This window comes from Mus musculus, chromosome 4 (assembly GCF_000001635.26).
Source record: "Mus musculus strain C57BL/6J chromosome 4, GRCm38.p6 C57BL/6J".
NCBI lineage: Eukaryota > Metazoa > Chordata > Mammalia > Rodentia > Muridae > Mus > Mus musculus.
Genome location: NC_000070.6, coordinates 6,256,757 through 6,328,845, shown reverse-complemented (window position 1 = coordinate 6,328,845; position 72,089 = coordinate 6,256,757). Strand labels below are relative to the sequence as shown.

Genomic DNA, 72,089 nt, shown 5'->3' with positions numbered 1-72,089 from the left:
AGGAGAGCATAGACTCCTGAAAATTGCCCTTTGTCCTCATGTGGTACCTGCATCCCACCCCACCCCTCTCTCACACAAGCAAACACACGTGATTTCAAAGTCTTGAGATTGTAAACGTGCCAGTTAAGATCTTTACAAAAGAAATCCACTCCAAGGTTAAAAATCCAAAGAGACCAAGTAAAAATATTTTTTCCTAGCAGAGTAACAAAATCTGACAGTTTCCATGCAAACTTCATTCATAATTAAAATTCAAAATTAAAACTTCATCATTAAAATCTCGAAAGTACTGAATTCTCTGGATAATTCCTGATTTACAGATTCAGAAAATGCTATTAGAAAATGATACTATCAAGAAAATTATAACCAGAAAATATGAAAGTCTATAAAATGTCAACAACTAAAATGCACTATTTTAAGCAGTGAGTGAGCACAGAGCACTGGCTTAGCATTGACGAGACCCTGGGTTCAGTCCATATCAAAAATAAAGCTCTGTTTTCAAGCATGATACATCCTGGGAAGACAGATACGCGTGAGAGTTAAAATATTAATATAATTCAAACTGTAAATCTCTTGTGAGATTATAGGCTAAGTAACTCAAGAGTCTTACTTACTCAAATACTAGGTAAAATAGAAAAATGATGCTTTTAAGGCTTTACCTGGATAAATTGTTCTTGGCTAGCCTTAGGTCTTTTCTTGAAGGACTTTATGGACATGGAGGACTCTGGTTCCAGGCACTGCCCCACAACCCAAATCTAAGAGCTTACCGCAGAGACTGGCCACTTTGTTGGCAGTTTCACATTGCGGTTGACTCTCTCATCAAGCATTCGGAGCCTGTTAGGTGCTCATAGTCATTCAGGCATTTGCCATATAGATTAGCAGTAGTTAAACCAGACCAAAATCACGGATGTAGAAGTAAGCACACAGAAATACGCCTCGTTACCAGACTATGCAGGCTGTGTGTGTATTTTCCTGATTAATGGTTGATGTGGAAGGCCTAGCCATTGTGGGTGGTACAGGTGGTACCACCCCTGAGCAGGTGATCTTGGTTTATATAAGAAAACAAACTGAACAAGCCATGGAGAACAGCTTGTAAGCAGTGGTCTTCCAGGGTCACTGCTGTAGTTACTGCCCCGAGTTCCCGCTGTGACAGACTGTAAGGCATAAGATGAAATATATCCTTTCTGGGCTAACATCTACTTAGCAGTGAATGCATATCAAGTGTGTTCTTTTGTGATTGGGTTACCTCACTCAGGATGATATCTTCCAGATACATCCATTTGCCCAAGAATTTCATAAATTCATTGTTTTTAATTGCTGAGTAGTACTCCATTGTGTAAATGTACCACATTTTCTGTATCCATTCCTCTGTTGAGAGACATCTTGGTTCTTTCCAGCTTCTGGCTATTATAAATAAGGCTGCTATGAACATAGTGGAGCATGTGTTCTTATTACCAGTTGGAACTTCTTCTGGGTATATGCCCAGGAGAGGTATTACTGGATCTTCCGGTAGTACTATGTCCCATCATTGGGAAGAGAGGCCCCTAGGTCTTGCAAACTTTATATGCCCCAGTACAGGGGAATTCCAGGGCCAAAAAGTGGGAGAGGATGGGTAGGAGAGCAGGGTGGGAGGAGGGTATAGGGAACTTTCAGGATAGCATTTGAAATGTAAATAAAGAAAATATCTAGTTTTTTAAAAAGGGGGGTATACTATATGACACACTATGACAAACTGCAGCTTCCACAACAAGATTGTTGTTGTTGGTGGTGGTGGTCATGATGATGGTGGTGATGAAGATGGGGATGATGATGATGGTGGTGATGATGATGGTGGTGGTGATGATGATGATGATGTTTTCTTTGGGGGAGGTTGCAAAAGCAGAGAGCAGGTATGAAGGCAGATATGAAGGGACAGGGAGGTGAGTGGGATTGAAGTATAGCATGTGAAATTCACAAATAATCAATAAAAAGTTTAACAAATACACTAGTCAATTAAAAAAGTATATATATCCTTTCCTCCCAAGTTGCTTTTGGTTGTCATTACAAAGAAAAGCAAACAAGACTCATACATTTATTTAAGCAAGTTGTAAAAGGTAGATATTGTTTTTCAAATATTTGACCATAATTACTTGTGCTTTAAGAAATCTCCATAGAAACTGTCTTAATTAGGGTTTTACTGCTGTGAACAGACACCATAACCAAGGTAAGTCTTATAAAACAACATTTAATTGGGGCTGGCTTACAGGTTCAGAGGTTCAGTCCATTACCATCAAGGTGGGAGCATGGCAGTATCCAGGCAGGCATGGCGCAGGCAGAGCTATGTCTTCATCCAAAGGCTGCTAGTGGAAGACTGACTTCCAGACAACTAGGGTGAGGATCTTATACCCACACCCACAGTGACACACCCATTCCAACCAGGTCACACCTATTCCAACAAGGCCACACTTTCAAATGGTGCCACTCCGTGGTCCAAGGATATACAAACCATCACAGAAACCAAATAGAAAGATTCTTCAGATCAGGTGATGCCTGATTATCACAAACACAGTGTATTAGTAGGCAGGCAGCCCAGAAGAAAATCAAGGACTGAACTAGCACTTCACTGGGAATGACCTATGATCAACAAGTACAAAAAATGATTCTAAGCATTACTGGCGACCAGTGACGAGCATGTGTGCTGAAGTGAGACAGCCTCCAGCAGTCAAGAGATTCTGGAATTATGTGTTTGTGCCAGGCAAAGCTTTAGTTATTTGTTTGTTTGTTGTTATGTTTTGGGTTGTTTTGGGGTGGGGTGGGGAGGAAGTTTTGACAAGAGTAAAACTTTCTGCAGACCACAGGACATCCACTTGCTTCTGCTCCGGAGAACAATTTAGTTGTTTTGAAAAGGCCCTCACGGAATGCCTACAAATTAGCATTCCACTCCTGATTGTCTACCCTGTAAATGTTTTTCAAAGTGTGGGACTTGCTTGGCACATTAGTAATGGGGTGGAATTAATTTATTTGGTAGTGAAATCATATTTGTGTTTCTTATGAATGGGAGTGGAATAAGATGGTATAGTTAAGAATAAGTTTTAATAAGAAAAAGGCCAGAATATCAATAAGTAAAATCAACTATTATTTGAGTGAACTTTCTTTTTAATTACTCTTTCTGTGTGCATGTTTGTATTGTTTTCTCTGAGACAGGATCTCATTATATAGGCCAGGTTTGTCTTAACTCACAATGTCTTCTTTGCTGTCTTAGGTGCTGAGGTAACAGCCAGTAATAGTGTGACCAGTGCTCATTTCCCACTGAGTTTTAAATACAATTCTTGCAGGAGTAATGCTTGTGAGACATACTGGAAACTGTTATTTATGTGAGACTCAAATTTGACTGTATATCTTGTATTGTCCACTAATACAACAACCCTAAATTACATAGAAACCTAAAGCAAAATACAGAATAGTGAAACCAGCAAAAAGTATTGTTGAGTGAATGGAAATTTATTGTGATTATGGGGTTGCAAGGCGTGCTCTCTGCAAAGTAGAATGATGTAAGGTCATTGGAATGGAGCTCTCAGGACTGAAAACAAGTGGCTTTATAAGAAAAGTGAGAAAGACAAAAAGATACACACAGATACACAAGCACCTGATCTCTGTCTTGTGGTACTCTGTACTGCCTTAAGACTCTGCAGCGAATAGCCATCACTACGGAGAGCCCCTCGACTTTGGACCATCTGAAGGTGAAATAATCCTCTCTACTTTCAAATATACCCCGTCTAGGATCTTGTATTACTAGCACAGAAAACACAGAGGCAAGAATCATATATGTTTTCCATTTCAATAATACTAAATTTAAAATTAAAGTACTATAGGGACAACTTAATAGGTTCTGAAAAAAAAAAACACTTAATAAAAATAAAGTGAAGTACTGGTTTTAAAATTCTTGCCTGACACCAGGACTCAGGTGAGATCCCCATCTTATATCCCGGATCTCTCAGAGATCAGTCTGCACAGGAGAAGGCATGGGCCACAGAAGCAACAGAGCTTCTTGGACAGGGTCCCTTCAGACCTTCATCTTCGACCAGATGGCAGAGCTGAGCTCCAGACCTCTGTCCACCTTCCCTGCCAGACCTCTGTGCACCTTCCCTGTCAGAGGAAAGCATGCCTGCAGAGACTGCTCTGACCACTAAAATCGGGAGAGAGTTGGGCTACCAGGAGTGCTGACAGAGGCTAACAGAATCATAGGAAGAACAAGCTCCAGCTAGAGACAGCTAGAACATCTAACACCAGAGATTACCAGATGGCGAAAGGCAAACAAAAGAATCTTACTAACAGAAACCAAGATCATCCAAGATCTAAAAATGGAAGTAGAAACAATAAAGAAAACCCAAAAGGAGACATGTTTGGAGATAGAAGTCCTAGGAAAGAAATAAGGAGCCATAGATTCAAGCCTCACCAACAGCATATAAGAGGTGGAAAAGAGAATATCAGGTGCAGAAGGTTCCATAGAAAACATGTTCACAACAATCAAAGAAAATGCAAAATGCAAAAAGATCCTAAGTCAAAACATCCAGGAAATCCAGGACACAATGAGAAGACCAAACCTAAGGATAATAGGTATAGATGAGAATGAAGACTTTCAACTTAAAGTGACAGTAAATATCTTCAACAAAATTATAGACAAAAACTTCCCTAACTTAAAGAAAGAGATGCCCATGAAAAAACAAGAAGCCTACAGAACCCAAATAAACTGGACCAGAAAAGAAATTCCTCCTGACACATAATGATCAGAACAACAAATGCACTAAATAAAGATAGAATACTAAAAGCAGTGAGGGAAAAAGGTCAAGTAACATATAAAGGCAGACCTATTAGAATTACACCAGACTTCTCACCAGAGACTATGAAAGCCAGAAGATCCTGGACAGATGTTATACAGACTCTAAGAGAACACAAATGCCAGCCCAGGCTACTATACCCAGCAAAACTCTCAATTACCATAGATGGAGAAACCAAAGTATCCCATGACAAAACCAAATTCACACAATATCTTTCCATGAATCCAGCCCTTCAAAGGATATTAAAGGAAAAACTCCAATAAAAGGAGGAAAATTATGCCCTAGAAAAAGCAAGAAAGTAATCCTTCAACAAACATAAAAGAACATAGCCCCAAGAACAGAATCCTAACTCTAACAACAAAAATAACAGGAAGCAACAATTACTTTTCCTTAATACAAAGAACTCAAGATGCTAGACTCGAGAAAATCAAATAACCCTATTAAAAATGGGGTCAGAGCTAAACAAAGAATTCTTAGCTGAGGAATGCCTAATGGCTGAGAAGCACCTGAAAAAATGTTCAGCATCCTTAATCATCAGGGAAAGGGAAATCAAAATAACTCTAAGATTCCACCTTACAGCAGTCAGAATGGCTAAGATCAAAAATTCAGGTGACAGCAGATGCTGGCAAGGATGTGGTGAAAGAGGAACACTCCTCCACTGCTGGTGGGATTGCAAGCTTGTACAACCACTCTGGAAGTCAGTCTGGATGTTCCTCAGAAAATTGGACATAGTACTACTGGAAGATCCAGCCATACCTCTCCTGGGCATATACACAGAAGAAGTTCCAACTGGTAATAAGAACACATGCTCCACTATGTTCATAGCAGCCTTATTTATAATAGCTAGATGCTGGAAAGAACCCAGATGTCTCTCAACAGAGAAATGGATACAGAAAATGTGGTACATTTACACAATGGAGTACTACTCAGCAATTAAAAACAATGAATTTATGAAATTCTTAGGCAAGTGGATGTATCTGGAAGATATCATCCTGTGTGAGGTAACCCAATCAGAAAAGAACACACATGATATGCACTCACTGGTAAGTGGATATTAGCCCAGAAACTTAGACTACCCAAGATACAATTTGCAAAACACGTGAAACTCAAGATGCAGGAAGACCAAAGTGTGGATACTTTGTTCCTTCTTAGAATGGGGAACCAAATACCCATGGAAGGAGTTACAGAGACAAAGTTCGGAGCTGAGATGGAAGGAAGGACCATCCAGAGACTGCCCCACCTGGGGATCCATCCCTTAAACAACCACCAAACCCAGACTCTATTGCATATGCCAGCAAGATTTTGCTGACAGGACCCTGATATCTCTTGTGAGGCTATGCCAGTGTCTGGCAAATACAGAAGTGGATGCTCACAGTCATCTATTGGATGGAACACAGGGTCCCCAATGGAGGAGCTAGAGAAAGTACTCAAGGAGCTAAAGGGGTCTGCAACCCTATAGGAGGAACAACAATATGAACTAACCAGTACCCACGAGAGCTTGTGTCCCTAGTTGCATATGTAGCAGAAGATGGCCTAATTGGCCATCATTGAGATGAGAGGCCCTTGGTCTTGCAAAGATTATATGCCCCAGTTCAGGGGAATGTCAGGGCCAGAAAGCAGGAGTGGGTGGGTTGCAGAGCAGTGCAGGGGGGAGGTTATAGGGGACTTTCGGGATAGCATTTGAAATGTAAATGAAGAAAATATCTAATAAAAATACAAACTAAAAAAAATAAAATTCTTAGTAATCTAGAAGTAGAAACTTTCATAATATAAGCACACGATAAAATAATGCATTAATATATTTACAAATACTCAAATGTACTCTATGAAATACACAATTTTATTGTTGCTCACAGCACAACCATTACGATAAGACTATTCTATTAATTTTCTATTGTGTATCAACAAGAAGCCATACCTCAACACCTTGGGAATGACAATGTAATGACCCAGTGAGGTCAGATTTTGAGAAGAAGGCAGTAACTGGATGAGACTGGATTGTTTCCCTTGGTGGTGATGGTGGGGTATGTGTCCTCTGTTGGGGAAGAAAATGTTGTAGTGGAAAGTCTTGGTGAAACCATTTTAACCACATCATCAAAATGGAAATGGTTAGTGGTAGAGGGATTGAAAGCATACCCTTTAAGTGATGTATTATGAGATAAAATATTTTGACAGAAAGCAACTTACAAAAGATAAGTTTTATTCAGCTTCTAATTGGAGGTTACAGTCTATCATTGCAGAGACATCAAAGGCAGGAATTTAAAGCAGATACTTATATTCACAGTGATGGGCATATAGAGAATGAATGCATTCACACCTATTAAGGCTTAGATCTTCTCTATACCTATACAGTTCACTATCCTTTACCAGGGAATGATGCCACCCATAGTAGCCTGGGTCTTACTACATCAATTAAGAATCAAGTCAACCACCTATGAACATGGCCATAGGCCAGCCTGACCTAGACAATTCCTCATAAAGATTCTCTTCCCAAGTGCTTTAGGTTGTGTCAATTTGACAATTAGAATTAATCATTATAAGTATAGATACACATGTACGTAGGAGGGTAAATAACTATATATATGTATATATATATATATAATATATATATTCACACACATATAACATATATATGTTATTATTTACATACACCTATCAGAATTATAACAAACAAAAATGTGCATAAACCATCATCATTTGTTTATTATATATTTGAGGCTGGGCAAGGCAACCTAGTAGGAGGAAAGGGGCCCTAAGAGCAGGCAAAGGAGGCAGAGACACCCTCATTGTCTCCATTGTCAGGAGTCTCCCCCAAACACCAAGCCAACAACTATAGCTATGCAGAAGACCTAGCACAGACCCACACAGGCTCTGCAATTGCCACTTGAGTCTCTGTGAGTCCCAGTGAGCACTACTTAGTCAATTCAACGGCTGTGCTCTTCTTGTATCTTCAACCCCTTTGGCTCCCACAGTTCCTTCTATCTCACTTCCATTCAGTTCCCTGAGCTCCAAAAAGAGGGATCTGATGAAGACCTCCAATCTGTTCTCTCTCTGCCTAATGTTTGACTGTGGGTCAGATAGTGATCTATGACTATAGCGGACATCACTAGGAATCATTTTATTGATTTTTTTTTTTTTTTTTTTTTTTTTTTTTTTTTTTTGCCAGTCACATTTGTTTCTACCCCAGCCTCTGGTTCCTCTTGTGGTACCTCGATTTAGACCAGTCATTGGTTGGCTACTTGTACAAGTTCTGTGCCACCACTGCCCATTGCTCTAGCAAATCTTCCAGGCAGGACAGATTATAGGCTGAAGGTTTTGTGGCTGGGCTGGTGTCTCAGATTCATCCAGGAAGCCCTACCTGGTCACAGAACATGGACGATTTAGACTCCTTATCCTCCAATACCAGAAGCCATGCCCATACATTCCAGAGACTTTCCACTACACTAGGTTTTCACATTCCTGCCCAAATATTCTCCAATTCCAGCTGTCTTTACCGGAACTCTTCCCCTCCATTTCACGCACAACATGATCCCTCCTACCCTAGTCCACTGCAGAATCTAGTCTATTTCCCCTTACCAGGGAGATCCATGTGTTCCGACACAACTCTTATTGTTACTTAGCCTTTCTGAGTCTGTAATTGTAGTATGATTATTATTTACCTAAGAGCTAATGTCCACTTATTATTGAGTACAAACCATGTGTCCTTTCTAGTTCCATCCGTTTTGCTGCAAATTTTATGATGTCATTTTTGGCTGAATAATACTCCATTGTGTAAATGTACCACATGTTGTTTATCTATTCTCTGATTGAGGGACATCTAGGTTGTTTCCAGTTTCCAGGTATTATGAATAAAGCAAAAATAAATATAGCTGAGCAAGTGTCCTTGTGGTAGGATGGTAGAGCTGGGTCTGAGGAAGGGCCATGCTGATTTCCAAATTAACTGTACAAGATTGTACTCCCACCAGCAATGGAGGCATGTTCCCCTTGCTCCACATCCTTTCCATCATGAGCTGCCAATTATAGCCATTTTAACAGGTGTTAAGATGGAATCTCAAAGTAGTTTTGATTTGCATTTCCCTGATGGTTAAGGATGTTGAACATTTCTTTATGTGTTTCTCAGTCATTTGAGATTACTCTATTGAGAATTTTCTGCTTAGATCTGTACCCCATTTTATTTATTTATTTATTTATTTATTTATTTATTTATTTATTTAGAGACTGCATTTCTCTGGGTAAGCCTGGATGCCCTGGAACTCACACTGTAGACCAGGCTGGCCTAGAACTTAGAGATCTGCCTGCCTCTGCCTCCCGAGTACTGGGGCTGATAGTATGCACCACTGCCACCCACCTCCCCATTCTTAAATTGGAATGTTTGCTTTGTTGTCTAGTTTTTGAGGTTTTTGTATATTCTAGACATTAGTCCTCTATCAGATGTGGATTTGGTGAGAATCTTTTCCCATTTCTGTAGGCTGCAGTTTTGGCCTATTGACAATGTTCTTTGCTTTACATAAACTTTTCAGTTTCAAGAAGTCTCATTGATTATTGTGCTTGTGCTATTGATGTTCTGTTCTGGAAGTTGTCACCAATGCACTCAAGGCTATTTTCCACTTTCTCTTCTATCAAGTTCAGTGTATTTGGTTTTATGTTGAGGTCTTTGATCCAGTTGGACTTGAATTTCATGCAAGGTGATAGATGTGTATCTATTTGCATTCGTTAATTAGCAGGCATCTAGTTAGACCACCACCATTTGCTGACGATGCATTCTTTTTCTTTTTTTCCATTTTGTATTTCTGGCTTCTTTATAAAAAAAAGCCAGGTGTCCACAGGTATTTGTATTTATGTCTGGGTCTTCAATTAGATCTCACTGATCAATGTGTCTGTTTTTATGTCAATACAATGCAGGTTTTATTACCATAGCTCCATAGTATAGCTTGAAATCAGTGATAATCATAACTCTGGAAGTTCTAATATATTTCAAGATTGTTTTAGCCATCTTGGGCTTTTTGTTTTCCATATGAAGTTGAATATTGACCTTTCAAGAAGTTTGTGTCATACATGTGTTTCACTTGCTTGGTCAGATTTATGCCAAGATATTTTATATTATTTGTGGATATTATAACGGGTGATGCTTTCCAGATTTCTTTCTGTTTGTCATTTGTATCTAAGAGGCTATTGATTTCTTTTGAGTTAATCTTGTGAAGGTGTTTATCAGCTGTGGAAGTTTCCTGGTAGAATTTTGGAGTTTGCTTAGGTGTACTGTCATCTCATCTACAAATAATAAAACTTTGATTTCTTTCTTTCTAATTTGAGTCCCTTAATTCTCCTACAATGGCCTTATTTCTCTGTCTAGAACTGCAAGTACTATATTGAGAGTGTAGAAAGGCTTGTCTTATTTCTGATTTCAGTGGAATTGCTTTGAGTTTCTCTCCATTTAATTTGATGTTGGCTTTTGGCTTGCTGTATGTTGCTTTTATTATATTAGATATGTACCTTGTATCCATAATCTCTCCAGGATTTTTAAAATAAGGGGGTGTTAGAGTTTGTCCAAGGATGTTTCAGCTACTAGTGAGATGAACACATGGTTTTCCCCCTTTCAGTTTGTTTATATGGTGGACTGCATTGACAGCTTTTCATATGCTGAAACATGTTGTGTGTAATTAAAAAACAAAACAAGACCCACTTTTTTCCCTGCCTGGTGCCATGGCCTGTGCTATGCTCTGAAATCAGCCACCAGCAACAGCCACCAGCAACAGCCAGCTTACTCAGCCCCAAAGGCTAGCTTTGCCAAGCAACCCCATGGCTAGCTCCACCAGTGTCCACCCCTGCCGTGCCCTTCCCCCTGCCCACCAAACCAGCAAGATAACACAACTGCTGTGCACTGCATCTATTGTCCTAAACTCATCAGCTATCCTATATCAGAATCCTGCCAATGTCAGAGGCCACCACTGGTTCTAGTTGCCCACAGGCCTTACATGGCCAACATACTCCTTTCCCCAAAGCCTGGCTAAAAAGCCCTCTCTCTAGCTTGTCTCTTCCTCTTCCTCCTGTGACCCGGAAACCCACCCTTTTTTACTTCACCCAATGATTGGTTTCGGCTGTCTTTATTGACACAATCAAGAACCAATTAGGGAAATGACACCTCCACCTACAAAAACTTCACTACATCTCTGAAGCCTACTTGATCATGGTGGGTGATCTTTTGATGGGTTCTTGGATTTGGTTTTCAAGTATTTTATTGAATATTTTTGCATCTATGTTCATAAGGGAAGTTGGTCTGTAATTCTCTTTCTTTGTTGAGTCTTTGTGTGGTTTGGGTGTAAGGGTGACTGTGGCCTCATAAAGTGAATCTGGCAATGTTCGTTCTGTTTCTATTTTATGGAATAATTTAAGGAGTATTAGTAATAGCTCTTTGTAGAATGTGTGGTAGAATTCTGCACTAAAGCCATGTGGCTTTAGACTTGTTTTGGTTGAGAGACTTTTAATGACTTCTATTTCCTTAGGAGTTATGGATTTATTTAAAATGTTTATTTGATCTTGATTTAATTTTGATAAGTAGTATCTATAAAAAAAAAATCAGTTTCTATTGCATCTTCTAAATTTTGTGGAGTAGAAGTTTTACAAGTATGACCTAATGATTCTTTGAATTTCCTTGGAGTCTGTTGTTATATCTCCCTTTTGTTTCTGATTTTGTTAATTTGAATATTCCCTCTTTGTTTTTAGTTTGGATAAGGGTTTGTCTAGCTTGTTGATTTTCTCAAAGAAGTAACTCTTTGTTTCCTCGATTCTTTGTGTTGTTCTGTTCTTATTTTACTGATTCAGCCCTTAGTTTAATTATTCTTTGCCATCTGCTTCTCTTGGTTAAGTTTACTTCTTTTTGTTCTAGAGCTTTCAGGTGTGTTGAGTTCCTTTTTTTTTTTTTTTTTAATTTAGGCTCTTATTGCTATGAACTTTCCTCTTAGCATTGCTTTTATTGTTGCCATAAGCTTGGGTATGTTGTGAATTCATTTTTATTGAATTCTAGAAGGTCTTTAATTTCTTTTTTATTTCTGTCTTAACCCAGTAGTTATCAGTAGAAAGTTGTTTGTTTTCCATGTGTTTGTAGGCTTTCTGTAATTTCTGTTGTTTTCTTGTTTGTTTGTTTGTTTGTTTTGTTTTTGAGACAGGGTTTCTCTGTATAGCCCTGGCTGTCTTGAAATTCACTCTGTAGACCAGGCTGGCCTTGAACTCAGAAATCCACCTGCCTCTGCCTCTGCCTCTGCCTCTGCCTCTGCCTCTGCCTCTGCCTCTGCCTCTGCCTCTGCCTCTGCCTCTGCCTCTGCCTCTGCCTCTGCCTCTGCCTCTGCCTCTGCCTCTGCCTCTGCCTCTGCCTCTGCCTCTGCCTCTGCCTCTGCCTCTGCCTCTGCCTAAGTGCTGGTATCAAAGGCGTGCGCCACCACCGCCCAGCCTTCTATTGTTTTTGAAATCCAGCATTAATCTGTGATGATCTGATAGGATGCAGGTGGCTATTTCAATTTTCCTTTATCTGTTAAGACTTGCTTGGAGACCAAGTTTGTGATCAATTTTGGAGAATGTTCTGTGAGGTGCAGAGAAGATGGTATATTCTTTTGTGTTTATGTGAAATGTTCTGTAGATATCTGTTAGGTCCCTCTTGCTTATGACATCTGTTAGCTCTATTATTTCTCTGTTTAGTTTTTGGCTAGATGACCTGTCTGTTGGTGAGAGCAGGGTATTGAAGTCTTCCACTATCAATATGTGAGGGTCAACTTGTGATTTAAACTTTAGTAATGTTTTCTTTACAAATGTGGGTACCCTTTCACTTGGGTCATAGATATTAGGAATCGAAACATCATCTTGGTGGGTTTTCCTTTAATAAGCATGAAGTGTCCTTCCATTGTCTCTTTTGACTAATTTTGGTTTGAAGTTTATTTTGTTGGATATCATAATTGTTATACAATCTTGTTTCTTAGGCTCATCTTCTTGAAAGACCTTTTTTCTAGTCCTTTACTCTGAGATAATGTTTATCTTTGATGTTTAGGTGTTTCTTGTATGTAGAAGGATGGAGCCTGTTTTTTAATCCATTCTTATAGTTTGTGTCTTTTTATTGGGAAATTGAATCCATTGATATTGAGAGATTCCAATGACAAATGATTGTTAATACCTGTTTTGTTTTGTTTATGTGGTGGTGGTAGTGGTGGTGGTAATGTTATGTGTGTGTTTCCTTTCTTTTGGTTTTGTTATTGTGATATTTTTATTTTATGTGTTTTCATTGCTGTAGTTGACCTCCTTGGGTTGGAGTTTCCCTTTTAATACAGTTCTTAGGGCTGGATTTCTAGATTGTGTAGTATGGGCTGGCATCTGTGGTCTTTTAGATTCTGCAGGATATCTGCCCTGGCCCTTCTGGCTTTTAAAGTCTTCATTGAGAAATCGAGTATAATTCGAATAGAATTAGAATTAATAGAATAGATACATGTCTTTTTTTCTTGCAGTTTTTAATATTCTTTCTGTGTAATGTATATTTAGAGTTTTGATTATTATGTGGTAGTAACACTTTCTGTTTTGGTTCAACCATTTGGTGTTCTGTTTCCTTCTTGAACTTTTATAAGTATCTCCTTTTTGAGTTAGAAATTTTTTTCTATGATTTTGTTGAAAATATTTTCTGGAGCTTTGAGCTGAAATTCCTGTTTTTTCATAGGTATGTCGTTTATAGTGTCCCAGATTTCCTAAATGTTTTGTGTCAGGAATTATTTAGATTTAACATTTTCTTTAACTAGTGGATTTCTTATATTGATTCCTGAGATTTTTTTTTCTATCTTTTGTATTTTGTTGGTGAAACTTGCTTCTTTAGTTCCTGGTCACTTATGTAATTTTTTTTTTATTTCCAGAAATTTCCAGAATTTAAAAATAATTTTCTTTCAACTCTTTTAATTTTCTTTTCTTTTTTCCCTTTTCTTCCTTTCTTTCTTTTTTCTTTCTTTGTTTCTTTCTTTGTTTCTTTGTTTGTTTGTTTGTTTGTTTGTTTCTTTCTTTCTCTCTCTCTCTCTCTTTCTCTCTTTATTCTTTCTTTTTTTATTTGATTTTTTATGTTGAGAAGTTTATTTATTTATTTTTTAATATTTTTTATTACATATTTTCCTCAATTACATTTCCAATGCTATCCCAAAAGTCCCCCATACCCTCCCCCCCCCCCCCACTTCCCTACCCACCCATTCCCATTTTTTTGGCCCTGGTGTTCCCCTGTACTGGGGCATATACAGTTTGCGTGTCCAATGGGCCTCTCTTTCCAGTGATGACCGACTAGGCCATCTTTTGATACATATGCAGCTAGAGTCAAGAGCTCCGGGGTACTGGTTAGTTCATAATGTTGTTCCACTTATAGGGTTGCAGATCCCTTTAGCTCCTTGGGTACTTTCTCTAGCTCCTCCATTGGGAGCCCTGTGATCCATCCAATAGCTGACTGTGAGCATCCACTTCTGTGTTTGCTAGGCCCCGGCCTAGTCTCACAAGAGACAGCTACATCTGGGTCCTTTCGATAAAATCTTGCTAGTGTATGCAATGGTGTCAGCGTTTGGAAGCTGATTATGGGGTGGATCCCTGGATATGGCAGTCTCTAGATGGTCCACCCTTTCGTCTCAGCTCCAAACTTTGTCTCTGTAACTCCTTCTATGGGTGTTTTGTCCCCAATTCTAAGGAGGGGCATAGTGTCCACACTTCAGTCTTCATTCTTCTTGAGTTTCATGTGTTTAGCAAATTGTATCTTATATCTTGGGTATCCTAGGTTTTGGGCTAATATCCACTTATCAGTGAGTACATATTGTGTGAGTTCCTTTGTGAATGTTACCTCACTCAGGATGATGCCCTCCAGGTCCATCCATTTGCCTAGGAATTTCATAAATTCATTCTTTTTAATAGCTGAGTAGTACTCCATTGTGTAGATGTACCACATTTTCTGTATCCATTCCTCTGTTGAGGGGCATCTGGGTTCTTTCCAGCTTCTGGCTATTATAAATAAGGCTGCTATGAACAGAGTGGAGCATGTGTCCTTCTTACCAGTTGGGGCATCTTCTGGATATATGCCCAGGAGAGGTATTGCTGGATCCTCCGGTAGTACTATGTCCAATTTTCTGAGGAACCGCCAGACTGATTTCCAGAGTGGTTATACAAGCCTGCAATCCCACCAACAATGGAGGAGTGTTCCTCTTTCTCCACATCCTCGCCAGCATCTGCTGTCACCTGAATTTTTCATCTTAGCCATTCTGACTGGTGTGAGGTGGAATCTCAGGGTTGGTTTGATTTGCATTTCCCTGATGATTAAGGATGTTGAACATTTTTTCAGCTGCTTCTCTGCCATTCGGTATTCCTCAGGTGAGAATTCTTTGTTCAGTTCTGAGCCCCATTTTTTAATGGGGTTATTTGATTTTCTGGAGTCCACCTTCTTGAGTTCTTTATATATGTTAGATATTAGTCCCCTATCTGATTTAGGATTGGTAAAGATACTTTCCCAATCTGTTGTTGGTCTTTTTGTCTTATTGACGGTGTCTTTTGTCTTGCAGAAGCTTTGGAGTTTCATGAGGTCCCATTTGTCAATTCTCAATCTTACAGCACAAGCCATTGCTGTTCTATTCAGGAATTTTTCCCCAGTGCCCATATCTTCAAGGCTTTTCCCCACTTTCTCCTCTATAAGTTTCAGTGTCTCTGGTTTTATGTGGAGTTCCTTGATCCACTTAGATTTGACCTTAGTACAAGGAGATAGGTATGGATTGATTCGCATTCTTCTAATGATAACAACCAGTTGTGCCAGCACCATTTGTTGAAAATGCTGTCTTTCTTCCACTGGATGGTTTTAGCTCCCTTGTCGAAGATCAAGTGACCATAGGTGTGTGGGTTCATTTCTGGGTCTTCAATTCTATTCCATTGGTCTACTTGTCTGTCAGTATACCAGTACCATGCAGTTTTTATCACAATTGCTCTGTAGTAAAGCTTTAGGTCAGGCATGGTGATTCCACCAGAGGTTCTTTTATCCTTGAGAAGAGTTTTTGCTATCCTAGGTTTTTTGTTATTCCAGATGAATTTGCAGATTGCTCTTTCTAATTCGTTGAAGAATTGAGTTGGAATTTTGATGGGGATTGCACTGAATCTGTAGATTGCTTTTGGCAAGATAGCCATTTTTACAATGTTGATCCTGCCAATCCATGAGCATGGGAGATCTTTCCATCTTCTGAGATCTTCTTTAATTTCTTTCTTCAGAGACTTGAATTTTTTATCATACAGATCTTTCACTTCCTTAGTTAGAGTCACGCCAAGATATTTTATATTATTTGTGACTATTGAGAAGGGTTTTGTTTCCCTAATTTCTTTCTCAGCCTGTTTATTCTTTGTGTAGAGAAAGGCCATTGACTTCTTTCAGTTAATTTTATATCCATCTACTTCACTGAAGCTGTTCATCAGGTTTAGGAGTTCTCTGGTGGAATTTTTAGGGTCACTTATATATACTATCATATCATCTGCAAAAAGTGATATTTTGACTTCCTCTTTTCCAATTTGTATCCCCTTGATCTCCTTTTGTTGTCGAATTGCTCTGGCTAAAACTTCAAGTACTATGTTGAAGAGGTAGGGAGATAGTGGGCAGCATTGTCTAGTCCCTGATTTTAGTGGGATTGCTTCCAGCTTCTCTCCATTTACTTTGATGTTGGCTACTGGTTTGCTGTAGATTGCTTTTATCATGTTTAGGTATGGGCCTTGAATTCCTGATCTTTCCAAGACTTTTATCATGAATAGGTGTTGGATCTTGTCAAATGCTTTTTCTGCATCTAACGAGATGATCATGTGGTTTTTGTCTTTGAGTTTGTTTATATAATGGATTACATTGATGGATTTTCATATATTGAACCATCCCTGCATCCCTGGAATAAAACCTACTTGGTCAGGATGGATGATTGCTTTAATGTGTTCTTGGATTTGGTTAGCGACAATTTTATTGAGTATTTTTGCATCGATATTCATAAGAGAAATTGGTCTGAAGTTCTCTATTTTTGTTGGATTTTTCTGTGGTTTAGGTATCAGAGTAATTGTGGCTTCATAAAATGAGTTGGGTAGAGTACCTTCTACTTCTATTTTGTGAAATAGTTTGTGCAGAACTGGAATTAGATCTTCTTTGAAGGTCTGATAGAACTCTGCAATAAACCCGTCTGGTCCTGGGCTTTTTCTTTTTTGGCTGGGAGACTATTAACAACTGCTTCTATTTCTTTAGGGGATATGGGACTGTTTAGATCGTTAACTTGATCCTGATTTAACTTTGGTACCTGGTATCTGCCCAGAAATTTGTCCATTTCGTCCAGGTTTTCCAGTTTTGTTGAGTATAGCCTTTTGTAGAAGGATCTGATGGTGTTTTGGATTTCTTCAGGATCTGTTGTTATGTCTCCCTTTTCATTTCTGATTTTGTTATTTAGGACTTTGTCCCTGTGCCCTCTAGTGAGTCTAGCTAAGGGTTTATCTATCTTGTTGATTTTCTCAAAGAACCAACTCCTCGTTTGGTTAATTCTTTGAATAGTTCTTCTTGTTTCCACTTGGTTGATTTCACCCCTGAGTTTGATTATTTCCTGCCTTCTACTCCTCTTGGGTGAATTTTCTTCCTTTTTTTCTAGAGCTTTTAGATGTGTTGTCAAGATGCTAGTGTGTGCTCTCTCCATTTTCTTCTTGGAGGCACTCAGAGCTATGAGTTTCCCTCTTAGAAATGCTTTCATTGTGTCCCTTAGGTTTGGGTATGTTGTGGCTTCATTTTCATTAAACTCTAAAAAGTCTTTAATTTCTTTCTTTATTCCATCCTTGACCAAGGTATCATTGAGAAGAGCATTGTTCAGTTTCCACGTGAAAGTTGGCTTTCTATTATTTATGTTGTTATTGAAGATCAGCCTTAGTCCATGGTGGTCTGATAGGATGCATGGGACAATTTCAATATTTTTGTATCTGTTGAGGCCTGTTTTATGACCAATTATATGGTCAGTTTTGGAGAAGGTCCTGTGAGGTGCTGAGAAGAAGGTATATCCTTCTGTTTTAGGATAAAATGTTCTGTAGATATCTGTTAAGTCCATTTGTTTCATAACTTCTGTTAGTTTCACTGTGTCCCTGTTTAGTTTCTGTTTCCACGAACTGTCTATTGATGAAAGTGGTGTGTTGAAGTCTCCCACTATTATTGTGTGAGGTGCAATGTGTGCTTTGAGCTTTACTAAGGTGTCTTTAATGAATGTGGCTGCCCTTGCATTTGGGGCATAGATATTCAGAATTGAGAGTTCCTCTTGGAGGATTTTACCTTTGATGAGTATGAAGTGTCCCTCCTTGTCTTTTTTGATAACTTTGGGTTGGAAGTTGATTGTATTCGATATCAGAATGGCTACTCCAGCTTGTTTCTTCATACCATTTGCTTGGAAAATTGTTTTCCAGCCTTTCACTCTTAGGTAGTGTCTGTCTTTTTCCCTGAGATAGGTTTCCTGTAAGCAGCAGAATGTTGGGTCCTGTTTGTGTAGCCATTCTGTTAGTCTATGTCTTTTTATTGGGGAATTGAGTCCATTGATATTAAGAGATATTAAGGAAAAGTAATTGTTGCTTCCTTTTATTTTTGTTGTTAGAGTTGGCATTCTTGTGGCAGTCTTCTGTTTGGTTCATTGAGGGATTACTTTTATGCTCTTTCTAGGGCGTGATTTCTGTCCTTGTATTGTTTCTTTTCTGTTATTATCCTTTGAAGGGCTGGATTCGTGGAAAGATAATGTGTGAATTTGGTTTTGTCGTGGAATACTTTGGTTTCTCCATCTATAGTAATTGAGAGTTTGGCCGGGTATAGTAGCCTGGGCTGGCATTTGTGATCTCTTAGTGTCTGTATAACATCTGTCCAGGCTCTTCTGGCTTTCATAGTCTCTGGTAAAAAGTCTGGTGTAATTCTGATAGGCCTGCCTTTATATGTTACTTGACCTTTCTCCCTTACTGCTTTTAATATTCTATCTTTATTTAGTGCATTTGTTGTTCTGATTATTATGTGTCTGGAGGAATTTCTTTTCTGCTCCAGTCTATTTGGAGTTCTGTAGGCTTCTTGTATCATCATGGGCATCTCTTTCTTTATGTTTGGGAAGTTTTCTTCTATTATTTTGTTGAAGATATTTGCTGGCCCTTTAAGTTGAAAATCTTCATTCTCATCAACTCCTATTATCCGTAGTTTTGGTCTTCTCATTGTGTCCTGGATTTCCTGGATGTTTTGAGTTAGGATCCTTTTGCATTTTGTATTTTCTTTGATTGTTGTGCCGATGTTCTCTATGGAATCTTCTGCACCTGAGATTCTCTCTTCCATTTCTTGTATTCTGTTGCTGATGCTCGCATCTATGGTTCCAGATCTCTTTCCTAGGGTTTCTATGTCCAGCGTTGCCTCGCTTTTGGTTTTCTTTATTGTGTCTACTTCCCTTTTTAGTTCTAGTATGGTTTTGTTCATTTCCATCACCTGTTTGGATGTGTTTTCCTGTTTTTCTTTAAGGACTTCTAACTGTTTGGTTGTGTTTTCCTGTTTTTCTTTAAGGACCTGTAAGTCTTTAGCAGTGCTCTCCTGTATTTCTTTAAGTGAGTTATGAAAGTCCTTCTTAATGTCCTCCACCATCATCATGAGAAATGTTTTTAAATCTGGGTCTAGATTTTTGGTTGTGTTGGGGTGCCCAGGACTAGGTGGGGTGGGAGTGCTGCTTTCTGATGATGGTGAGTGGTCTTGATTTTTGTTAGTAGGATTCTTAAGTTTGCCTTTCGCCATCTGGTAATCTCTGAAGCTAGCTGTTATAGTTGTCTCTGGTGAGAGCTTGTTCCTCAGGTGACTCTGTTAGCCTCTATAAGCAGACTTGGGAGGCTAGCTCTCTCCTTAGTTTCAGTGGTCAGAATATTCTCTGCAGGCAAGCTCTCTTCTTGCAGGGAAGGTGCCCAGATATCTGGTGTTCGAATCTGCCTCCTGGCAGAAGTTGTGTTCCACTCACCAGAGGTCTTAGTATCCCGTGGGGAATCCTGTGTGGGCCCTTTTGTGTGTCAGGAGACTCTGCTGGCAAGGCACCCCGGTGCTCGAGTGTACCGGAAGGGTCTTGTGCCCCAGGTCAGGCACGGATCGTCTGCTTCCCTAGTTAATGCAGTATCAGGTTCCGTGCGATTGGATTGGGGCAGACGCTGTGTTCCACTCACCAGAGGTCTTAGGTTCCCATGGGGAATCCTGTGTGGGCCCTTGCGGGTGTCGGGAGACTCCGCTGGCATGGCACCCCGTGCTCGAGTCTTTTTTTGACTTTCTTAGCAGGAGTTATTTATTTCCTCCAAGTTTTTGTTTGTCTTTTCCTTGATTTCTTTTTTTTTTTAAATATTTTTTTACTAAATATTTTCTTCATTTATATTTCAAATGCTATCCCAAAAGTCCCCTATACCCTTCCCTCACCCTGCTTCCCTACCAACTCACTCCCACTTCTTGGCCCTGGTATTCCCCTGTACTGGGGCATATAAAGTTTGCTAGACCAAGGGGCCTCTCTTCCCAATGATGACTGACTAGGCCATCTGCTACATATGCAGCTAGAGAAATGAGCTCTGGGGGTACTTATTAGTTCATATTGTTGTTCCTCCTATAGGGTTGCAGACCCCTTTAGCTCCTTGGGTACTTTCTCTAGCTCCTACATTGGGGGCCCTGTGTTCCATCCTATAGATGACTGTGAGCAACCACTTTTGTATTTGCCAGGCACTGACAAAGCCTCACAGGTGACAGCTTTATCAGGGTCCTTTCAACAAAATCTTGCTGGCGTATGCAATAGTGTCTGTGTTTGGTGGCTGATTATGGGATGGAACCCCAGGTGTAGGAGTCTCTCGATGGTCCATCCTTTCATCTTAGCTCCAAACTTTGTCTCTGCAACTCCTTCCATGGATATTTTATTCCCTATTCTAGGGAGGAATGAAGTATCCAAACGTTGGTCTACCTTCTTGGTTTTCTTGTGTTTTGGAAGTTGTATCTTGAGTATTCTAGGTTTCTGGGCTAATATCCACTTATCAGTGAGTGCATATCAAGTGACTTCTTTTGTGATTGGGTTACCTCACTAAGGATGATATCCTCCAGATACATCCATTTGTCCAAGAATTTCATAAATTCACTGTTTTTAATAGATGAGTAGTACTCCATTGTGTAAATGTACCACATTTTCTGTATCCATTCCTCTGTTGAGAAACATCATGGTTCTTTCTAGCTTCTGGTTATTATAAATAAGGCTGCTATGAACATAGTGGAGCATGTGTTATTATTACCAGTTGGAACATCTTCTGGGTATATGCCCAGGAGAGTTATTGCTGGATCTACTTTTCCTTGATTTCTTTAGGGAATTTATTCATTTCTTCCTTAAAGACCTCTATTATCGTTTTAAATTTCATTTTAAGGTCTTTATTCTTGTGCTCCAACTTTGTTGGAAAATTCAAGGCTTGCTGTAGTAGATCATTTTGCCTCTGGTGGAAACATATTGCTTTGACTGTTGTTAATTGTGTTCTTATGCTGCCATCTCGGTAGCTAGGTTTGGGATGATTAACAATCTAGGTGTTGATTTCTTAGTTTGTCTTTGTTGGATGGGTGTTTTGTTCCTTGGGTTTCTGTTTCCTCTCTGGTCTTCTGGCTGGTGTGTCCTATGATTGAGGAGGAGATCTCCACTTGACTTGTGGGCATAGTCTCTGGTTGATCAAAAGGTCTCCACCTGAGTTGAAGGTTGAGACATGGTGACGTGGGGGGGTCAGAAGTATGTTAGGGGGCACCAAGAAAGTCTCGGGAGGTCTGTTGGCCAACAGTGAACCTGGACTTCTGGTGGCTGGTTGTCCTCTGGCTAAGCAGGTTGTTGTTGTTGGGATTTTTTTTTTGTCTTGTTTTTTTTTTTTTTTTTTTTTTTTTTTTTTTTTTTTTTCTGTAGTTGGGAGCTGGAAAACAGTAACAAGGAGGAGGAGGTGGATTGGAGATAGTGGAGGTGGCACCAAAGAGTTGGGCAGGTGGGCAGCCTACCTGGATTTCTCTTCTGAAGCTTTTGTAACTCCTCTTTGCACACAGTCCCAGCAAGTATAGAAATGTGTCTCTCTTAGGGAAACAACACCCTTCATGAGAGTCACAAATAATATAAAATACCTTGGTGTTCCTAACTAAGGAGTGAAAAATCTGTATGATAAGAACTTCAAGTCTCTGAAGAAAGAAATCAAAGAAGATCTCAAAAGACGGAAAGATCTCCCATGCTCATGGATTGGCAGGATCAATATAGTCAAAATGGCTATCTTGCCGAAAGCAATCTACAGATTCAATGCAATCCCCATGAAAATTCCAACACAATTCTTCACAGAGTTAGAAAGGGCAATTTGCAAATTCATCTGGAATAACAAAAATCCTAGAATAGCAAAAGCTATTCTCAATGATAAAAGAACCTCTGGTGGAATCACAATGCCTGACCTAAAGCTATACTACAGAGCAATTGTGATAAAAACTGTATGGTACTGGTATAGTAACAGACAAGTAGACCAATGAGATAGAATTGAAGACCCAGAAATGAACCCACACACCTATGGTCACTTGATCTTTGACAAGAGAGCTAAAACCATCCCATGGAAAAAAAGACAGCACTTTCAAGAAATGGTGCTGGCACAACTGGTGGTTATCATGTAGAAGAATGCGATTTGGTCCATTCTTATCTCCGTGTACTAAATGGATCAAGGAACTCCACATAAAACCAGAGACACTGAAACTTATAGAGGAGAAAGTGGGGAAAAGCCTCAAAAATATGAGCACAGGGGAAAAATTCCTGAACAGAACAGCAATGGCTTGTGCTGTAAGATCGAGAATTGACAAATGAGACCTCAAAAAATTGCAAAGCTTCTGTAAGGCAAAAGATACTGTCAATAAGACAAAAAGGCCACCAACAGATTGGGAGAGGATCTTTACCAATCATAAATCTGATAGGGGACTAATATTCAACATATACAAAGAACTCAAGAAGCTGGACTCCAGAAAATCAAATAACCCAATAAAAAAATGAGGTACAGAGCTAAACAAAGAATTCTCAACTGGGGAATACCAAATTCCTGAGAATCACCTGAAAAAAATGTTCAGCATCCTTAATCATCAGGGAAATGCAAATCAAAACAACCCTGAGATTCTACCTCATACCAGTCAGAATAGCTAAGATCAAAAATTCAGGTGACAGCAGATGCTGGCAAGGATGTTGAGAAAGAGGAACACTCCTCCATTGTTGGTGGGATTGCAAGCTTTACAACCACTCTGGAAATCAGTCTTGCGGTTTCTCAGGAAATTGGACGTAGTACTACCGAAGGATCCGACAATACCTCTCCTGGGCATATATCTAGAAGATGTTCCAACTGGTAATGAGGATACATGCTCCACTATGTTCATAGCAGCCTTATTTATAATTACCAGAAGCTGGAAAGAACTAAGATGTCCCTCAACAGAGGAATGGATACAGAAAATGTGGTACATTTATACAATGGAGTACTACTCAGCTATTAAAATCAATGAATTCATGACATTCTTGGGCAAATGGATGTATCTGGAGGATATCATCCTGAGTGAGGTATCTCAATCACAAAAGAACACACATGATATGTACTCACTGATATGTGGATATTAGCCCAGAAACGTAGAATACCCAAGATACATTTTTTAAAACACATGAAAATCAAGATGAAGGAAGACCAAAGTGTGGATACTTTGTTCCTTCTTAGAATGGGGAACAAAATACCCATGGAAGGAGTTACAGTGACAAAGTTCAGAGTTGAGATGGAAGGAAGACCATCCAGAAACTGCCCCACCCAGGTATCCATCCCATACACAACCACCAAACCCAGACACTATTGCATATGCCAGCAAGATTTTGCTGACAGGACCCTGATATAGTTATCTCTTGTGAGGCTATGCCAGTGCCTGGCAAATACAGAGGTGGATGCTCACAGTCATCTATAGGATGAAACACAGGGTCCCTAATAAAGGAGCCAGAGAATGTACCCAAGGAGCTAAAGGGGTCTGCAACCCTAGAGGAGGAACAACAATATGAACTAACTAGTACCCACCAACCTGTGTCTCTAGTTGCATATGTAGCAGAGGTTGGCTTAGTTGGCCATCAATGGGAGGAGAGGCCCTAGGTCTAGAGAAAAATCATATACCCAGTACAGGGGAATGCCAGGGCCAGGAAGCAGGAATTGGTGGGTTGTGGAGCAGGGCGGGAGGATGGTATAGGGGACTTTCAGAATTCATTTGAAATGTAAATGAAGAAAATATCTAATTACAAAATAGAAATGTGTCTCTCTAGATGTTAGAGTAAGCTATTGACCTCATGTCTTATCACTCAGAGACTCTTATAAAGGAGGATACTGTAAGAACAACCACATTACAATCCTCAAAATTATAAAATGTATACTAATTCTTATGTTCCAGTAACCTTTTGTTAATTTTTATCAAAGACCCTAACAGCCAACAAATAGTTGTGGTCAAGGACAGAGACCTTGGAGCTAGACATGGGCAGAGTGGGGTTTCACCTACCCCAACTGAATGAGAAACACATGAACAATGCATGTGTATATCCTTCTGTTACCAGGGGGACAGGCAGAGAATGTGTGGATTTTCCGTTTGCTCAGCTTATGATATTGCAGAAAATAAACCAGTCTCAATAGTGATTACCTCAAGTCTTTGCCCATATCTGCCATGGCCCTATAAAACCCTAGAAAAAGAAAATTCAGTGGTCTTTAATCTCTCATAGAAACACCTCTTTAAAAAAAATCAGCGATTCTTTGTGAATTTCACATCATGTACCCCAATCCCACTCATCTCCCTTCCCCTTTGTATCTGCTCTCCAAACTCGTAAGTCCCCCCCCAAAAGCAAACAAAAAATAAAAATTAAAAAAATAAAAAAATAAAATAAATAAAGCAACCAAAAACTCACTGTAGAAGCCATAGTATGTCGTGGTTGTGTCATACAGTCTTTTGCCCAAACAACATTATTTGCAAATTCAATGAGTTATTGAGCTGGTTTGAGGCCTCTGGCTTTTGTTATATTATCAATACTGGATCCTCAATGGAACTTCTCTCAGATATCCTGTTGTTACCTTCTGTCATGGAGATCCTGCAGCTTTGGATCTGCAGGACCTTCCCCTTCACATGCTCCAGCACTTCATAGAGGTCTGGATCTGGGCCTGGGTCGACTTGTTCAGCCCACCAGTTCTCCTGCTCTCATACCACTAGGGCCAGCTCCTCTGCTTTACCCAGGTGAAGGGCAGGGACAGCTCTGCTGTTCTCATGCCCTTGGGGCTGGCTTTTACACTCCCATACCAGCAGAGGCCATCAGATCTACTGTGCTTCCCAGGTGAAGTGTGGGACTCACTCTCTGAAGTGCTTCAGCTGTTGAGGTGTGGGAGTGTCCTCTCACCTGCTCTCATGCACTGGGGCAAGCTCACTTGCCTGCAGCATACTGGGGAAGCATCTCTCCTCTACCTGTGCCCATTCCACAGTAAGGCAGATGAGGTATGGGGCCAGATCTCTAGAGTGCTACAGCCAGTGTCAAGGCAATCTCTCTCTAGTGCCACAGCTGGCAGGGGCCTACACTCCTACTCCCATGTAACCAGAGCCATCTCTTTCTTGCTGCTCAGGTGAGGGGTGGTTCTAGCTCTCCTGAATGTGGTGATGACAGCAGACAAGGGCCAGGGCCAAGTAAGTGCAGTGCTTGGGCATCAATATGACCTCAGGAGGCAGCCCAGACCAGGGACATCGACATGGCCTTTGGTGGTAACATAGGCCTCAAATATCTACATAGACCCTAGCTCTGATAGAATGAACCTGGAAATTACTCCTGGCAGCAGCATAGGCCTGGATGTCATAATGTCCTCAGGTAGCAGCATAGGGCACTCATAGCAGCATGTCCCCCAGTAGCAGCATGCCCCTCAGACATATATATACATGGTTTCAGGTGGCAGCCCAGACCATAGACACCTGCATGAACTTTGCTGGTAACTTGGGCCATAGACAAACACAGCTGCAAGAGAAGCATGGACCCAGACATGGCCCTCAGCGGCAGCCAGGGTCAGGATGTCACTATGGTCTCAGGGTCAGCACAGGCTACTCAGATCATTTTGGCCCCCAGCATCAGTACAGACCCTGGACATCAACATGGTCTCAGGCAACAGCCCAGCCAACTGACATTGGGATGGCCTTCTGTGACAAAATGGGCCACAGACATCAGCGCAGACCCCAGCTGCGGTAGGGCCATGGACACATAGACATGGACATTGGTGGCAATCCATTCCTGGATATCACCATGGTGTCAGGTGGTTGCACAGGCTCCTCATATCTGCCTATTCCTCACTACTGTGGCATCTCCAGTTCCACCTCTCTTTGTAATGCAGAAAACTCTTGATTTTGCCTTTTCAACCACCTCTCTACTGTGTACTCCCTGTTTCTCATCTCTCCATCTGAACAGTACACAAAACCCTACAATCTGTCACATCATCAAGATGTGCTGGGGCAATGTTGGCACAGAATTTTTGAGAGTAGTCCACCAATATAAGATTTAATTTGAGGCTATGCCACAAGAGGGAGCCCATGCCTTACACTGCCTTCATTGCCAGGAACTGGAGACTAGATAGCCCTGAGATTTGAGTAGAACCAAATGCAACTGAGGAAGAAAAGAGTCAATGAAATGATTCCTAATGATAATCTGCTGTACTCACAGATCAGTGCCTTGTTGAATTGTCACAGCTACATCCAGCAGTAGATGAAAGAGGTCACAGGTACCTACAGATATCATTTGGGGAGAGTCTAGATTGTAGGTCTCTATAGGATCCCTCCCCTCAGAGATCAGTGAACCCTGTGGAAGAAGAAGAGGAAAGAAATTAGAAATTGGAGGGGGTAGAAGATGCCAGAAGAACATGGCTCACTGAATCAACTAAGCAGGGATGATAGGGCTCCCAGAGACTGGAGTTGCAAGCATGGGTCTGTATTATATTTCTGTATCTAGTTGTCAGCTTGTTGTTTTTGTGCGACTCCTGACAGTGGAGCGGGTGTATCTCTGACTCTGTTGCCTGACCTTGGGACACTTTCTCTTGTTGAGTTGCCTTGCCCAGCCTCAGTATCAGAGCTTTTTTGCCTTTTCTTATTATGTTGTGTTTTGTCATGTTTGGTTGTTGCCTCTTGGAGGTGTGTTCTTTTCTGAAGGGTAATGGAAGGGGGGTTGATCTAGGAGAGAGAAGTTGAGGGAAGCTGGAAGGAGCGGAGGGATGCGTAACTGTGGTCAGGATTTATTTTATGAGAGAAGAATCTATTTTCTTTCTTTTTAAAATTACATCACCACTTCTCCCGTCCCCCCCCCCCCATATTTTAATTTATTGTTTTGGTGTATGAGTGTTTGCCTGATATATGTCTGTATACCACTTGCATGCCTGGTACCTAAAGAGATGTTAAGACTCTTTGTGGATGCTGGGAACTGAACTCTGGTCTTTTGCAAGAACAGTAAGTGCTTTTAACTACTGAGCTAACTCTCCAATCCTGAGAAAAATCTGTTTTCAGTAAAAAATATTATTTATCATATAATATAACTTGATTATATTCTTTCCCCTCCCCCCAACTCCCAAATTTTTTCACCTCCCTATGCTCCCAACTTCATGTTTTTTTCTCTCCAGCACCCTATGAAAAATAACAACAAAAAACAAAATAAAAACAGAGAAACTAAAGAAAATAAAATAAGATAAATAAAATAAATAAAAAACCAAAGCAAAGCAAAGCAAAACAAAGCAAAGCAAAGCAAAGCAAAGCAAACCAAACCAAACCAAACCAAACCAAACAAATCAAAACAAAACAAAAGCACACAAGAAACATGGAGTCTATTTTTTGTTGGTCAACTATTCCTGGGCATAGAATGTACCTGACTGGGGAAAATGATTTCCTGTTACCCAGCAGCTATCAATTGCAAATAGCTTAAGGGTGAGACTTTGGATCTACCTCCCCTTCTCAGTGCTGGGGTGTGAACTTGTGTAGGTCCTGTGCATGCTCTCTCAGTCTCTGTGAGTGCATATGTGACCAGTCCTTTGTGTCTGGAAGGCACTGTTTCCTTGGAGCTATTCACATTTGGCTCTTGCAATCTTTCCTCTCCTCTTTTGCACAGATCCTGAGAGGTCTGATAAAAACATCCCATTTAGGGCTGAATGCTCCAAAGTCTCTGACTCTTTACAAATTGTCCAGTTATAAGTTTTTCACCTACTGCAAGAATAACCTTCTTCGATGAGGATAGAGTGAGGCGCTAATCTATAAGTATAGCATAATATCATTATGAGTCTTCTTATTGCTTTGTTACTTTAGCAGAATAATGTTTCCTCCTAGGCCCATGGCATATTTATCTCATATACTTGGCCACTTAAGCAGTATTGAGTATGGGTTCCACACCATAGAATGGGCCTTGAATCCAATAATAATATTTAAGAAGTGGTTAGTTCCTCCCATAATGCTTGTGCCACTACTGTACTAGTATAAATTGCAGGCAAGTCTCTGCTTAGGTCACAGGATTTGAAGCTAGGTAAAATTGATGACTACTTTTCTCCTCTGGTAGCATGCAAAGCATCTTCCAGCAACATAAACACTAGTCAGTAGGGGCAAAGTTTCTAGTTAGATACCAGTTCAATTTCTCCATGCCTCGTGATGTAAGAAAGTTATGTCTTCATCAAAGGAGCCTTACCATCAGGTTTTAGAGAGTAAACAATAAGCTTGGTGCTAGCTTGTAATATTTGGGAGGAGGGTCTGTAGGACTCCTTTGGCCAGCTATTCCACATGCTATAATAACCCATTCTTGTCAACTGGAGGTTATAAGATGTCAAATTAGGGCATGGTCTGCATGATTATGTGGTTTACTCCATTTAGATTCCTTTCATATATGTAAACAATTAGGAAACTTTTACAGTAGTGAGCTTCCATATGGCTCTTTAAAAAGGCATTTAGCATTAATTGTTCCTCCCCAATGTTCCTCCTTTATCCTGTTTTCTGTCCTGCTCTCCGTTTAACCTGCCTAGTCTAATTTCCTCTTTATGTCTTCATAACACTATACTATATTTCTCCTTTCTTGGAAGGTTCCCCTCCTCCCCACTGCTTTCTTACCTAACCTATGAAACACATACCTAGAGTTTCAAAGTTAATATCCACATGTAAAGAAAGCATAGAATTGGGGGCTGGATTACCTCGCTCCAAATGATTGTTTATAGCTTTTTTCATTTACATGCAGATTTCTTTTAATTTTTCTTAACAGTTGAATAATAATCATGTGTAAATGTACTACATTTTCATTATTCATTCATTTATCAGTTCATGGACATACAGGCTATTTCCAGGTTTCAGCTGTTATGATTAGAACAATGAAGAATATGGATGAAAAAGGATCTTTGGAGTTAGCTGTAGAGTTCTTTGGCCATATGCCAAGAGTGATAGAGCTGGGTCTTGTAGTGGATAAATTTTCAGCATTTTGAGGGACCTTCACACTGATTTCCATAGAGACTACCTTCTCTCACACTTCCACGAGCAATGGATATGTGCTCCGCTTTTCTCAGCAGCCTGATGTGCTGTCTTTGTTAGTGTTTGCCATTCTGACTAGGGTACAATGAAATTTCAAAGTACATTTCCCTGATGGCTAAGGATGTTGAACATTTTCTTTGCATCTCAGATTTTGAGAATTCTCTGTTTGGTTCTATAATCTGTTTTTGAATTGGGTTATTTGTGTCCTTGGTGTTCAGGGTTTTTTGTTTGTTTGTTTGTTTGTTTTTGTTTTTACTTCTTTTTTCTTCTTAAATATAGTCTAGACCTATCAGATGTGTAATTTTGGTAAAGATCTTTCTTCATTCTGTAAGCTGTCACTTTGATTCTTTGCCATATAGAAGCTTCTCTTCCACATGAGCTCTCATTATTAATTGTTAGTTTTAATTTCTGTCCTGTTCAGAAAGTCCTTTTTATTTTTTATTTTTTATGTTTTTGCCAACAAGTTCAAGTCTACTCTCTGCTTTCTCTTTTATTGTGTTTAGGTTATCTGGTGTTTTGTTAATATCCAAGATCCATTTGGAGTTGAGTTTCATTCAGGGTCACAGAAATGGATCCATTTTTATTCCTTTACATACAGACACCCAGTTTAACCAGGACAATGTGTTGAAGATACTGACTTTGCCCCAGTGTGTCTTTGTCATAAATCACTTATTCATTGGTGTATAGAATTATGTTTCAGTCTTTAATTTGATGGCTTTGGTTAGCATGTATGATTTTATGCCAATACCATGCTGTTTGTATTATTATAGCTCTGTAATACAGCTTGAAATCAAGAATATGATATTTCAACAGTTCTTTTATTATTCAGGATTTTAAAAAGCTGTCCTGGATTTTTTGAGTTTCTATATGAAGTTGAAGATTGCTTTTTCAGCTTCTGTCAAAAATTGTGTTGAAATTTTGACAGAGATTGATTGAATCTGTACATTGCTCTTTGGTATGACAACCACTTTTACAATATTAATAACAAACCCAACAAATCCATGAGCATGCGAGACCTTCAGAATCTTCATTGCAAAATCAGGGTGATTTATAGTTGGCCTGATTTCAAGTGTGATTTGGTCTTTCCCCCCTGTAGATTTTAGTATACATCTTTTATTCACTTAAAGGTTTGATTATTATATGCTATAGGGGGTTTCTTTCCTGGTGCTGTTTGGTTGGTATTTTGTGTGCTTTTTGTACCTTGATAGACAACTGAGATTGGGGAAATTTCCTCCTATGATTTTGTTAAAAAATATTTCCTGCTTATCTCTGAGGTCTCTGTCTGACATCTAAGTTTTTCATGTTCTGTTTTATTTCAGTTTTGTTTTGTTTGTTAAGTTCTTTTTTCATGGCTTGAGTTGTTTTCAATATTTTATTCCACTGTTTCTGTTTTCACAGACTTCATAAAGGCATCTATTCATATCCTATTTAAGGTATTTGAACATATCAGTAATTGATATTTTAAAGTTGTGTCTTGTGCTTTATCTAAATGTCTTTTCTCAGGGTCTAACATAACAGAGTATTTGGCATCTTGAGGAGGAATATAGTATAGGTTATTTATAATTGTGATTTGTGTGTGTGTGTGTGTGTGTGTGTGCACGCGTGTGTGCTGGTGTCTAAGTATCTGGAGCTATGATGTTTGAAGTATTTCTTTTTTTTATAAGATATTTTCTGTATTTACATTTCAAATGTTATCCCCTTTCTTGGTTTCCCCTCTAAAAACACCCTCCCCTCCCCCTCCCTCCTCTCCCCAACCCACCCACTCCCACTTCCTGGCCCTGGCATTCCCATATACTGGGGCATAGAACCTTCAGAGGACCAAGGGTATCTCCTCCCACTGATGTCTGACTAGGCCATCCTCTGCTGCATATGCAGCTGGAGCCATGAGTCCCACCATGTGTGCTCTTTGGTAGGAGGTTTAGTCCCTGGGAGCTCTAGGGTTACTGGGTAGTTCGTATTGTTGCTCCTCCTATGGGGCTGCAAACCACTTCACCTCCTTGGGTACTTTCTCTAGCTCCTTCATTGGGAACCCTGTGCTCAGTCCCATGGATGGCTGTGATCATCCACCTCTGTATTTGTGAGGAACTGGCAGAGCCTCTCAGGAGAGAGCTATATTAGGCTCATGTCAGCAAGCATTTGTTGGCATCCACAACAGTGTCTAAATTTGGTGATTGTAAATGCGATGGATCCCAGGTGAGTCAGCCTCTACATGGTCATTTCTTCAGTCTCTATTCCACACTTGGTCTCTGTAACTCCTTCCATGGTTGTTTTGTTTCCCACTTCTAAGATGGATAGATGTATCCACACTATGGTCTTCCTTCTTCTTGAGTTTCATATGGTTTGTGAATTGTATCTTGGGCATTCTGAGCTTCTGAACTTCAGGGCTAATATCCACTTATCAGTGAATATATACCATGTGTGTTCTTTGGGGATTGGGTTACCTCACTCAGGATGATATCCTCCAGATACATCCATTTGCCTAAGAATTTCATAAATTCATTGTTTTTAATAGCTGAGTAGTACTCCATTGTATAAATGTACCACATTTTCTGTATCCATTCCTCTGTTGAGGAACATCTGGGTTCGTTCCAGCTTCTGGCTATTAGAAATAAATAGAAATATTAAAAATAAATATGAACATAATGGATCATGTGTCCTTATTACAAGTTGGAGAATCTTCTGGGTATATGCCCAGGAGTGGTATTGCTGGATCCTCAGGTAGTCCTATGTCGAATTTTCTGAGGAACCGCCAAACTGATTTCCAGAGTAGTTGTAAGAGCTTGTAATCCCACCAGCAATAGTGTAGCTAACTAGTATTATCTTTTTTGGGTGGCTATTCTATTCTTTAGTTGCTGTTTTTCATTCTGGGGTCTAGCCAATTGTGGCAGTTTTGGGGTCCCCAGGTCTTATCCAAGTATGGTATGTTTGGGTTACCTTATGTCGAGCTGTTCTGGAGGACAGTGGGGGAGTCAAAAAGAAATTGTGATGGGTTAGAAGCAATGGCTGAAAGGAGAAGCAGGGAAGAATTAGCAGTCTCTGTCTGTAACAAGAGGCCAAATTCCTAGGGGATGGAGATGAGCTAAGAAGAGGGGCTCAGGCAGGTGGGCTGCAGTGGAACTTACAGTAAATCTGGAGAGACTGGAATGGAGGACAGGAAGGAGGACAAACATCCCCTACTTAATCCCAGCCAACTGTGATTCTAGGCTCCTTGGAAGAGAGGGATTTTGTAGGTTTGTGAAGTCACAAAAGAATGGAGATGGTCTTCTTACCAGTTGGAACGTCTTCTGGGTATATGCCCAGGAGAGGTATTGCTGGATCTTCCGGTAGTATTATGTCCAATTTTCTGAGGAACCTCCAGACTGACTTCCAGAGTGGTTGTACAAGCTTGCAATCCCACCAACAATGGAGGAGTATTCCTCTTTCTCCACATCCTCGCCAGCATCTGCTGTCACGTGAATTTTTGGTGTTAGCCATTCTGACTGGTGTGAGGTGGAATATCAAGGTTGTTTTGATTTGCATTTCCCTGATGATTAAGAATGTTGAACATTTTTTTCAGGTGCTTCTCAGCCATTCGGTATTCCTCAGGTGAGAATTCTTTGTTTAGCTCTGAACCCCATTTTAATGGGGTTATTTGAATTTCTGGAGTCCAGTTTCTTGAGCTCTTTGTATATATTGAATATTAGTCCCCTATCAGATTTAGGATTGGTAAAAATCCTTTCCCAATCTGTTGGTGGCCTTTTTGTCTTATTGACAGTGTCTTTTGCCTTACACAAGCTTTGCAATTTTATGAGGTCCCATTTGTCAATTCTTGATCTTACAGCACAAGCCATTGATGTTTTGTTTAGGAATTTTTCCCCTGTACCCATATCTTTGAGACTTTTCCCCACTTTCTCCTCTATTAATTTCAGTGTCTCTGGTCTTATGTGGAGGTCTTTGATCCACTTAGACTTGCTTTGTACAAGGAGATAAGAATGGTTCAATTCACATTCTTCTACATGATAACCGCCAGTTGTGCCAGCACCCATGTTTATAGCAGCCTTATTTATAATAGCCAGAAGCTGGAAAGAACCCAGATGTCCCTCAACAGAAGAATGGATAAAAAAAAATGTGGTACATTTACACAATGGAGTACTACTCAGCTATTAAAAACAATGGATTTATGAAATTCTTGGACAAATGAATGTATCTGGAGGATATCATCCTTAGTGAGGTAACCCAATCACAAAAGAAGTCATTAGATATGCACTCACTGGTAAGTGGATATTAACCCAGAAATATAGAACACCCAAGATACAATTTGCAAAACAGAAGAAGATCAAGGAGCAGGAAGACTAATGGGTGGATACTTCATTCCTCCTTAGAATAGGGAACAATATACCCATGAAAGGAGTTACAGAGACAAAGTTTGGAGCTAAGTTGAAAGGATGGACTATCCAGAGACTACCCCACCCGGAGATCCATTCCATAATAAGCCACCAAACCCAGACACTATTGCATATGCCAGAAAGATTTTGCTGAAGGGACCCTGTTATAGCTGTCTCATATGAGGCTAGGCCAGTGCCTGGCAAATACAGAAGTGGATGCTCACAGTCATCTATAAGATGGAGCACAGGGCCCCCAATGGAGGAGCTAGAGAAAGTACCCAAGGAGCTGAAGGGGTCTGCAACCCTATAGGTGGAACATCAATATGAACTAACCAGTACCCCCAGAGCTCATATCTCTAGCTGCATATGTACCAGAAGATGGCCTAGCCGGCCATCACTGGGAAGAGAAGCCCCTTGGTGTTGCAAACTTTATATGCCCCAGTATAGGGGAATGCCAGGGCCAAGAAGTGGGAGTGAGTGGGTAGGGGAGCATGGCGGGGAGAGGGTATAGGGAACTTTTGGGATAGCATTTGAAATGCATATAAAGAAAAATTCTAATCAAAAAAATTAAAAATTAAAGGATACAGATGGTCTAGAAGGACAGAATTAGATGGGCTGCCAAGAATAACTAGAGAGATTCACACCAAATGCCCACAGCCCTAGGAGATCAGCCGCTCTTTTTTTTTTCTTTTGACAATTTTTATTAGGTATTTTCTTCGTTTACATTTCAAATGCTATCCTGTAAGTCCCCTATACTCTCTCCCCCTCCTCCCCTACCCACCCACTCCCACTTCCTGGCCCTGGTGTTCCCCTGTACTGGGGCATATATATAAAGTTTGCAAGACTAAGGGGCCTCTCTTCCCAATGATGGCCGACTAGGCCATCTTCTGCTACTATATGAACTAATCAGTACCCCCAGAGCTCATGTCTCTAGCAGCAGCTCTTTTTAATCTTCACAGAATACATTCCTAGAGCCAGCTTAATGGAATTATATATGTGAATGGAAAGAGATCAACTTTTGATGGAAGGTATTGAACTTTACTCTCAAGATCAAGAGGAGTAGAAAACATGAACTATGTAAATGGCTAAGTCAATGATATTAGAATAGAATAGTAGGGATCTCTTTCAGATGGAGATTGAGAAACCTCTTGGGAAGAACTCCTAAGAGAAAGGTTCACTCAGTGAACAAGCAAAGTGTTATCTGAGTTCACTGAGGGCATGTTCTAAATAGCCACTGTATTATCTCGTATCACCAGGAGAAGAAGGGTGAAGACAACAAAACAAGATAGCTTGAGAGACAATATATATTCATTTTTCTCATTGGTGTTACATATTGCCCAACAGAAGCAACTTAAGGCAGAAGGGTCTATCTGGCTTTAGGGTTTCAAAATGTTTCAGTGCATGGTATCAGGGAAGGGGTGATAGTAGGAGTAGCTCAGTCTTTGTCAGTGGTGCTGTGAGGTAGCTGCTTTTACACCTTGGCATAATAGGAAGCTAAGCATGTGAGGCACAACCAGAAGCAAATGTAATCTTTAAGGCTTGCCTCCAGTGACTGATGCTATCGAGGCCATATCATCCATTGCTTTCATCAAATACCAAGAAAGCACCTCAGTATGAGACCAAGTTTCAAACGTATGAGCGTGTGAAGTATGCTTCTCATTCAAACTATAACAGAATAGGGGAGTCTAAATTTACACGATTCTGTTTACAGTATGTTATAATTTCTATTTATTATATAGTTGCCACAATGTTTCTTAATATATTAGTTAAATTTTAACACAAGTATACACATATATGAAAAATACAGTATGGGTATGATATTATTGGCAGTTTCAGACATTCAGTAAGGGTCTTGGAATTTATTGTCTACCAATAAAAGGCGAATACTATGATTTAGACAAGGTGTCCACTAGAGGGCGATGTCCTCATTAACCTCTTTAAATGTGATGTCTAAGCAAGTTTTTTGTACAAATATATTTATACAAGAGGAAGGAAATAAAAGAATAAATAAACCCCAAAACAATGAAACTTCTCATCTTATATTCATATCACTGTATAGCTTGTAAATATTCAATACTTGCCAGAAATGTATCAGGCAAGTGAAAGGTATTCAATTATTGCCAGAGCTATATATACTAGGGCAAAGGCAAGACAATGTAAACCACAAATTGTTATTAGCAACAAAGAATATTTTATAATTCTCAAAGGAGTCAGCAACTTAAAACGCTAAAGCAGCAATGAACATCTATGCATTGCAGAACAAAGTTCCAAAGATGACTGAAGCGAACTGACAGGATTTAAGAGAGAAATATGTGGAGAGCAGAGGAAACCCTGGGGGAACATGTAAGGAGCAGATGGAGTCCTGAGTGAATGGGTATTATTGTTAAGGACACTTCCATGGGAGAGGCAAAGCCTTCCCAGGATGAGGCTCAGAGTATAACAAAGCCTTCCTCTGTTCTAGGTATGAACGTTGACTGAATGTACCAAAGCCATCACCCACAGTTTCCTCCCCGGGCTGACTGAGGTCTGAGATAAACCACACCTATCTCCTTCATCAGTTCAACAGTACAAATAACCGCCTTCCCTCATTCAATACTGTATCTCCTTGATTCAGATGTATGTAATAAATGCACCGAGTTTCCAGATTGCGCACTTAGTGCCACCCATCAAAGTGAACACAGTCCACTTGATCCCAGCATCCCTGTACATGTATCTGTTCTTTATTTACTCCTCACTTCAGTTAGCTCAACCCTTGAAGCCATGCAGACTACATCAGAAATTCACAATTCAGCAGCTAAACTTAGGGAATTTGAAACCTCAGGCTAATGATAGATGAACAGCTAGAAAGAAGTTCGGCAAGAAGCCAGAAGCTTTAAATAGCACTGTACCTAAAGTATACAAAGCAGATATATTTACAATGCAAACTCTACACAACAGCAGAACACAAATTCTTCTCAATGAAATGTGTGATATTCTGTAGAATAACTACATAACAGGCCATAATATCGCTCCCAATAATTAAAAATATTGAAATCATATAAAATATATCTTCTAATTACTATGAAATAAAATTAGAATTGAATAGTACAAAAATATTTGAAAAAAAATCACAAATATATAAAACTTAAACAATATACTCCTAAATAACCAATGAATCAAAGAAGAAATCACAAATTAGATAAAAATGTGATGAATATAATAAAGTAAAAGCTGGGCATGACAGCACATGTCTTTAATCCTAACACTCCAGAGGCAGAAGCAAGCAGATCTCTGAGTTTGAGGACAGTCTGATTTGCATAGTGAGTTTCAGGAGAGCTAGGGCTACATGGTGAAATCCTATCTTGAAAAATAAACAACAGCAACAACAACAAAACAAAAATGCTCAAAACATAAAGTACAATAAACAAATAAAATGTTATATTAAGTGGCAGCAATGCTTAGAGGGAAACTTTGACCAAGATGCCTGTACTAAGGACAAGAAAGAGGGTGAGCAAGCTTGCCTGGCCACCTGAATTCAGCCCATAAAGCCACACAAAAGGGGAAGGAGAGAAACAACTTCACAAAATTGCCCTATGACTTCCACTTGCTGTGGCACATGGGACACTCCCCAACACCCTATGCACATACATATAACACTAATGCACAAAATAATAATAAATTTATAAAAGTCCAGAAAGATATCAAGCAGCTTACTCTTTCACCATGATGATTTATAACAATATGAGCTAGATAATCTTAAAAATAAGAAGTAAAAATAAAGGTCAAAGCCAGAATAAATAGCAGAGAGAATTGAGAAATGATGAAGCCAATAAAATCTATTAATTATCTCCTTATAAAGATTAAAACTGCCAAATTCATTTTACAAGGCCATGGTCATTCTGATACCCAAACCACACAAAGATTCAACAAAGAAATAGAATTTTAGGTCAATTTCCCTTATGAACAACACTGATGCAAACATACTCTATAAAATACTTGAAGAAAAAAAAAGGAGTGTAACCATGCTACAATCCACAGACCCAAAGAAACTAACTATAAGGAAGACCCAAGGGGGCAGAGGACACTTGAATCTCACCGAGAAAGGGAATTTGATTAGACATCAGGGGTGGAGGAAGAAAAGCGGCTGGATGGAGGAGGTGGTGAGGATGGAAACAGTAGGGATCATGTGGGAGGAGGAAAAGGGAGAGAGTAATGGAAGAGGCAATGGGAATGGGGGTATCTCTTAGATGGGCTAGAAACTTTGGACAATGGAAACTCCCAGGAATCTACAAGGGAGACCCAGGTTAAGACTCCTACTAATGCGGGAAATAGAACTGGAAATGGCCAGCTTCTGTAACCAGGCAAGACTTCTAATGGAGGGACTGGGACAGCAACCCAGCCACAAAACCTTTGACCTACAGTTTGTCCTGCCTACAAGATGTGCAGGGGTAAAGCTGGAGCAGAAATGGAAGGAAATGGCCAACCAGTGACTGGCCCAGGTGGAGATGCATGCCGTGAGAGGGCCCCCGCCACTGACATGTCTAATGATATCCTACTGTACTTACAGACAGGGGCCTAGCATAACTGTCATCAGAGAGGCTTCACCCAGCAACCGATGGAAACTGATGCAGAGACCCACAGGCAAGCATTAAGTGGAGCTTGGGGAATACTGTGGAAGAAGAGAAGGGATTGTAGGAGTCAGGGATCAAGGACATCACAAGAAAAGCAAAAAATCAACTAACCTAGGATCATAGAAGCTCAGAGACTGAACTGCCAACCAGAGAGCATGCATGAGCTACACCTGGGCCCTCTGCACATATGTAACAGTTGTTTAGTTGGGTCTAATTTAAAAAACAAAACAAAACAAAACAAAACCAAATGATAAAAACTACCAACACCCTAGCAAAATGAGAGTGAGATAAAATTATTAAAATAAATAATAAAAGAAAATTATGTTTACAGAATACCAGGTTGTAAATGAATGCTTTATTATTTTATTTTTAATATTTAAAACATTTTAGAAACCCATAGCATATCAAAACTGTCTCAAAATGCCAGTTGTATCTGGCTATAATCCTGGCATTGGAGGGACTGAGGCGTTAATATTGCTGTGAGCTTACACACAGCGATAAGACCTGGCTGAAAACAGCGACACCACCAAAGACACCAAAAAGATCCAAAACAAAACCACAATAAACAAATAAAATAATAATGTGGTCTTCCCAATTAAAGCTTATTGCATTGAGTGAGGTTCCTTGTGTCTCTAGAATAACATTTCTGTAGAGCTTCTGGGAAGGATTTCACAAAGGCCACTCTTCCTGAAGGAAGCTCACATCCACAGCCTCACAAGCCACTGCATTCATGTTGCGACTTAGTAGATAGATTGAACTTCCTAAGACATCCAGCAGCAGAGGTCAAAGCACATAGCCAACCCATTTACATTAAGTTATATAATATTAACTATTCATGAGAAAGATTCTAGCAAGTGTCAACAATATGCTCAATTATAACGATGTCTCTACTTTATTTGTACCTGCAAACGTATATGGACAAAAGCCCTATGAATTTCATCAATAACGCAATAGGTTTAGATTTCACAGTTCACTTCAATTAGATGAAATAACTCATTCAGATGTAAAAGTCTATGGATGTGTATTAGAGCCTTTTCTGTTTCTGGGATAAAATGTCTAACGTATTGTTCAAAAATTTAGCCCCAACCCAGAGTTTCTACTCTAACTTTGACCATGTATTTCTAGATAAAACATATACATACAATGTTTATATTTATAATAAGGTTTTTTCCCACTGTGAATGTAACTTTTATTCTCCTTTTTTTAAAATTAGGTATTTTCTTCATTTACATTTCAAATGCTATTCCAAAAGTCCCCCCACACTCCGCTATCCACCCACTCCCACTTCTTGGCCCCAGCGTTCCCCTGTACTGAGGCATATAAAGTTTGTAAGACCAATGGGCCTCTCTTCCCAATGATGGCCAACTAGGCCATCTTCTGATACATATGCAGCTAGAGAAATAAGCTCCAAGGTTGTGGGAAGCTGCAAACGCCATTACAAGATGGCGCTGGCTATCACTGGCCACCACCCATGAATACAGGTAAACAACCAATGTGCGCATGTGCATAAGAGTTTTTTGCCGAGTCACTGCCTGGCCCGATGCATATTAATGAGGTACTGGTAGCATAACCAATCAGGTATGGACACGTCACTCCTAGGCCTATATAAGCAGTGCCATTTCTGGGGTTCGCTCTCTTTCACCTATGCAGTCAATGCTCTCCCAATAAACGTGTTGCAGAAGGATCCTGCTGTGGCGTTTTTCTTGCTGGGGAGTCAGGCATCTCACACAAGGTTACTGGTTAGTTCATATTGTTGTCCACCTATAGGGTTGCAGTCCCCTTTAGATCCTTGGATGCTTTCTCTAGCTCCTCCATTGGGGGGCCCTGTGTTCCACCCAATAGCTTACTGTGAGTATCCACTTCTGTGTTTGTCAGGCACTGGCATAGCCTCACAAGAGACAGCTATATCAGGGTCCTTTCAGCAAAATCTTGCTGGCATATGCAATGGTGTCAGCATTTGGAGGCTGATTATGGAATGGATCTCTGGGTATGGCAGTCTCTAGATGGTCCATCCTTTCATCTCAGCTCCAAACTTTGTCTCTGTAACTCCTTCCATGGGTGTTTTGTTCCCAATTCTAAGAAGGGGCACAGTGTCCCCACTTTGGTCTTCGTTCTTCTTGAGTTTCATGTGTTTTGCAAATTGTATCTTATATCTTGGGTATTCTAAGTTTCTGGGCTAATATCCACTTATCAGTGAGTACATATCATGTGAGTTCTTTTGTGACTGGGTTATCTCATTCAGGATGATACCCTCCAGGTCCATCCATTTGCCTAGGAATTTCATAAATTCATTGTTTTTAATAGCTGTGTAGTACTCCATTGTGTAAATGTACCACATTTTCTGTATCCATTCCTCTGTTGAGGGACATCTGGGGTCTTTCCAGCTTCTGGTTATTATAAATAAGGCTGCTATGAACATAGTGGAGCATGTGTCCTTCTTACCAGTTGGAACATCTTCTGCATATATGCCCAGGAAAGGTATTGCGGGATCCTTCGGTAGTACTATGTCCAATTTTCTGAGAAACTGCAAGACTGATTTCCAGAGTGGTTGTACAAGCTTGCAATCCCACCAACAATGGAGGAGTGTTCCTCTTTCTCCACATCTTCGCCAGCATCTGCTGTCACCTGAATTTTTTATCTTAACCATTCTGACTGGTGTGAGGTGGAATCTCAGGGTAGTTTTCATTTGCATTTCCCTGATAATTAAGGATGTTGAACATTTTTTCAGGTGCTTCTCAGCCATTCGGTGTGGGGAGCGGGTGTGGCGGCAGTCCCAAAGGCGCCAGGGACTGCAGCTAAGTCATATGACTTGCACCTGACTTCCTCATATAAGACACAAACATCTTGAGTGCTGCGCAGGTGTACCAGGATACAGGTGAATCCAATTTGGTGGAGATTTGCCCCTGCTGCCCTGATTAGCTGAAGCTGCGTGCCTGGTGAGGTGGCGTGGCCTGCTGTGCGTGGATGGGAACTGAGAGTATAAAAGAGTGAGAGGCCCAGGGTTCGGGGGAGATATAAAAACAAGGGAGATATATAAACAAGGGAGATATAAAAACAAGGGAGATATAAACAGGGGAGATATAAACAAGGGAGATATATGGAGAAAGAAGAAACAGGACTGAATAAATGTGTGCAGAAGGATCCTGTAGCAGCGTCGTTCTTCCTGGCCTGTTGAGTGCGCGCAACAAGTGGTGCCGAAACCCGGGACAAGAAACATCTTCAGGCAAGAGCGAAGACCCCCTGCTACAGGGAGGATTCAGAACTGCATAACGGGGAAGAAGGGGTTAATAAAGGTTCCTGTGAAACAGACTGTTGAGAAGGATCTGGCGTGGATTCAGAACTCTTCAGCTGGGGAACGGTACTGATGAAGAGAAAGAAGAAAGATGAAGACTGAATAAACTGCTGTTAGAAGGACTGGTGGTCGCGTCGTTCTTGCTGGTCGAGAGCGGGCGCGACAATTCGGTATTCCTCAGGTGAGAATTCTTTGTTTTTAATAGCTAAGTAGTACTCCATTGTGTAAATGTATCACATTTTCTGTATCCTTTCCTCTGTTGAGGGACATCTGGGGTCTTTTCAGCTCCTGGTTATTATAAATAAGGCTGAGCCCCATTTTTAATGGGGTTATTTGATTTTCTGGAGTCCACCTTCTTGAGTTCTTTATATATATTGGATATTAGTCCCCTATCTGAATTAGGATTGGTAAAGATCTTTTCCCAATCTGTTGGTGGCCTTTTTGTCTTATTAACAGTGTTTTTTGCCTTACAGAAACTTTGCAATTTTTTTAAGGTCCCATTTGTCGATTCTTGATCTTACACAAACCATTGCTGTTCTACTCAGAACATTTTCCCTTATGCCCATATCTTCGAGGCTTTCCCCCACTTTCTCCTCTAAAAGTTTCAATGACCCTGGTTTTATGTGGAGTTCCTTGATCCACTTAGATTTGACCTTAGTACAGGGAGATAAGAATGGATCAATTTGCATTCTTCTACATGATAACCACAGTTGTGCCAGCATCATTTCTTGAAAATGCTGTCTTTTTTCCACGGGATGGTTTTAGTTCCCTTGTCAAAGATCAAGTGACCATAGGTGTGTGGGTTCATTTCTGGGTCTTCAATTCTATTCCATTGATCTACTTGTCTGTCACTATACCAGTACTATGCAGTTTTTATCACAATTGCTCTGTAGTACAGCTTTAGGTCAGGCATTGTGATTCCACCAGAAGTTCTTTAATTATTAAAAGAGTTTTTGTTATCCTAGGTTTTTTGTTATTCCAGATGATTTTGCAGATTGCCCTTTCTAATTGGTTGAAGAATTGTGCTGGAATTTTTATGGGGATTGCATTGAATCTGTAGATTGCTTTTGGCAAGATAGCCATTTTTACTATATCCTGCCAATCCATGAGCATGGGAGATCTTTCCACCTTCTGAGATCTTCTTTGATTTCTTTCTTCAGAGACTTGAAGTTCTTATCATACAGATCTTTCACTTCCTTAGTTAGAGTCACACCAAGGTATTTTATATTAGTTGTGACTATTGTGAAGGGTGTTGATTCCCTAATTTTTTTCTCAGCCTGTTTATCCTTTGTGTACAGAAAGGCCATTGACTTGTTTGAGTTTATTTTATATCCAGCTACTTCACTGAAGCTGTTTATCAGGTTTAGGAGTTCTCTGGTGGAATTTTTAGGGTCACTTATATATACTATCTTATCATCTGCAAAAAGTGATATTTTGACTTCTTTTCCAATTTGTATCCCTTTGATGTCCTTTTCTTGTCAAATTGCTCTGGCCAGGACTTCAAGTACTATATTGAATAGGTGGAGAGAAAGTGGGCAGCCTTGTCTAGTCCCTGATTTTAGTGGGATTGCTTCCAGCTTCTCACCATTTACTTTGATGTTGGCTACTGGTTTGCTGTAGATTGCTTTTTATCATGTTTAGGTATGGGCCTTGAATTTCTGATCTTTCCAAGACTTTTATCATGAATGGGTGTTGGATTTTGTCAAATGCTTTCTCCGCATCTAAGGAGATGATCATGTGGTTTTTTTATAAATAAGTTTGTTTATATAATGGATTATGTTGATGGATTTCCGTATATTGAACCATATCTGCATTCCTGGAATGAAACCTACTTGGTCAGGATGGATGATTGTTTTGATGTGTTCTTGGATTCGGTTAGCGAGAATTTTATTGAGTATTTTTGCATCGATATTCATAAGGGAAATTGGCCTGAAGTTCTCTATCTTTGTTGGGTCTTCATGTGGTTTAGGTATCAGTATAATAACTCTTAATCAGCACAAGAGCTTGGCAAATATCTATCCTCTATGCTATTACGTCTATTTCCCAGCCAATAATCCCATCAAATGATTTGGCATGTTTCATGTGGGTTGCTGCTCTTAACTCCAATTACCCACCCCATATAACCATTATTTTATGACTCCCCTAACCCATGGTGACTTTCTGCTCTCTCTACCTTCTCCTCCTCCTCAAGGTTCTCCTCTGACCCCAAGTCCAGTAACCGTAAACCCTTTCTATATCTCTTTTGTCTAGCCATTGACTGTTGGCATCTTTATTCACCATTCTGAAGTAACCTGGGGTCAAGATCACATAAAATCACATTGGTCTATGTGCAGACTCTTCTCTGGTTCAACCAGGATTTGTTGGCGTACCATTTGGATTGCAATACATAGCAATAACCAAACCTCAACATGAAGGCAACTTTTAAAAGCGTTTAATTTGGCTTATGGTTCCAGAGGGATATCAGATCACCCTGAAAGTGTCAGCGCAACAAGTGTCAAATGTTGCAGTTAAAAGAGGGAGCTCAGAGCTCACATCTTCAACCTGTAGCATTAAAGAGAGTGCAGTAACTAGAAATGGTGTGATGTAAAATATCAAGTCCACCCCCAGTATTTTCTCCAGCAGGGGAGCATTTCCTAAATCTCCCCCAAAGATACCACCAACCAAGAAGGATTGATTTCTCTGACTTAAAGCCTACATGATTGCTGTTACATGAGCCAATACATGATGAAGAAAAACTCTATAGGTAAGCCTTCAGATGCCTCAACCCCTGGGTTGTATGTAGTAATGAATGCTCATTATACAACATTCATTGATGTGGATGGGCCTGGTGCTATTTGTATGTTGACGCTAATTTCGCTCTCCTGGGAAGGTTTGCGGACGAGAAATGAGTCATACAAAGCTTACTTCTTGTGAACCAATCCAGTAATGAATACAGGAGCCAATCACTGGGCGAGTAGGCGGGACTTCCAGGTTGGACAGAGGAAGAGAGGAAGCCGGAAAGTTAGGTCTTTTTGGACAGTGATAGCATGAGGACGAGATGTAATTACGAGTGTCTCCAGGTTTCAATGGCGGATCTGTCAGGATTCACCACCAGAGGATTTAGATTTAATAAGGCTTACAGGTTAGGATTTTAGTTGTGCCCAGAGATTGAGTTACCATTGTTTCTGAATTAAGTCTATGTGGTGTTTTTCCTTCATGTGGGATTTGACTGGGTTCAAGAGAGAAAGGTACTGTGGCAAAGCGTGGGTTTGCCAGATGTGCACTACAAAGGCCATGGGGGATTTGAAGCATGGTGTTGGTGTGGTAGATCTGCCAGTGGGAACTTAGCAAGCTGGGTGGAAAGGTTTTGGAGCACTGAGTCAGCGTCTCAACGAGATAAAAATAGGTCAGCCATTGCTTGCCAGTATATGGTGGGCCAGGCCATTGGGACAGAGGCTCAAGCACGGGAAGATGCCGGTTCATTTTTTAATATTTCCAGCAACAATTCATGAGTAAATTTTTATTTGTTTATCAACTTCTTTTAATTTTAATTATGAGATTTGCTTATGTCTTTGTGTGAGTATGTACATGTTCATGCTGATTTCCAAGAAAATTAAATTGTTGTATTTTCTTATAGCAGGAATTATAGGAAGTTGTTAAAACCTTGCCTTTTTCCTGGGAATGAACTTTTATTAATTGCTTGGGCATGTCTATCGTGATGTAAATATTTTAAAGTGTTTTATATCATCTTGATGTCAGTAAATAGGAAAAAACTTAAACCAGATAAAACCCTATCCATGTAAAATTTTGCCCTATCCATGAGCTTGTTTATTAAAAAAAAAATCTGTTTCATCTCTTCTCCATCATAGCCTTGAAAGAAGTAAATTATTAAATTATTAAAGTAAATTATTAAAGAAGTAGTTGTTTGTATTTTGAAACCCTTAGAATAGATATTAATGTTTGTTGTATGTGTGGCAAAACAAAACAAAACAAAACAAAACCCAAATAAAACAAAAGCCCGGAACCATAAAAACCAAGTCTGGTAAAATGAAACAAACAAACAAACAAACAAACAAACAAACACAATTCAAGCATAATTTTAGAAGTATAAATGTACTTGTCCTAGAAGGAGGATTTAAGTAGGAAACTTTGTAAAATTTCTGAGAGCCTTTCCTAAGTGAATTGTACTGAACATCTAATGGAGAGCCAGTAGCAACCTTTTGTGAACTCATCAGTAATTTGAAAGAAGAAACTTCAAACCCATCATACCGAGGCAGTGCTACCTCGGGCTGGGGAGGTTGAGTAAGTTTGGCCCCACATAATCCTGTGTTTCAATGGTTCCTTACTGGAGGAGTTGTGACCTTGTTGGAGAAAGTCTGTTACTGTGTAGATGGATGGGCTTTGAAGTCTCCTAAAGGCCCTGCCCAGTGCAGATGGATCTCCTTCTGCTGCCTGCAGGTCAAGATGTAGATCTCTCTACTCCATCTCCTGCACCATGCAGGTCTGTATGCTGGCGTGCTTCCTGCCATGATATTAATGGTCTATGCTTATGAAACTGTAAGCTAGCCCCAATTAATTGTTTTTCTTTATAAGAGTTGCCTTGGTCATGGTGTTTCTTCACAGCAATGAAACCCAAACTAAGACATACTTATTACTAAAGTCAAAGATACTATATATGAAACCCATTCCAAAACAGTGTCCCTAGTGCACATGGATGGAGAACTTTTCCATAAACAAATTTAGCAGCCCAAAATATCCTTATCCTGACAAGTAGGATTTATCCCACCAATAGAGATACCCAAACAAGTAAAAGGAAACAACAAAATACTTCCCAGTAACATAAGGGGAAAACCACGAAGAATCTCACTGACAAAGAAAACAACACGTCAAATATTGCACACCCTTCTATGAGAAACACTTTACAAATATGAAAACAATATCTACAAAGAAGACCTCAAAATACCACAGCTGATACACTTAATGTTAAGACTGAAATATTTTCTCCTAGACAAGGATATCTGTTTTCACCACTTGTCCCACACTTTACTAATAGTTGTATCTGGTGTAGCTGGACCAGAAAAATAAAAGGAAATAATACTCTCAAAAAATAAATGAGCTTCTTTATTAAAAAAAAAATCTGAAGAATCTACACAATAGCATTTAGAGCTAAGTTCTTCAGAGTTAGAGTATGCAAGATAAAATTCAAAAAATTCATTCTACTTTTATAATTTCTGTACAGTAGCAATGAACACTGTAAATGGAGTTACAATAAAATTCCATGTATGACAGTGTAAATAAGAATAAAGCACTTAGAAATAACTGTAATAAACTATACAATAAAAGCTACAAAACATTATTGAAAAAAACCTACAGGAAACCCAAGCAAACAGAAGACTTGCGTTCCTGAATCAAAAGAAGCTTGTTCTGCTCGACTGTCCTCTCTTCAAATTGATCTAGATGAGAAATTATATATAATCAAAGATGATCCTAAGATCACGTGGAAATACTAGAGATGCAGAGTACTCACTAAACAATCCTCAAAATAACCTCTAAAGTTGACGGTATGAGGAGCCTTATATTTACTGATGTTAAAGCTTAACACAAGTATACCCTAACTTGTACCAAGGCTGTGCACTACTAAACATTGATAAGCTGAATAGAATTGAAGTTTCAGAACACAACTATTTATAAAGGTTTATATATATTATAGGTGAAAGTACTTGTCTGTGTGAGTTTGTGAGTTCCACATATAGGCAAGTGTCCATAGATGTCAGAATATGGTATCAGATCTCTTGGGACTGAGTAGGGTTGTTACCTCCCATGCAGCTGCTGGGAAACAAACCCAAGTCCTCTGCAGGAGCAGTGAGTGATATTATTCACTGAGCCATCTATCTAGCCCTAAGCTCCACATTTATAGTCAACCAATGTACACAAATGTCTAAGAAACTTTCAATGCGGGATAGTGGTGGACAGATGCCTCAGTGGTTAAGAGCACATGTTGTTCTTGGAGAGGATCCAACTTTGATTCCCAGCTCCCACATGACACTTACAACTGTCCATATCTCCAGTTCCAGAGGATCCAACACCCTTTTCTGACCTCTAGCAGCACCATACATAGATGAGGTGCCCAGACATAAATGCAATCAAACTTTCAAGTACATAAAATAAAATCATCTTTATCAAAGCTTTCATTAACAAAGGAAAGTGTTTTTCTGCAAACAGTGTTGTGACAGCTGGATATCAATTAAAAAAATGAAGCTGAACACCTATGCCATGTCATGTACAAAAAAAAATCACAAAATTAATGAAGTCTAAATTTAAAAGAAAAACATTTAAAAGCCATGAGAACAAAGTGAAAGTATAAATCTTCATAGTCAAGAATTAAGAAATATCTTGATTGTGGCATTGAAAGACTAAGCAGCCAGAAAAATTATAAATTATACTCCATTGATGTTAAGTCTTGTGTGCATCTAAGGACATTAACAAGGCAGTAAGAACACAATTTACTTCCGGTAGATCTGTCTGTCTGTTCTCCTGCCTGCCTGCCTGCCTGTCTGTCTGTCTCTGTGTGTGTCTGTCTCTATTTCTGTCTGTGTTCTCACCTTATGACATTCATTTGGCTCCATCAGTTTGACGGTATAGTTGAGCTTTATAGACTAAGTTAAGATTGGGATGGGAATTATCATGAAAGCAAAGGAAAGACTTAACCTTGATTTTAGTAATTTCGTAAATATAATTTTCCCTGGATGCAGCATAGCACAGCAGAGATGGATGTGGGCTTTGTGCCAGAGTCTCACAGAATCAGGCCATTTGCAAAGAGAGACAACAGCACTCATCTCACAGTGCTATCATGGCGTTAGGGAGGCAAGACACTGAAGGTCTTGGCAGAAAACATTAATGCTTTGCTTTAACCTTTCCTAATAATAGAAATGATGCCAGAAGCCAGGCAGCATCCCTCCTAACTTTTGGTTGGCTATATCCCTATGGGGAGTCTATTTTGTCTGTTTATCACTTATCTCCAGCATCTAAGAAATACCTTTCACTAAGCAGGTGATAAGTTAATGTGAACAAAATGCATGGAATAAATACTAATTAACATATAGCTAGGTACATGGCACATTACACTGTCCCACTGGATTAAGGTACCCTGTACTTCCCTTAAACTTAAGTAGTTTCCAGTGACTCACACACATATATTTTTTTATACTCGAGTTTTACTAGATACCTATAATTCTAAAACCAGGCAGTTATGATTCAAAATTTTATTTTCTTTCTTTTTTTTTTTTAAAGAAAAGTTTGTGCTATATAGTCCTGGCTGGCTGGTACTGACTATGTAATCCAGCCTGACCTTGAATTCACGGTAATACTCTTGCTTGTGCATCCCAAGTGCTGGGTTTAAAGGGATGTGCTACCCTGCTTAGATAAAATTATCTTGGGAAGCGGACACAAGTAGTTCTTTTCTATAGCTTCATACAATTTTAACTCAAAAGTGAATAGAAATATTTCCCAAGAGCTTATTATAAATGTCGCTAGGTAATCACAGGCAGATTTACTACCCCATCCTGGGATGCCCTTCTGCCAACTGGCTCTGGGATAGGCACCTCACATAGAGTTTTCATTTTGCAGGCATGGAAAAGTTGAAGAATCTCCTTAATTCAGTTCACTTGCACTCCATCATAATGACTTGTGAACTCAGAAAAGCAGTTAGTTTGACTCAGTTGTTTGATCATATTGATAATTAACTTTATTTAAAGCAACCAACTTGCTTTGTATGGTCTTTATTCATTCTCTCTCTCTCCTCTCTCTCTCTCCTCTCTCCTCTCTCTCCTCTCTCTCTCTCCTCTCTCCTCTTTCCTCTCTCCTCTCTCTCTCTCTCTCTCTCTCTCTCTCTCTCTCTCTCTCTCTCTCTCTTCTCTCTCTCTCTCTCTCTCTCTCTCTCTCTCTCTCTCTCTCTCTCTCTCTGGCCCACATATCCCACGCAAGTGTTACCACACCTGAGCTCTACTCCCGCTCTTACAATATTGTATTTTTTAATAGGCAGTTCAATCAAATGTGCCACCAGAATATGTATATCGACACCTTTTCTTTCTGCTCTTCTGTTGTATCAATTTGTTTTTCAAACATTTCTTTTTTCTTGCATATGTGTACTTGTCAGTGTGAGTCTGTGTACAAAACATGTGCAAAGATATCCACAGAGGCCAGTTTCCCTGTAGCTAGAATTACAGGCAGTTGTGAACTTTCCTGTGTGGGTGCAGGAACCAAACTAGGGTCTTCTGCAAAGGATCTTAACCACTGAACCACATCTCCAGCCTGCTTTGCTCATTTTTGTTGATGATGATGGGAAACTGGGCTTAGGCCTTATATTCTCTGAGGCAAGATCAAGTTCTTCCAAACTGCAGGATTTGTGGTGTTCTATAGTATCCTACAGAAATGGAAAAGAGACTGACCCACTAGAGATGCACTGGAGTTGAAATAAACACAACTTGGCATGCCAGGACTTTGGACAATAATAACCCTGCCTTTTAAGGGCACCTGTCTACACTGCTGCAATAGAAACGCCAGAGGTCAGGGTCACAGCTGTTATGTTTTACACTGTGTTCCCAGGGTTAATTCAGTATTTACCATGCAATAGGTGCCATGGTGTGTGTGTGTGTGTGTGTGTGTGTGTGTGTGTGTGTGTGTGTGTGTGTGACAGAGAGTGAGAGAAAGGCATAGACAGACAGACAGAGACATACAGAGAGAATTAATAAAATTTTACCAACTAAAATATGGCATTAAGGAAAAGGAGGGGGAAAAGTTGTATATTCAACATCATAAAGTACCAGAACTAAGCTAAAAATATACCCAGATGTCATCATACCCAGACATGAAACTTGATGCTCTGTATTTATCAGAAAATTGTTTATGTATTCCCTTTCAGTCTACTTGTAGTTGTTAGGTTTGACAACCATTATAAGCATTGGCATTTCCAGTCCCAGGTTAGAAGCTTTGCTAGATGCTGTTCATGAATACAGAGCATCAGTAAGAATTGGACTTCTTAAATGAAAAGCCAAAGCCTGTGTAACAAAGAAAACTGTCATGTGTCTATATGTCCATATGTGTGCTTGGGTGCTTGACATGGAGAAGGGGTTACGATTGAGGGAGGAACAACAAAAGGACAGGGTAGGGGACATCAAGATAAACACCCGCCAGGGTGACTGGAATGAGTCTGCACTGTTATGAGTGGATGAAGAAGGCAAACCTTAGAATTTTCCTGAGGCTTTGAGAGTGATTGTCCCTTATTTGCACAGAATTACAGATTCATGGGAAGTTGTAAAGAGAATACTAAGAGGCCACCTATGGCCTTTCCTGTTTATTTTTGTCTTCTGTGATTTATTGAAGAGGGTTAGAGACCTGGATTGCTTAGCTATGAGGTTGTTTCTTTACTTACTTGGCTGTGGTTGGATGAGTTAGGGCGAGGCTCTTCAAGGGCCATTTGAGAAGACGATGTGCTATTTTATAAAAGCAATATAAATATACTTAATGTGCACAAAGCATTAGGAGGTTTAAATAGATTCTGAGAAAATCTATCCTACTGCATAGCAACTGATGTTAATGATTATAGTCACAGACCACACAATGAAGGATCTGTAGGCTCTGTTTAGGGAGGGGAAAAAGCTATCACATCTATAACAAAAGCTAGGCAGGACTCAAATGTCCACCAGTCAAGAATTAGTTGATGGGCTGAAGCAATGCCTTAGCAGATAAGAGCACTATGTGCTCTTTCGGAGGTCCTGAGATCAATCCCCAGCAACCACATGGTGGCTCTCAACCCTTCTTTTGGCCTTCAGGCATATATACAGACTCATGTACATAAAATAAATAAGTCTTAAAAAAAGAATTATTTGAATAAGTTGTTCACTAAGATAGTTTTATTCAGATTAAATACATAATAATAATAATAATAATACACACACTATACAGATATGTATCCAGAGACATATTTGTACAGTTTATTTCTCTTTTATTGTTTTCTTTTCTCCCCTTTTCCTGGCATCGGGGAATAGAATGCACTCTCTCTGGCCTAGTGTCATACTCTACCTACTGCTTCTGCTAGGTGACCTGAGAGGGTCGCTTGGCTTTAAATATCAAAAATGCTGACGGCTTAACATCTACATCACTGATGTTTTCCTTTCTCCTTACCTCAGATTCTTATACTCAGCTGAGAAATTGACATTGTCCCTTGGATTTTCAAATGTTCAAAACATTACACTGGTATTTTGCCTTCCAAGGCAATAGGTCCAATCCTCTCTCCACTCTATATGAAGCATATAGAAGCAGCCCTATATGAACTAATTTTTGCTTATCTTCTAGTCTCTTTCTTAAACCCAACTCCATCTTCTATCCTCCATTTGTTCATTCTGTGTTTTAGCACACCAAGTTCATCCTCTCTCTGCTCAGGAACTTCACCTTTGCTGTCCCCTCTCCTGGAAATGTCTTTCCTTAGCTATTCTATCTCAAGTATCATCTTTTCAAAAAAGCTTCTCCTATCAACATATTTAAAGCCATATTTATCCCTATACACCTCATTTTATGGATACACAACACATATTTGCTGTCTCCCCATCAAAATACAATCTTCAGTAGAGAAACTCCCTGTCTTGTTAGTACCTGAAACCAGAATATCTTCAAAGAGTTCCTGGAACATAAAAATGCTCAATTAATATTTATGTTAAGTAGGGAGCTGGGGTGTAAATCAGCGGTAGAGTGCTTGCCTTGGAGGAGTGGGGCCATTGGTTCAATCTTCAGCACAAAATGAAAGATTATGCTGAGTAAAGTTGGGAAAGTTGTATACCAGTTTATGAGTAGTATAAGAGGTAAATTATGAATTCATATTTACTTTGACAAGAAGTGTTGTAGTCTTTATTTGAAATAAAAGTACATCTTAATTACAAATAAAAATTGGTAAAGAGTGAATTCTCAAGCTATGGCTGCCTAGAAGATGAGTGCTGGGAGGTTTTCTATTTCGACGATAGTAGATAGACTACATGAAGCACCTGTGGCTTTATAAACACACTGAACAATCAAGCAAAAACAAACAAACAAAGAAACAAACAAAACAAACTGTTCCACACCGTTCACATCCTTTAGGATCGGTTGCTGTATACTTCTGGAAATTAATTTAAATAATTTTCCCCAAAGGTTAATGACATGGACAGCCAGTATTAAAGCCAGGATGGAAAGCTTCTGCCTGTTTTGCTTTACAACACACTCCACATCTTTGGTAGGTGAGCTCTTCTGTAGTGTGTTTACTTCTTTTTCTACACACAGAAGCACAGTGTTAGCTGTTGTCCCCAGCTTTGAATGTTATGTCAGCACATGAGGGACAGACCTTCGGCTTATCGACTATTGCAGCTCTCTGCTTGTTCTGGAGCCTCTTCTGAGAAGATGGACTTAGTTCAAGGCCAGATAATGCTATTTTTTTCTTTTTTCTTTTTTCTTTTTTTTAGGAGGACAAATAGTTAGTGTTTGCTCTGGTCACCCAAGTTCAAGTTATTGGATCATGGTCCTGTGCATATATAAAGCCTAGTTAGAGCCACAGTTTCTGGACCGTCTTGCTTTGCTAAGCACAGATTCTCCCCTTGGGACGTTTTCCTGCTTTTGCAAAATGATGAGCATTTCTTTGATCTGGGGGATTGCTGTGGTAGTGAGCTGTTGCATATGGTTTATCATTGGAATAAGGAGAAGGTATGGAAACATTTTTTAAATTTGTCTTAATTTATTTCTAGTATTCAATACCTTCATGATTACACAGCATGAAAAAAATACTAGTACATTAGTACTTTTAATTTTAAATTTAAAAGACACATCTTTGACTAAATCTAACAAGATATAGATAGTTCCCCTTAGCATATTCACATTCACCACTGGTAATGCAGATCTTGTTAAACATAACTAAAAAATTACAAGTTTTTGATGCAAGTTTATGTATGCGTGTGTGGAGCAAACCTAAGCTGAGAAGAGTAATATTTAGAGGGGTTCTTTCTGTGACATGAACTGACTAGATGCTCTGCCTAAGCAAGTGTGCAGTCATCTGGGTTTTCTGCAGACTCCGTCTAAGCTTGGGTGAGAGCACAGAGCCTGAGTTTGTCTGCCTCTAACTTTTCTTTCCAATGTTAACCAACTGTGTGACTGGGAAGCTTTGGTGCCTGCACATGATATCATTTTGAATGACTCAAAGAACATTTCGGGGCAGGATATTTAGATATTTTCTGGACTGTCAACATCAAAATAGGACAATACCCCTGGCATTATCTTCAGAGAGGTAAACCAGTATGTGTTCTCTTAGTTTAAAAAGTGTTTCTTTGCCTCTTCGGCTGATAGTTACCAGTTTAAATTAAACAGCTTATCGTCATGCTAAGAAAGGAAATATCAATTATACTCAATTATTCTTAGAAGAGATGAAGAGATATTCTTCACCAATATCTTAATAGGCTAAAAAAACCCACTGTTTTAATAAAAAAGCAGGGTCCCCATCATCAAAAGAAGTGTCTACAAACTGTAGTTAGGAAGCTTGAAATAAATAGTAGAAAACACTAAATATATAATTTATTGGGAAATAAATAAGCTTATAATTTTAATAAAACATTTAAGAAAGAGTAAAAGAGTATTGGATTTTAGTTCATGGTTTGCCAATGTTTACTTGATCCAATTTCATTTTATAATGATCTAATTTTCCAAATGAGATTCCTATTCACTTCAAATATCATCTCAGAATAATAATGTTCTTTTTTCCAGAGTTGAGGATCAAAGGGAAGGTTTTATAAATGTTATCAAGAGCTCCACCATTGAGCCACACCTCCAGTCCTCAGGATGCTAGTATTTTAAATTCTGTAGATTGTTAAAACTTTAACACTGTAGCCCTTTCTGTCATTTGATGTTTCCCATCCTTAAAGAAAAAGAGCAAATGTTACATTATAGGCATTTAGGGAAATGATTCTTAGAAAAGTTTAATCATTAGGTGATACTTCGAGAGCAAGAATCTTGTTGGCTATGTTAACACTCTAAGCTCTGCCATTGGGAAAAGCAATAGGACATAGGCATAGAAAACAATTTATTGGGTTCTTGATGAATGTGTGAATACACACACACACACGTGTGTGTGTATATATATATATATGGAGGTGGATAGACTGATGGATGGGTTAATAGATAGATTCGTGAGTGGATAGATTTAGTAATCACCCTCACCAATATCTTAGTACACTAAAAAAGCCACTGTTTTAGTAAAAGAGAGGGGTCCCCATCACCAAAATAAGTATCTACAAACTGTAGTTATGAAGCTACATATGAAATAAGTACTAGAAAACACTGAACACGTAATTTTCCCAACCTCCCAAATCTGCGTCTTACAGGAAAGTAGGTGAACCTCCTTTGGACAACGGGTTGATTCCATACCTGGGCTGTGCTCTGAAGTTCGGATCCAATCCTCTTGAATTCCTAAGAGCAAAGCAAAGGAAACATGGCCATGTTTTTACCTGCAAACTGATGGGGAAATATGTCCACTTCATCACAAACTCCCTGTCATACCACAAAGTCTTATGTCACGGAAAATATTTTGACTGGAAAAAATTTCATTACACTACTTCTGCGAAGGTAATTAGTTACACAGACTGTTTGTTTTCTGGTCTGTTGATGTATGAGCATATTTAGTTGTTCCAGTTTTAGTAGGTTGCAGAATAGAGATAACATAAAATCAGAAAGTCTCTTAGTAATAAGTATTAGAAATTTTAGATAGATGGTAAATTTGTCATTGATTATTTCTGCGACAGAGGACACTGCATGAGTCAGGAAAGCACAGATTCATAACACCAGAGTTGCCTACACATCATCCCCAGCAGTGTGTTTGCACACTTAACCTTCAATCCACGCACACGTTTCATTCCTTAGAAGTAGGCCACATATTTAAACATAATTTGGATGCCATCAAGAATCTGTTCTAGAGAAAACAGCATTTAATGATTTTTTAAAAAGAGAATATTAGATATAATCTCTGTCACTAAGTAGATTGATGTCTGGTTAAAATGCATCCACAAAGAATATAGAGGCAGAGTAGTACAACACCAAAGGGTGATGGGCAGTCCAGAAAAGTTCCACTGTAAAGCTGGGGTTTAAACTTGACCCCAAGGGAAGAGGATGTCTTGGTTCTACTGTTGGAATGTACTGTGAAATCCTATTAGGGAAGGCCAGGCAGAGAAGTATGAATGTATTCTATCTTCCAGACACTCCCCAACACTAGCTAGCCCGAGTTTAGCCCCTCCCCGTTTCATGGTTTTTATTTTCCGCTAGGCATTTGGACACAGAAGCATAGACCCAAGTGATGGAAATACCACGGAAAACATAAACAAGACTTTTAACAAAACCCTCCAGGGAGATGCTCTGTGTTCACTCTCTGAAGCCATGATGCAAAACCTCCAATCTGTCATGAGACCTCCGGGCCTTCCTAAATCAAAGAGCGCTGTCTGGGTCACGGAAGGGATGTATGCCTTCTGCTACCGAGTGATGTTTGAAGCCGGATATCTAACGCTGTTTGGCAAAGATATTTCAAAGACAGACTCACAAAGAGCATTTATTCAAAACAACCTTGACAGCTTCAAACAATTTGACCAAGTATTTCCGGCACTAGTGGCGGGCGTCCCTATTCACTTGTTCAAGACCGCACATAAAGCCCGGGAAAGGCTGGCTGAGAGCTTGAAGCACAAGAACCTGTACATGAGGGACCAGGTCTCTGAACTGATCCGTCTACGCATGTTTCTCAACGATACACTCTCCACCTTTGATGACATGGAGAAGGCTAAGACGCACCTCGTGATCCTCTGGGCATCTCAAGCAAACACCATTCCTGCAACCTTCTGGAGCTTATTTCAAATGATCAGGTGACTAGTAATTTAAGTGTTTACTCCTCATGGTGATGTATAGTTCAATTTTTAGCTCAAAAACTGAAAAGACTTGTAGCTTTCTGAGCCGTCAATCAAGAAAGTGATACTTAATGCCAATGTTTAGCATGTACATAACAGAAGCAGCCTTTTGTAAGAGCACAGTCCCATCGAAGGGATGTCCCAGAAGCCACAGATCTCAGATAGCCTAGCACTCTGTCAATGCAGGTTCCCTGGCCCAGTCTTGCTCTTCACCCCATAGTATTCTTCTTAATGTCAAATTAAATTCATGACTGCAGTCTTCACCACCATATAAACATTTTAAATGATGACTGGCTTGCCGATGTGACAAGGGCAGTGGCTGGCAACGCCTTACTGATTTGAGCATTCCCATTTTCCTGCTGTCTCACAGGAATTCACAGCAAAGTAGCACCATTGATTTCATATCATATATGAGCTGCAGCCATATTTTAAGTCACACAACTACTTGTTAGTCAAACATTTCTGAGGCTCAGTTCACTGTAATCAGGTTTCACACTCAGCCTCAAGCCATTTTCCAGACATTGAAATGGAATATCCTTTATCTCACCATTAAAAAATAACAATACAAGTGGCAGCACAGTACTGACACTATGGTATGCATTGTAAGGATAAACTTTAACTCCTACTTGGGAATTAGCCAATCCTTGGTAATTGTATGTTAGGGGACATATTCCTTCTGATTTACTATGTTCATCATGTATTAGAATCATTAATTTATAGAGAGCTGACCAAAGCTTTGCTTTTACATAGCAAGGCCCCTTTAATGCCCCTGCATGAACTCAAGGACATGAATCCAGTTCAGTGCCCTTTTGCATACTCCCTGTCTGTCTCCCCTTGGCATACATACTCTTACACATTCCTATGACCCTCTCCCTTTGCACACTCCCTGGTACCATGATCTCTCCTTGCACAATCCTTACTACCATAACCACCTCATTAAAAGAAATGAATAATTCTTACTTGCTCGCAGATCTCTAAATAAGGACACCCCCCCCCCATATGTCTCCTTCCATAGGAGCCCTGAAGCAATGAAAGCAGCCTCTGAAGAAGTGAATGGAGCATTACAGAGTGCTGGCCAAGAGCTCAGCTCTGGAGGGAATGCCATTTACTTGGATCAAGAGCAACTAAACAACCTGCCAGTACTAGGTATGCTTGCTCTGCTACGCCTCATTCACCATGTCAGTAATAACAATGCTCAACATATACCTTGTGCGTTAAGCCAAGTATGTAGCACCTGCCACACAATAGGATAACTAGGGACATTTTCATTCGTGTCTACCCAGCAGGGGACTGAGACCCAGAGGGCAGGATGATGCCTGGGATCAGAAAAGGAAACAGTGGCAGCACTTCTGATACTCAGCCACTCTGTGACCTTTGAGTTAGTCCATCAAAACCATTAAGCTTAAGAATACAGGCAGCAGGAGTTAATGAGAGCAAGGTACCATCAAGGAAGAGTGATTGGGTTGGCTAGTTGGACTGAGCGAGGCTTTGCCTCCTTTGTCCCCATATTTGCTAGAATACAGAAGTGTCACGTGCTTATAGTAAAACAAATAGTAAACCAATGACTCACTGCAGTGAACACTTGCAAGAAAGCTATTTAGGTAAAAGAGTGTGCCAGACCAAGACACGCCTCAGCTTCCATGGAAAGATCAATAATAATAATAATAACAGCTATTTTTATTATTTTGATTCTTTTCTTTTCAAGGGAAGTCACAAGGCAGATGTGGAGGGATGGTGAGATGAGGGGGACTGGAGTGCATGATGTAAAATTCATAAAGAATCAAAAAAAGTTAAAAAATAGTGACAGAAATCTAGGTACGGTGCTGCCTGATGTAGGAGTCTTGGACACCTCCCCCTTCTCATTTGTAAATGAAGTGCTAACTATTTATGACTGCATATACAGTCGTGCCATGGACCCTGAGAACAAGGCAGCTGACGGTTAGAGGCCTGATGGCCAGATTGGACCTCTCTTAGACTCCAGCTATTCTGAGGTTTATATTGTTTCTGCATGCCTCTACCCAGAAGCAGGACAGCATTGTGCATCCTCAGATAACCTATGACTGAAAGGGAGATTTCCTAAACTTCCTAAAAATGGCACGTTCGTGAAATGATTGGAGAGACATTTCTTTATCAGTATGTTTAGTCTCCAAAGTGATCAACAATAACTCACACAAAATATTGATTACTAGTTTATCCAATATTATTAACTGTTCAGTGTTCTACGGAAATAATATTACTGTTCTATAAAGTGAGGGATAGCTATCTAGTTCTCATTGATGGTGAAGATTGATATATCAGATCAAATATTAACTTAGATCAGTGGTTCTTAACCTTCCTAATGCTGTGGTACTTTATGTTGTGGTGACCCCCCCCCCAACCATAAAATCGTTTTCATTGCTACTTCAGAACTATAATTTTGCTACTATTATGAGTTGTAATGTAAAAAGCCTATGAAAAGCTTGTTTGACACCCTTGCCCCAAGGGATCATGACCCACAGGTTGAGAACCATTGACTTAGATGCTCAGATTGAAAATATATTTCAGCTGAGTCACCAAGAACAGTACATTGGCAGCAGACACAGCTTTCAGTAGCGTTTATCCCTTAGCTTCCCATGTGCTTGTTTATTTATTTATTTTTTATTTGCTTGTTTTGTATGTAGGTTGTCAGAAGTATTTCAGGTAGTGTGTTATGTAGCCTGCAAGAGCATAAATTCAGGGCTGGGGAGATGGCCCAGCAGTTCAAAGCACTTGCTGCTTTTGCAGAGGACCCAGGTTTAACTCCCAGCACCCATTTAGAGGCCTACAACCACCCATAAGTCTAGTTCTGGATTATCCGACAATTTCTTTTGACCTGTGCAGACATTAGGCATGTGCATGGCACATGTGTATACATACAGGCAAAACAGCCACAAGCATAACAATGTATAAACTGAGACTATTTTAATGTATACATTATTCTCTCCTGTACTGCCATTTCGTTTCCTCCTTTCCTTCCCTCCCATCTGACTTCTTCTATTTAAAAATATTTAGATAGCATCATCAAGGAGGCTCTGCGGCTCTCCAGTGCATCCTTGAATATCCGGACAGCTAAGGAGGACTTCACTCTACACCTTGAGGATGGTTCCTATAACATTCGAAAAGATGACATCATAGCTCTTTACCCACAGTTAATGCACTTGGATCCTGAAATCTACCCAGACCCTTTGGTAAGTTTCTGCTCATCATAGTTCAGTATTATGGTGATATCCATGCAGGTTTAGATAAGGAATGGTTTTGTAGTGCAGCTTTGATTTTCTCATTGAAACCATAGTTATTTTCCCTGTCATTACTGCAAATATTCATGTTTGGACACTTTGGGTAGAGGCAAGAGTTTTAGTCCTTATATTTTTCATTTCATAGATCCTGCAAAGTTACCTTTGTCTTTTTCTTAAGAAAAAAAAATACCTTCTCCCAGATCCTCACTATTGGAGAATAATGTATCCAACTCCATCCTTCCAGTTTCTGTTTAGAACCCTTCTTGCTTCTTTGCCTATCTGAGGAATGAGTCCCCAGGCAGGGTAGGAGGTACCAAGAGCTACTAATTCCTCCTGCTCTCTTATGGTCTCTCCAGTGTCCTTCTGCTTCACAGCTGACTGTATGTAACTTGCTGAGGATGGCACGAGTACTAGAAACTTACCTTTTGGGTCTCTCAAGTGAAAAATGGGACAAATTTCTCTCAAAATATGTCATTCTCTTGTTGTATTTTTATTGTAGACTTTTAAATACGACCGGTACCTTGATGAAAGTGGGAAAGCAAAGACCACCTTCTATAGAAATGGAAACAAGCTGAAGTATTTCTACATGCCCTTTGGATCAGGAGCTACAATATGTCCTGGAAGACTATTTGCTGTCCAAGAAATCAAGCAATTTTTGATTCTGATGCTGTCTTACTTTGAACTGGAGCTTGTAGAGAGCCACACCAAGTGTCCCCCTCTAGATCAGTCCCGGGCAGGCTTGGGAATTTTGCCACCACTAAATGATATTGAGTTTAAATATAAACTGAAACACTGATATGTGGTTGGAAGAAGAGGACACTGGATGATGTAACGACTGCTGAGCGTTATCAGTAAACAGGCCTTTGGGACTAGTGCTCACTGAAGCCCCCTAGTAGCTGTATTAGTGAGAAGAACTCTGTTCTTACTGCTCACGTTCCTGGGGATTCGTGTAGCTGGGGCCTGAGTTTCATCACTTTCAGAGCAACGTCTTTTGTTTTTATTTTCAAAATGAAGATATTCCAATTGGCAGGGTTCTTTCCTAAGGAAATTGCTTTATATTTTTATGAAAACTACCGATTAATTATGGAAGTACTTCAAATTCACGTTTTAGTGAAATTATTAATTTTTCACTAGTAAGGTTCTTCATGTGTGAGTATATTATAAAAATGTTTTAGCTGATCATATCATGCTTTGCATAAAGGGAAAGGAAATTATTGTTCAGCTTTTTTTTTATGGTGGTGAGAGCTTGAAAATGATCTTACTATTCTAGAACTACTAGGGAAGTTTCGACATGCTCTCGCTATATTTTAATTTATTGTTGCTGGAGATTTTTATTCCAGTTTTGAACTACTTTATCTTTCCTTCTTTTTGACACACATACCAATAAGAAGAGCATTTTTCAGAAATTATAAAGGCACCTCCAAGAACCACACCATGAGTCTTTTAAGCCTTTAATTCCAGCTCCCATGAGGCAAAGCCAGGCAAATCTCTATGAGTCTGAGGTTATTCTGGTCTACATCAGCTCTAGACAAGCCAGGACTACAGAAAGGACCTTGTCTAAAAAGAAAAAAAGTTAATTTCTATGTCATATTTGATTATGAATCAACATGAAATATAAATTTAAAATCAGGACTCAGAGAAATGATCAATTAAAAAACTTAGCTATGAAGTATGTGGAGTTCTTTAAGTACAAGTTGACATTATATGTTCTTTTTTTATGGTTTGTTGTAGAAAGGCACGGAGAAAGAAAGAAGGTAGAAAGAGAGAGACACCGGCCATGGCCACGTGGAGAGAGGGGGGAAGGGAAAGAGAGAAGGAGGCCTAGAGAGTAAGAAAGGTGAGGGCTTAAAGAGCTATATGCTCTTTAAAAATGTTTTATGTTTTTATCTCTAAATGCCTTAAAGATGAAGAACAATAATGAAAGGCTGAGTAATAGTGTTTAAATACTGAGTGCAATAGTGCTTTAGTAATATACTTTAAAGAGAGTTATTAGCTATGTCATTTTTACTGAAAATATATTTATATATAAATTATATTTATCTTTTTCTTATACCATATATATAAAAATATTGTAACATTTAGTAATTTTAAAATTACACACCTTTCAGAAATTAACATATGAATGTTCGTGTTTTAAACTTTGAACAGAACATTTAAATTATTCATCTACTGGTAAGCTACAATAATTTTTCTCATATTTATTTAAAATATTCATATTTTCAAGAAATCCAAAAATATCCAAAGTAATCACTCAGTCAAATAGATCCCTAAGATGACAGTAAATTCAATACCATGCTTTTGTCTGCGAGGGCTGGAGCAGGGTCCAGTGGATGCTGTGCAGGTCCTCCAGCAGAGAGCTAAATCCACAGACTCCTCAAAATCTTAAAACCTTACCACTGAATACTGGCACAGAGTTATTACCTAGGTACGCTATGCTTCCTTCCTTTTTCATTTTGACAGAGGCCCATAGCATCCCAGGCTGGAACATTCCGCGTAGCTTAAGCAAGCTTGGAACTCACTGTGCTTCCTGCTTTGCCTTGTTATAGGAAGTAATTTTCAAGACCAAGAAAACTTAATTGTTTAGATGAGCTATAAGAAAGACACAATTGTGTTGTATACTAATCTGTACTAAGCTAAATTTGTTTTTAAAACAAGTTTTATGACTCCCTGAACTGAATGTATCCACATACCTTCCCATGGCTTTTTAAAAGCATATTTTTCATACAGAATGATGGGTCTCCTGGTGGTGCCTTCTTCTCATATTTTTATTCTTGTGAAGTGATGGCTAGCAAACAATAGCCTGTCAACCAAAGTTACTCTTCCCGTTTCTGTGCAGCCTAAGTGTTAAAAGTAATTTTTACATTTTTAAATGCTTAGGGGAAAAAAACCACATGTCTATTTTGTGTCATATACGAAGTATATGAAATACAGACTAGCAAACCCGTGACTAAAACTTTTATTGGGATATCAGAATCTGCCTAATTCTTTGCGTTATGTCTACAATTCCATTTTTTGACATGTGTATGTAGTGTGCATTTTTGTGGAAGCATGTGTGAGTGTGTGTGCACATGTGGGTAAACATGTGTGCATGTGTGTAGAGGCTGGAGGTGATGTTGAGTGTTTTCCTCCACTGTTCTCCCTTGAGGGTCTCTCCCTTGAGCCAGAGTCCAATGCTTAGGCTAGCATAGCCAACTTGCCGCAGTGCCCTTGAATTGCAGGAGGTTGCCACATCCTCCTGGCATTTACCCTGGTGTGAGATGAGCTTCAGAAGGGCAAGTGCTTTGTCTGCTAGTCTCAGTGTCTACAGCTCTTGCTGTGTAATTGTAAAGGCAGGGTAGTGTGACATAGACAGGAGGACACAGAGCTTACCATTTCAAAAATCAGTTTCTTCAGAGTAAAAAAGTAAAAAGAAAAAAAAAAGACAAAAAGTCCAAATGTTTGCCAGTTCTAACTGCATAGGAAACACCTGCATGCTTTTCTTAATTGAAATTTTTATTAACTTAAAATGCAGCAGTATCTGGAAAAATTTAAAGCATATGAGCAGAATTAATTTAAAAATCTATGGATATAGTTTTATCCAAAATATCAATTTAGGAATTAATTAAAGACTACACCATTCATTTCAGAAAAAAATTATTTGAAAAAGGCATCTACATTAAAAAACATTGATGTACATTACATATGTATGTGTTAAAATGTCATGTTAAATTATGTTTTACACCAGCTAAATATAATTAATAACAACATTACAATCCTCTAATATAAGGTAAAGTGGGCATGAGACAAACCACTGTGAAACTTTCTCAGGATTGCCGTGGTCCCATGTACCATGCACACGTGTGTATGACACTTGTGTTGTCTCAGAGATTCTGCACTGAGGCTCATATTACCACCACCTCTGCATTTCACAGGAGCCAGAAGCCATTCACCCTCATCCCAAAGCTATGACAGATGGTAGAGCTCTGAAAATTTGAACCCAGGATGCTGTGCTCCAAAGCTAGCATCTGCAGGATGCCCAGAGGGTAAACTGTCTTAATTTATATCAATGAAAAGATAAGCCACAATAAACACAATTAATGAGGCCATTCCTGTTCCTAGGTTCCCACTGGCTGGGAGGACCACTCAGTCAGAGAGTATGGGCATTTCAGCCTGGGCTCAGCTGGTCCAGGAGGCCAGGGAGGAGACTGAGGGCTCTGAGAACCAAGACCACAATACATCAAGTATGTCTTCAATCCTCACCTCACCTCAGACAGCATGGGGTCTCTTCAGACTGACAGACCTACAATCCTCACCTCACCTCAGACAGCATGGGTTCTCTTCAGACTGACAGACCTACAATCCTCACCTCACCTCAGACAGCATGGGGTCTCTTCAGACTGACAGACCTACATGAGGTGCTTCTTGTGAAGTCTTGTGCTGTTCCTATGGTTGCGGTTACATGTTACATGTTACATGTTCCTATGGTTGCGGTTACATGGCTTCGAGGCAATAAAATCAAGACTTTAGATTTGGTCTCAGTCATGAATGGCGTTAGCTTGGAGCTTCTGTCTGACACTTTCTCAATCATACTGTTAGCAATTGAGTCCCACCCTATACCCTGATAAGGCAGCAACTCTGTAGACCTTCTACATCATCTCCAGACAGGTAGTCTAGAGCTCGCTTTAGTTAGAAGCTGGCATTCAGTAAACAGAAAAGTGATTCTGTCTAAAAAAAATTCACAGTTCAGGGTATGCAGGACTCTAGAACTTCCCTATGTGTCCACTACCTGGTCTTTGCACTGTGCTAACTGTATATTTTCTATTCTGTATCCCACTCTCCAATTCACAGGCTTTATAGACTTCCAGCAATCTGCTTATCTATAAAGATATCTTTGAAAAATAAAATAATTAAAAACACGTCTAGAAATATTTCCATTACTATAATTACATAAAAGCTTTCTCCTTTGGTGTAGGGAATCTGATGCAGGGCCCCACTATCACAGATAAAATGAATGTCTTTAAGAATCACGAGTACTTGTGTAAATCTGAAGGATAAAATTAACTTTGAGAATGAGTTTCTTTTTTTTTTTTTAACACAGTGAGCCCCCACTTTGACGTAGATGCCCAGTTGTGTATGTCTTCCTGTTCTTCCTTCTTTTGGTCGTGCTCACTTTTGTTCAGTTTGAAAATTTATGTTGGTGAGGTTTTCCTTGATGATTTTTCTGATTCTAAGTCTCCAATTTGACATTTTGAATCTGGCTTCTTGGATTCTTTAGACAGGGCAAGGGGGGGTGGGGAGGGAGCTTTCAGGGGAGTTGGTGGTTCTTCCACCAGCATCAGTGTGACATCTAAACACAGCCTCTGCTCTTCTGGCAAGAAAAATGGTGAAATCAGTAAAACTCTGATATATCAGAATTTGTGGGGTTTTCTTCCTTAAAAAAAAAGTAGGAAAATGTGCACTAGAAGTTTTAGTGTATATTTTGATTAATTAATTAATTAATTAATTAATTAATTAATGACTACTATGCTGGGGTCAAACTGAGAGCCTTGTATGTGTCAGGAAGGTGGCCTATCACACAGTCATGTCTCTAGCCCTGGTATTACCTTCTTTTTTGGAAAGTGTCAGTGGGAAGATGGTTAGGAGAACTATCAGGGACACAGCGACAGCACCCTAGCATGTGTCACTCAGGGTAACATGGTGTAATACAAGGGACATTTGGGTATTTCTGAAGATAGGGGGTAAATGTTTCTACCAGTACTGCCGTCGTAGAAAAGTGTCTGGCATACCGAATCAGCTATCTCTCTGGTTTTACGGGTGTTAGTTCCTTACTTTTTAAAAAAGAGGCATTGCCAAGAATTCCAGTTTGCCAAAGAATATAACTATATTTCATTTCACAGCTCACCAAGGCTCCTACTCATACCAGACACCTGTTGGCAGTTAAAGCAGCGAAGACTAGGACAGAATGGACAAATGATTTGTGTGGAGGCGTTTTGGACTGTTTTCCTTCACAGTCCAAGCTTCATCAAGCTCAGCACTGTTTGATGGCAGTACTAGGAAGCCTTTCGCTTCTTTCTATTGATCTCCCATCCTAGTAAAATATTGGGAAAGAGTTATACACAGAACTAAGCATGCAGCTGGCAGGTGCCCATCATCCCTGACAAGGTGGATTTACTATTCTCTAAAGGCTGGTGGTCACACAGAGGCCTCTACCCTGCGAGGAGATTGCTGAGGGATTTTGCAGAGCTAAAGGAAGACTGGAACAGCATTGCTACCAGATGAGATGTGGAGTCAAGACCAGTGGGAGTTGGACAGAGTCCTTTCTCCAAACAGCCAGCCCATTTGTTCAGAAATGTTCAGCTTCCTGGGGTGCCCACCTTATTTTCTACTTATAATGAAGCTTTTGCTTAGGGACATGCTGATATAACCTATTTACTGTACAGTTTTCTAGGACTGGAGGTGGCGTTGCAGTATCATTCACCATGTAGATCTCTCTCTTTTTTTTTTAATAAGTAGGCCAAGTCTGACCCTTAGAGTAAAGATTATTGCTGAAAGAATAGCATCAGAGAGCCCTCTTCAGATCAGCTCTTTACACTGTTCCACATGTGTTCTGAGCAGATTCTTGGAACCACAGTGTCTGAGGCCAAGAACACATTCTATTAAGTCAACTTTGTTGGCAATGGGATCTACCTTTCCACAACAACATGCAGAAGTCAAATTCTCTCATCACAGTGAGAGTGAGGAGTGCAGCACAGCAGGGACATGTGCTACGGGAGCTAACAGAGCCAGACCAGAAGCCAGAGAGCTTTAAAGTGCCCTCATCATCCTGCCCTACGCAGCCTCACCTTCGGTGAGACAACTCAATGAAGGTAAATGAATCAGTAAGCTCCAAGTAAAACAAAAAGCAACTTTGCATTTCTGATTTTCTCAGCTACAAAAATAAGTGACGTGGTTCCATCTATGTAACCTGAAGACTTTTTGATTCTAAACTCTCGCCCCTCCAGGAGCACTGTAACCCTTTGAACCGTGAGCTCAAATAAATCTTTTTTCCCTTACAATGTATCTGCTCTTCTAGGGTTAGTTTTTCTGCAAATGGAACAAATCCTCAAAGCTCTCTGGCTTGTGGTCTGGCCCTGTGAAGCTCTCTGGCTTGTGGTCTGGCCCTGTGATCTCTCCTAAATGCTCAAGTTATCCCATCACCTGCTATGTCTTGCAGAGGTTTTATGTATGGTACCATCTGATCCTGGTCTTTCAGTCTCCATAATTATGAGACAAATAAACAAATTTGCTTTACAAACTTTCCAACTAAGTGTTTTGTAAGAACACAAATGACCATATACAAAAGCCCTGTCTCCAAATATGGCCATATTCTTCTGATCATCTGTTATACACATTCTGCCATCTCTAAATCATTGCAACAATCTCATGACCAGTTGAACTCTCACTTTTTAAGAATTTATTTATTTTTATTTTATGTACATCTGTGTTTTGTCTACATGTGTGAGGCAGTCAGATCCCCTGGAACAGGAGTTACAGATAACCATGAGCTGCCTTTTGGGTGTTAGGAATTGAACCTGTGTCCTCTGGAGGAGCAGTTAGTGCTCTTAAGCACTGAGCCATCTCTCCAGCCCCTGATCTGACTCTCTTAATCCTTGGAGATCAGTCCGCTGTTTTCATGATATATTCCAGAAGCTTTGGAATCCAGGCCCAATGAAGCTGAGGATTAGTTTGAGTGTCCTTGTGGCTAATCTATGAGGAGTCACAGGAAACACTGAAATGCAATGAAGTGAAGAAAGCATACTCTCCCACACTCTTTTTAGGAATATTTGACCAGCTCTTTTGTGTGGCATAGGGGATAGGAATGAGACTTTCAAAAAGAGATTTGGTCCATTGCTTTCTAAAGAAAGATGTATGCTACCACAAGCCCTGGGCTGATATGCTCAGAAATGACAGGAGAGCAGTCAATGCTTAGTCCTGCCATAGGTATGTGGGTAACAGGTTGACTTAGCCTGACTGCTGTTATTCTTGTGTCAAAATGGATTGTCTATACTCACATCAGTTGGGGGGAAGTTAAACTTGTTGGAACTCGAGATAAAATCAGGGGCATAAGTATAGATCTGTTTTGATCAGGTTCTATAGACATTCAAATATGTTGGAAGAAAATGTACTACTTTTAAAGATACATTGCTCGTTGTAAATGAATTATTAAATTCTAGATATGAACTTGATGAGAGCTCTACCATGCTCAACTCATTCAGTATGTTATCTCTTAAACAACTGAAGAAAAGAATATCTTTTAACCCTGCACATATGCAGAGACCATGAGTAGCCAAGATGTTACTGCAGCACAGCGCTCTGAAATCACTAAGAATAAAATATGATCAACTATTGTTGGGCTTGTTGTTGTGGTGGCAAGGAGCCTGACAAGAGAGGAATGGTTTACTTTGGCTCAGGGTTTCAGAATTTTCTGTTCACAGCTCTTGGCTCCATTGTTCCCTGGCCAGTATAAAGGCAGAATGTTATGACAGCAGGAGTGTGTATGTTAGACCTTATTCACTGCATGGTAGATAGAAAGTGCAGGAAGAGGAAGGGGTGGGGACCACAGGAGGCCATGCATATGTGCTCCACTGAGCTACTTACTCCAGAGAATCTCTAAGTCCTAAAGTCCCTATCAGTTCCCTACATGGTGCTACCTGCTTAGGAACAAACATTTAAAAGCAGGAACATGTCAGGCCATTTTATATTCAAAAAGCGATACAGATATAATTTACCACTCCTCAGAGGAGTCTACCACTAGTGAACCTAGTGCCAGGATAACTGCTAGAAATAGTCTCTGTAAGAAAAGTCCTGGCATACTTCATAAATCTACTCAGACATCCAATCACTGCAAAGTTGTCATGATAAAAGAATTGACTGAAATGAATTTTGGTGATTCACTGATAATTCAACCTGAAAACCATAAGACATTGATTAAATAAATTGGAAACAAAATAATCCAGGTATAGGAATTGAAATAATTAATGTCATTAAATTATCAATCACATTATCCAACACAAATGCAATGCAGAGCCTTTCACCTGGAACAAATTTTACAGGCATAGAAAATAAAATCTGAAACTTTCACTAGTAACTATTAAATATAATAGTTACAATCTGGAGTCACAATGCAATTTTACAAAAAATAAAATAGCTATAGACATCACATTTTCTAATTTCAAACTATATCCCAAGGCTATAGTAATCAAAAGCACAAGGTATTGGACATAAAATAGACAATAGACCAATAAAATAGAATAAACAACACAGAAATAAATGGCTGGATGTATGGGTAATCCATTTTAAACAGGGCATTATGAACTCACAGTAGAGAACAGGAGTTCTTCAAAAGTTGGAAATATAACTACTATACAACAGAGCAATGCTACTTCTGGGCATCTATCCAAATGGAATGAAGAACCAAACCCCAAGAGACATCTGTAGTTTCATATTCTCTGTAGCATTATCCACCAGAACCAAGGCATATAAACAACCAATTTCCACTGTTGGCGAACTAAGGGAAATGTGGTCCATATGTGCAACGTTCATTGTCTAACCACCAAAAGGACATTCTGCTGTTTGTGACATCAATAAAATGAAGGACATTATGCTATGTGAAATTAGGTACCCTCAGAAAGACAGTACATGTGTGAGTTACATGTGAAAGTGAAAAAGTCACAGTCATAGACACAGTGAGTAGACAGGTGCTAACCAGGCCAAGGAGAAGTGGGAGATGTGAGCCAAGGGGCATGAAGTAAGATTTTGGGAAACTGATGGAAGACATAGGTAGTAATGAATGTTCTGATCACAAAAAGCAAGCACATATGTCTATATCATCTATATCTATATCTATATCTATATCTATATCTATATCTATATCTATATCTATATCTATATCTATATCTATATCTATATCTATCTATATCATCTATATCTATATCTAATCTCTATCTATCTATCTATCTATCTATCTATCTATCTATCTATCTATCTATCTCCCATGTTCTTCTGGGTAACTGAGGATCTCTCCCATGGATGTTGGCTCATATAGTGGTAGTGGAGCCTTTGAAAGTTAATAGACAATAGCAACTTTACACAACACCAATAGTATTTGTTCAACCAGAATAACCCAAGTGGGCAGCTGAGTTAATCTCATATTACTTCAATACTATCTTCAGAAATGAGGTAGAAATATAAGTATAATATGTGTTGCTTGGATGCCCTACTCTCATGGCATGTACCCCAGCATTTGTTCAGGAGAGAGTTGAGGGCTGCTCAGTGGGTAGGACATACCCGCCTCAGTATGTGCAGAACCAATTCATAGAGACAGAAAGACTCAGTCCCTGCTTGCAGTACACACAGTCTAATCATCTAACAAACGCAGAGTATATCATTTTAATTGCACATGTCAGTAGAGGTAAGTGAAAAATGTTACTTTTTAGGGGTGCACTAGATATTTCAATGGGCAGATTAGTGATGGAGGTTCCTTTTTGAGGTATGAATAAACATGAGTTCTTCCATTCTACAGTCAGGTCTGGAGGCACCTCCTCTTAAAAGGTTAGCTCTTATATGATTACTCACAAAACATCAGGGTTGTTTTGTTTGAGAAAAAAAGGTTTGCTTTTTCATCTACTCTCCTTAGCTCTTACCAACCTGTGTTTAGCATAGTAATCCTGAAAAACAACCCTGGGGTTCAGTGCTCCAACCAAAAACCTTTCACTGGATGTCTTCCAATGCTGCCTCATGGTGTTTGGAATTTTGGCACAAGATCTAGAGAGTCCATGATAGCTTACACAGTGTTCACATTTGTTATCTTTGTAAAATGGTGTAACCACCACTGTATCATTGGTAAATCAGAAGCTTTCGAATCTGAAGTCACTTAAGGACATTGGGAAAGATGATTGGTAAGAATGTTCAAAACTAAAGCCTAGTCCAAATGTGCCATGATTGAAACTCTCTACCTCCCTCCCTCTCTCCCTCCCTCCATCCCTCCCTGTCTTCCTCCCTCCCTCCCTCTCTCTCTCTCTTTCTCTCTTCCTTTCTATTTTTTTAATATTTTTTTCCATTTTTTATTAGGTATTTAGCTCATTTACATTTCCAATGCTATACCAAAAGTCCCCCATACCCACCCACCCCCACTCCCCTACCCACCCACTCCCCCTTTTTGGCCCTGGCGTTCCCCTGTACTGGGGCATATAAAGTTTGCAAGTCCAATGGGCCTCTCTTTCCAGTGATGGCCAACTAGGCCATCTTTTGATACATATGCAGCTAGAGTCAAGAGCTCCGGGGTACTGGTTAGTTCATAATGTTGTTCCACCTATAGGGTTGCAGATCCCTTTAGCTCCTTGGCTACTTTCTCTAGCTCCTCCATTGGGAGCCCTGTGATCCATCCATTAGCTGACTGTGAGCATCCACTTCTGTGTTTGCTAGGCCCCGGCATAGTCTCACAAGAGACAGCTACATCTGGGTCCTTTCAATAAAATCTTGCTAGTGTATGCAATGGTGTCAGCGTTTGGATGCTGATTATGGGGTGGATCCCTGGATATGGCAGTCTCTACATGGTCCATCCTTTCATCTCAGCTCCAAACTTTGTCTCTGTAACTCCTTCCATGGGTTCCTTTCTCTTAATAGCATTTTGTACTCAGAGACGAGCAGAGAAAAAGCCTTATCCCAGCTTTAGATGACAAATGAAATGTGAGTGAAGCAGTCTGAAGGAATTGGGGAAGAAATAAGAGTGTAGTGACAGACTAAGGAGCCCCTTGTTAGTCAGAGATGCATTTCTCAGATGACCTACACTCATACATAGCACCCAAACATTGATTGCCCTCTGAAACATGCCTTCCACAGAAAGCTAACTTAAGATGCTGATTTGGGATGACCAGGTGCTTTCAAGGCTTAGGCCTAATTCACATATATAAAGCCCTCAACCCCAACTTACTACACTAAGTAATGGGTGCTGGGGGCCTTTCTGCATGGTCAGAACTGCACACAACCAATACTAAAAGGAGGATTCTATGAGACTGTCCTGCATCTGAGAAACATAGACTTAGAAAAAGAAAGAAACAAACAAAAAAAGCAGCTCAGTATCTGAAAAGATGGCTCAGTGTTTTAGAACATTTGCTACCTTTCTAGAACACCTGATGATTCTTAATACCCATAAGGCACCTCACAACCATTCATAACCCTGGTTCTAGAGACTTCAACAGGCTCTGCTGGACTTTGTAGGGACATGAGGCCCG

The 72,089-nt window shown here is 39.7% G+C and overlaps 1 protein-coding gene across 1 annotated transcript, besides 5 other annotated features; it reads left to right on the top strand.

Annotated features, from left to right (window-relative positions):
* Positions 52,896 to 53,246: a promoter, noted in NCBI's record as "-309 to +47 promoter". NCBI's record gives the evidence for it as "EXISTENCE:reporter gene assay evidence [ECO:0000049][PMID:15349898]".
* Positions 52,998 to 53,026: a protein binding site, noted in NCBI's record as "HNF-6-206-194". NCBI's record gives its function as "required for promoter activity" and the evidence as "EXISTENCE:protein binding evidence [ECO:0000024][PMID:15349898]".
* Positions 53,141 to 53,159: a protein binding site, noted in NCBI's record as "site I". NCBI's record gives the evidence for it as "EXISTENCE:protein binding evidence [ECO:0000024][PMID:10777541]".
* Positions 53,142 to 53,157: a protein binding site, noted in NCBI's record as "site I". NCBI's record gives the evidence for it as "EXISTENCE:protein binding evidence [ECO:0000024][PMID:12117567]".
* Positions 53,142 to 53,157: a protein binding site, noted in NCBI's record as "site I". NCBI's record gives the evidence for it as "EXISTENCE:protein binding evidence [ECO:0000024][PMID:12117567]".
* On the top strand, positions 53,214 to 63,234 carry Cyp7a1 (cytochrome P450, family 7, subfamily a, polypeptide 1). The gene is made up of 6 exons (NM_007824.3): positions 53,214 to 53,354; positions 55,022 to 55,262; positions 55,956 to 56,542; positions 57,600 to 57,730; positions 59,615 to 59,790; positions 60,338 to 63,234. The coding sequence occupies exons 1-6, from the start codon at positions 53,275 to 53,277 to the stop codon at positions 60,632 to 60,634; spliced, it is 1,512 nt and encodes a 503-aa protein (NP_031850.2). The 5' UTR covers positions 53,214 to 53,274; the 3' UTR covers positions 60,635 to 63,234.
* The last annotated feature ends 8,855 nt before the right edge of the window (positions 63,235 to 72,089 follow it).

What these genes read in the sequence shown, in the direction of transcription:
- Cyp7a1 (NM_007824.3), top strand. Translation starts at nt 53,275, where the DNA reads ATGATGAGCATTTCTTTGATCTGGGGGATTGCTGTGGTAGTGAGCTGT. An exon ending in ATTACACTACTTCTGCGAAG is followed by an intron (nt 55,263 to 55,955) that starts GTAATTAGTTAC and finishes ATTTTCCGCTAG; the next exon opens with GCATTTGGACACAGAAGCAT. An exon ending in AAATCTACCCAGACCCTTTG is followed by an intron (nt 59,791 to 60,337) that starts GTAAGTTTCTGC and finishes TTTTTATTGTAG; the next exon opens with ACTTTTAAATACGACCGGTA.